The 72,089-nt window shown below is 34.0% G+C and overlaps 6 protein-coding genes across 7 annotated transcripts; 3 read left to right on the top strand and 3 right to left on the bottom strand.

The window, feature by feature from the left end:
• The first annotated feature begins 33,465 nt into the window (after positions 1 to 33,465).
• LOC139857507 (GDSL esterase/lipase LTL1-like) lies at positions 33,466 to 36,099 on the top strand. 2 transcript variants are annotated; one of them, XM_071846291.1, is made up of 5 exons: positions 33,466 to 33,706; positions 34,222 to 34,349; positions 35,028 to 35,267; positions 35,521 to 35,773; positions 35,861 to 36,099. In XM_071846291.1, the coding sequence occupies exons 1-5, from the start codon at positions 33,466 to 33,468 to the stop codon at positions 36,097 to 36,099; spliced, it is 1,101 nt and encodes a 366-aa protein (XP_071702392.1). The 2 variants fall into 2 exon arrangements, with proteins under 2 accessions (XP_071702392.1, XP_071702397.1); XM_071846296.1 differs by having other exon boundaries at positions 35,878 to 35,906.
• A 476-nt stretch (positions 36,100 to 36,575) lies between these two features.
• LOC139857499 (GDSL esterase/lipase LTL1-like) lies at positions 36,576 to 38,278 on the top strand. Its single transcript, XM_071846281.1, has 5 exons — positions 36,576 to 36,822; positions 36,913 to 37,040; positions 37,139 to 37,381; positions 37,695 to 37,947; positions 38,040 to 38,278. Exons 1-5 carry the CDS (start codon positions 36,576 to 36,578, stop codon positions 38,276 to 38,278), a joined length of 1,110 nt encoding a protein of 369 aa, XP_071702382.1.
• A 559-nt stretch (positions 38,279 to 38,837) lies between these two features.
• Positions 38,838 to 44,537, bottom strand: LOC139857496 (uncharacterized). Its single transcript, XM_071846269.1, has 13 exons — positions 44,034 to 44,537; positions 43,687 to 43,858; positions 43,366 to 43,583; positions 42,902 to 42,962; positions 42,504 to 42,576; positions 42,159 to 42,236; positions 41,808 to 41,965; positions 41,561 to 41,729; positions 40,987 to 41,449; positions 40,222 to 40,605; positions 39,771 to 39,974; positions 39,534 to 39,667; positions 38,838 to 39,324 (listed from the first exon to the last, which is right to left on the bottom strand). Exons 1-13 carry the CDS (start codon positions 44,394 to 44,396, stop codon positions 39,150 to 39,152), a joined length of 2,652 nt encoding a protein of 883 aa, XP_071702370.1. The 5' UTR covers positions 44,397 to 44,537; the 3' UTR covers positions 38,838 to 39,149.
• Positions 44,538 to 46,714: 2,177 nt separating this feature from the next.
• On the top strand, positions 46,715 to 52,399 carry LOC139857490 (tryptophan--tRNA ligase, cytoplasmic). The gene is made up of 12 exons (XM_071846261.1): positions 46,715 to 46,968; positions 47,470 to 47,589; positions 48,042 to 48,227; positions 48,929 to 48,980; positions 49,105 to 49,170; positions 49,626 to 49,712; positions 50,305 to 50,397; positions 50,527 to 50,607; positions 50,711 to 50,782; positions 50,966 to 51,034; positions 51,136 to 51,246; positions 51,881 to 52,399. Exons 1-12 carry the CDS (start codon positions 46,754 to 46,756, stop codon positions 51,929 to 51,931), a joined length of 1,203 nt encoding a protein of 400 aa, XP_071702362.1. The 5' UTR covers positions 46,715 to 46,753; the 3' UTR covers positions 51,932 to 52,399.
• Positions 52,400 to 54,475: 2,076 nt separating this feature from the next.
• Positions 54,476 to 58,811, bottom strand: LOC139847053 (inactive protein kinase SELMODRAFT_444075-like). Its single transcript, XM_071836683.1, has 10 exons — positions 58,347 to 58,811; positions 58,096 to 58,241; positions 57,761 to 57,855; positions 57,235 to 57,680; positions 56,538 to 57,116; positions 55,869 to 56,032; positions 55,713 to 55,789; positions 55,486 to 55,633; positions 55,251 to 55,400; positions 54,476 to 54,781 (listed from the first exon to the last, which is right to left on the bottom strand). Exons 1-10 carry the CDS (start codon positions 58,543 to 58,545, stop codon positions 54,476 to 54,478), a joined length of 2,310 nt encoding a protein of 769 aa, XP_071692784.1. The 5' UTR covers positions 58,546 to 58,811.
• Positions 58,812 to 65,516: 6,705 nt separating this feature from the next.
• LOC139846898 (uncharacterized) lies at positions 65,517 to 69,690 on the bottom strand. The gene is made up of 6 exons (XM_071836490.1): positions 69,540 to 69,690; positions 69,007 to 69,036; positions 67,945 to 68,378; positions 67,634 to 67,823; positions 67,139 to 67,524; positions 65,517 to 66,687 (listed from the first exon to the last, which is right to left on the bottom strand). Exons 1-6 carry the CDS (start codon positions 69,688 to 69,690, stop codon positions 65,677 to 65,679), a joined length of 2,202 nt encoding a protein of 733 aa, XP_071692591.1. The 3' UTR covers positions 65,517 to 65,676.
• Positions 69,691 to 72,089: the final 2,399 nt, after the last annotated feature.

The raw sequence follows: 72,089 nt of genomic DNA, 5'->3' as shown, positions 1-72,089 counted from the left end.
TTCAACATATATTTAATCAGAAACAACTGAATATGAGGCAGCGTAGGTGGATTGAATTGTTGAATGATTACGACTTTGAGATTCGTTACCACCCGGGGAAGGCAAATGTGGTAGCCGATGCCTTGAGCAGGAAGGACAGAGAACCCATTCGAGTAAAATCTATGAATATAATGATTCATAATAACCTTACTACTCAAATAAAGGAGGCACAACAAGGAGTTTTAAAAGAGGGAAATTTAAAGGATGAAATACCCAAAGGATCGGAGAAGCATCTTAATATTCGGGAAGACAGAACCCGGTATAGGGCTGAAAGGATTTGGGTACCAAAATTTGGAGATATGAGAGAAATGGTACTTAGAGAAGCTCATAAAACCAGATACTCAATACATCCTGGAACGGGGAAGATGTACAAGGATCTCAAGAAACATTTTTGGTGGCCGGGTATGAAAGCCGATGTTGCTAAATACGTAGGAGAATGTTTGACGTGTTCTAAGGTTAAAGCTGAGCATCAGAAACCATCAGGTCTACTTCAACAACCCGAAATCCCGGAATGGAAATGGGAAAACATTACCATGGATTTCATCACTAAATTGCCAAGGACTGCAAGTGGTTTTGATACTATTTGGGTAATAGTTGATCGTCTCACTAAATCAGCACACTTCCTGCCAATAAGAGAAGATGACAAGATGGAGAAGTTAGCACGACTGTATTTGAAGGAAGTCATCTCCAGACATGGAATACCAATCTCTATTATCTCTGATAGGGATGGCAGATTTATTTCAAGATTCTGGCAGACATTACAGCAAGCATTAGGAACTCGTCTAGACATGAGTACTGCCTATCATCCACAAACTGATGGGCAGAGCGAAAGGACGATACAAACGCTTGAAGACATGCTACGAGCATGTGTTATTGATTTCGGAAATAGTTGGGATCGACATCTACCGTTAGCAGAATTTTCCTACAACAACAGCTACCATTCAAGCATTGAGATGGCGCCGTTTGAAGCACTTTATGGTAGAAAGTGCAGGTCTCCGATTTGTTGGAGTGAAGTGGGGGATAGACAGATTATGGGTCCGGAGATTATACAAGAAACTACCGAGAAGATCATCCAAATTCAACAACGATTGAAAACCGCCCAAAGTCGACAAAAGAGCTACGCTGACATTAAAAGAAAAGATATAGAATTTGAAATTGGAGAGATGGTCATGCTTAAAGTTGCACCTTGGAAAGGCGTTGTTCGATTTGGTAAACGAGGGAAATTAAATCCAAGGTATATTGGACCATTCAAGATTATTGATCGTGTCGGACCAGTAGCTTACCGACTTGAGTTACCTCAACAACTCGCGGCTGTACATAACACTTTCCACATCTCGAATTTGAAGAAATGTTTTGCTAAAGAAGATCTCACTATTCCGCTAGATGAAATCCAACTCAACAAAAAACTCCAATTCATCGAAGAACCCGTCGAAATAATGGATCGTGAGGTTAAAAGACTTAAGCAAAACAAGATACCAATTGTTAAGGTTCGATGGAATGCTCGTAGAGGACCCGAGTTCACCTGGGAGCGTGAAGATCAGATGAAGAAGAAAGACCCGCATCTATTTCCAGAAGATTCGTCAACACCTTCAACAGCTTAAAATTTCGGGACGAAATTTATTTAACGGGTAGGTACTGTAGTGACCCGAACTTTTCCATGTTTATATATATTAATTGAGATTGATATTTACATGATTAAATGTTTCCAACATGTTAAGCAATCAAACTTGTTAAGACTTGATTAATTGAAATATGTTTCATATAGACAATTGACCACCCAAGTTGACCGGTGATTCACGAACGTTAAAACTTGTAAAAACTATATGATGACATATATATGGTTATATATATATTTAACATGATATTATGATAATTAAACATATCATTAAGTATATTAACAATGAACTACATATGTAAAAACAAGACTACTAACTTAATGATTTTGAAACGAGACATATATGTAACGATTATCGTTGTAACGACATTTAATGTATATATATCATATTAAGAGATATTAGTACATCATAATATCATGATAATATAATAATTTAAAATCTCTTTTGATATTATAAACATTGGGTTAACAACATTTAACAAGATCGTTAACCTAAAGGTTTCAAAACAACATTTACATGTAACGACTAACGATGACTTAACGACTCAGTTAAAATGTATATACATGTAATGTTGATAATGCTAAAAACGAACATATATTTCATAGCATTATTCCTCAAGAAAGACAAGATTTTAGTTGGTATTGTTCGATTTACAAGCGATATTCGTTTAAATTTTAAAAAGAGAAGATAAAAGGCAGATTCGACAAATTGAAGACAAAAAGGTCCAAAGAGCTAAAAAGTACAAGATACAATTAAAAAGGTTCAAAATATTGATGAGGAACGTCTCAAAATGACAAGAGTACAAGTTACAAGACGCAAAGTACACGACATAAAATAATACGCGAAGACGTCCGAAAATCCGGAACCGGGACCTGAGCCTAGAAGAAACGCCCGACGCAACGGACCAAAACTATCTACTCAACTATGCATATAAATATAATATAATATATAAATAATTATTAAAATTATTTATATATTTATATTATTTATTTATTATGTCGGCAAGCAATCAGACAAAAGATCATGAGCTGGAATCTCTTTCCATGCGACTCGCATGGCTGGAAGGGGAAACTCATGCGAGTCGCATGACCCCCTTTTCCAGGCCACATTCTATTTAAAGCGACTTCTGGCATCCGTTTTCAAAACATAATATCTATCTCTCTCTCAATATATACGTAATATATATATATAATTTATATTTTAATTTTAATTTTAATTTTAAATCCTAATAATAAGGGTATGTTAGCGAATGTTGTAAGGGTGTAAGTCGAAATTCTGTCCGTGTAACGCTACGCTATTTTTAATCATTGTAAGTTATGTTCAACCTTTTTATATTAATGTCTCGTAGCTAAGTTATTATTATGCTTATTTAAAACGAAGTAATCATGATGTTGGGCTAATTACTAAAATTGGGTAATTGGGCTTTGTACCATAATTGGGGTTTGGACAAAAGAACGACACTTGTGGAAATTAGACTATGGGCTATTAATGGGCTTTATATTTGTTTAACTAAATGAAAGTTTGTTAATGTTAATATAAAGATTTACAATTGGGCGTCCCTATAAATTACCATATACACTCGATCGGACACGATGGGCGGGGTATTTATATGTACGAATAATCGTTCATTTAACCGGACACGGGAATGGATTAATAGCCACTAGAATAATTAAAACAGGGGTGAAATTACATTCAAGGGTAATTGGTGTAATTGTTAACAAAGTAGTAAAACCTTGGTTTACACGCAGTCGATAACCTGGTGTATTCATTAAACAAAGTATTAAAACCTTGTTACAATTCGAATCCCCAATTAGTTGGAATATTTAACTTCGGGTATAATAATAATTTGACGAGGACACTCGCACTTTATATTTATGACTGATGGACTGTTATGGACAAAAACCAGACGGACATATTGAATAATCCAGGACAAAGGACAATTAACCCATGGGCATAAAACTAAAATCAACACGTCAAACATCATGATTACGGAAGTTTAAATAAGCATAATTCTTTTATTTCATATTTAATTTCCTTTATTTTATATTTAATTGCACTTCTAATTATCGCACTTTTATTTATTGTTATTTAATCGCACTTTTAATTATCGTACTTTTTAATTATCGCAATTTCATTATCGTTATTTACTTTACACTTTAATTTAAGTCTTGTATTTATTTTATATTTTACATTAGGTTTTAACTGCGACTAAAGTCTTAAAATCGACAAACCGGTCATTAAACGGTAAAAACCCCCCTTTTATAATAATAATATTACTTATATATATATTTGTATTTTTATAAAAGTAAACTAATATAGCGTTGAGCTTTGTTTAAAGATTTCCCTGTGGAACGAACCGGACTTACTAAAAACTACACTACTGTACGATTAGGTACACTGCCTATAAGTGTTGTAGCAAGGTTTAAGTATATCCATTCTATAAATAAATAAATATCTTGTGTAAAATTGTATCGTATTTAATAGTATTTTCCTAGTAAAATAATAACTATTTTATATACACCTCGCGTAACATCAAGTATTTTTGGCGCCGCTGCCGGGGAACACCGAAGCGAAACGTCAATATAAAAAAAAAAATATTTTTAAGTTTTAATTAGTTTTTGTTATATATATATTTTTGTTTAAAAATTATAAAAATTTAAAAAGATATAAAAAATTAAAAAATCTTTTAAAACCGAAAAAAAAAAAGTATTTTAAATATATTTTTAAGTCTTTCTTTTATTTTTACAAAATTATAAAGTATTTTAAGTTTATTTTTAGTTTTTAAAATTAAGTTTTATTTTAATTATATATATATTTATCTTTTAAATATAAAACAGAAAAATATAAATAAATAATAAATATTACGTTTGAACCTGTCATTGAACCCCCTGGTTTGAACCTGCAAGGCAGGTCATGCGACTCGCATGACCCACCCCCTTATTCCATGCGACTCGCATGAGGGGTCTGACAAGACCACATCCAAACCCTAATCACGCATTAAATACGGATTTTATTTTATTATTATCTAACCCTAATCTATTATCTATTATTATTATATTTAAGTTTTTATTATATTTAAGTTTTTAGTTTATTTTAATTAACTTAAAAACTAGTTTTATTATATATAATATTTAATACAAAAATATATAAAATATAAAAATAATATTTTTATAAAATCTAATATTTTTTATAACTTTTTATAACTTTTATATTTTTGTACCTTTTTAATCGTTGTAGCGTAATATTTGTATTTTTTAGCTCATATTTAATTTTAAACTTAGTTTTTGCTATAGTCATTTTTACTCCTAGATTTTTAGGCTTTGCCGTAGAATTCCTTAAGTGCTTTTTCTTTAGACTAAGATTTAGGTACTTTAAGAATTTTGCGACGCCTTTTTAAGTTTTAGTTTCTTTTTAAGTTATTTCCATTTGGGATTTAGTTTTTCCTATAAGCTTTAATATTTTTAGACACCTTTTACTATGTACCAATTATCATTCCAATTAGTAATTTCAATTTGCGATTATAATTTTAAGTTAGTTGTAGTAATAAGGTTAGGTTAGTTAAGTATTTTTTTTTTATAAGTTTCTTTTATTTTTCCGTCACCTTTTATTTTTCAACCATTATTTTTCCTTTTTCGATTTTTTTTCGACGAACTCTTTTTCTTTCTTATTTCTCGCTATTCTAGTTTTAGGACTTAGAATTTTTTCTACTTCTTATCTAAATTTCTTAAAATTACGAAAATTTATTTTAAGTGGTTAAATTAATAGACATCAAAATTTTCTGGTTCGTAGTAATAGTTGGATTTGTACGTGGACCGGGTTATTGGAGCCAAACAGTCCTCAATTATATTGAGACCAAACGAATCCTGCCCCTCTGCTGCATCTTTTGGCTATTCGAAACGTGGGCAAAATCAGAAAAGTCTATTAATTGGATAACTTATTATAATTTTTCTTTCCTTTTAAAAACTAATAGGATATTCAGTGAATGCACCGAGCAAGACGTTCATCACCTTTTGTACGTTCACCACTTGTAACTCGATCAAGACATCGTTTAACAAATATAACCGCCGTTGATTTTTCTTTAGAATCGTCATCTAGTCGACCAAGTACTTCAGTTCAAATTTCCGATAATCCATTTTTTGAACCCAACCTCACAATTGAGAATCCGGAAAATATTCAGAAACGGTTCATAGATCCTGAACCACTAAACTTTCCTCCGGAGCCACCAATCATTCAAACAGAGATTGTTGAGGAACGAACCATTAAAACAGAATCATCTAGTGATACCGATTCAACAAATTCAATTATGGAGAATCTGGAACCTTTAAGTATGGAAGACCGAATGAGAGCTAAACGCACTGGCCAAGGTCACGCAATTACTCATCCAGACATTAATGCGCCAGATTATGAAATCAAAGGACAAATTCTACACATGGTGACTAATCAATGCCAATTTAGTGGTGCGCCGAAGGAAGATCCAAATGAACATTTACGTACCTTTAATAGGATCTGCACACTATTTAAAATCCGAGAAGTGGAGGATGAACAGATATATCTCATGTTATTTCCCTGGACTTTAAAGGGAGAAGCCAAAGATTGGTTGGAATCGTTACCTGAAGGGGCGATCGATACATGGGACGTTTTAATTGACAAATTTCTTAAACAATTCTTTCCTGCATCTAAAGCCGTAAGACTTCAAGCAGAAATTGTTACGTTCACACAAAAGCCGAATGAAACTCTATATGAGGCGTGGACAAGATATGAAAAGTTATTAAGAGGATGTCCGCAACATGGTTTAGACACCTGTCAAATAGTACAAATATTCTACCGAGGATGCGACATCACTACAAGAAAAGACATTGATATAGCAGCTGGTGGTTCTATTATGAAGAAAACCGAAACTGATGCTTACAAAATTATTGATAATACTGCTTCCCACTCACATGAGTGGCACCAAGAAAAAGATATCATTAGATCATCTAAAGCAGCTAGAGCCGATTCTAGCCATGACTTAGATTCCATTTCGGCAAAGATAGATGCTTTCGAGAGACGAATGGAAAAGATGACTAAGGATATTCACTCAATACGAATTAGTTGTGAGCAGTGTGGAGGACCACATTTGACAAAAGATTGTCTCAGTATTGAATTAACAATGGAACAAAGAGAGAATATTTCATACATAAACCAAAGGCCTGGAAATAATTATCAGAATAATTATCAACCGCCAAGACCGATTTACAATCAAAACCAGAATTATAACCGAAATATTCCATACAACAACCAACAAGGTCCTAGCAATCAACAAGTATCCAATAATACTTACAACCAGCAAAGACCGAATTTTCAAAATAAACCACCACAACAAACCGATGATAAAAAGCCGAATTTAGAAGATATGATGACGAAGCTAGTTGAAACTCAAACGCAGTTTTTCACATCTCAAAAACAAACCAATGAACAAAATGCTCAAGCATTTAGAAATCAACAAGCTTCTATTCAAAATCTGGAACAAGAAGTGAGTAACCTAGCAAGGTTAATAGGTGAAAGAAAACCGGGAAGTCTACCTAGTGATACAAACGCTAACCCCCGGAATGAAACAACTAAAGCTATTACCACAAGAAGTGGTACAACACTTAAACCACCTGAAATACCAGTAACTTCTGATGAAACTATTCCTACTCCACAAGAACTACAACCTGATCAAGATAAGGAAAAAGAACCGGTAGTTGAAAAGGTTAATGAAGATAACACAGTTAAGGATAAACCTTATGTTAAACCATACCAACCACCACTTCCTTACCCGAGTAAAATGAAGAAAGAAAAACTTGAAGCCGAGCAATCCAAATTCTTGGATATGTTTAAACAGATAAATGTAAATCTTCCTTTCATTGATGTGATTTCAGGAATGCCAAGATATGCTAAATTCTTGAAAGATCTAATCTCAAATAGAAAGAAAATGGAAGAACTCTCGGCTGTTACTATGAATGCTAATTGTTCAGCAGTGCTGTTGAATAAGATACCAGAAAAACTATCTGATCCAGGAAGTTTCACAATTCCATGTTTTCTGGGTAGTCTTAGTTCAATAGAAGCATTGGCAGACTTAGGTGCTAGTATAAATCTAATGCCGTATTCACTATACGCTAAACTAGACCTTGGAGAATTGAAACCAACCAGAATAAGCATACAACTAGCCGATAGATCAATAAAATATCCTAGAGGGATAATGGAGAACATGCTAGTTAAAGTTGGTACTTTAGTATTTCCAGTAGATTTTGTTGTTCTGGACATGGAAGAAGATTCTCAAGTTCCTCTCATATTAGGAAGACCATTCTTAAACACGGCTAAAGCAATGATAGACGTGTTCGGTAAGAAACTGACCCTAAGTATAGAGGATGAGAGTGTTACCTTTTCAGTTGATAGAGCAATGCAACAGCCACAATCTGCAGATGATACATGTTATTATATTCAAACTATAGATGCACATGCAGAATTATTAGAAGAATTTCCAGAATTACAAGGAACAGGAGAATGTTCTTTAGGAGAAAGTAATGAACCAATTGATGAAGCTGAAATGTTAGCTACACTTATAGCTAATGGATATGAACCAACAACAGAAGAAATTCAAATGCTAAAAGAAGAAGACAGATATCGATATAAATCATCGATAGAAGAACCTCCGAAATTAGAGTTAAAGCCACTTCCAAACCATTTGGAATACGCTTATTTACATGGTGAATCTGAATTACCTGTAATAATATCGTCTTCTCTTACTGAAAATGAAAAATCACAACTCATTTCTGTGTTGAAAGCTCATAAACCAGCCATTGCATGGAAGATTCATGATATTAAAGGAATAAGTCCTTCGTATTGCACACATAAAATCCTTATGAAAGAAGGTCATAAAACGTATGTGCAACGCCAACGAAGACTAAATCCTAATATGCAAGATGTAGTTAAGAAAGAGATTATTAAACTGCTAGATGCAGGTTTGATATATCCAATCTCTGATAGTCCATGGGTAAGCCCAGTTCAATGCGTGCCTAAGAAGGGTGGCATGACTGTCATTACAAATGAGAAAAATGAGCTTATTCCTACTAGGACTGTAACAGGATGGCGTGTATGTATTGATTATAGAAAATTAAATGACGCCACCAGAAAAGATCACTTTCCCTTACCTTTCATAGATCAAATGTTGGAAAGATTAGCCGGAAATAGTTACTATTGTTTTCTAGATGGATTTTTCGGATATTTTCAAATTCCAATAGCACCCGAAGATCAAGAGAAAACCACATTCACGTGCCCTTATGGTACTTTTGCTTACAAACGCATGCCATTTGGACTTTGTAACGCCCCTGCAACCTTTCAAAGGTGCATGATGGCGATTTTTCATGACATGATAGAAGAATGCATGGAAGTATTCATGGATGACTTTTCAGTCTTCGGTGATACATTTAAATCATGTCTAGTTAATCTGGAACGAATGCTAATTAGATGCGAAAAATCAAATCTAGTACTTAATTGGGAGAAATGCCATTTCATGGTTAAAGAAGGCATCGTTCTTGGACATAAAATTTCAAAAGAAGGAATTGAAGTGGATAGAGCTAAAGTAGATGTAATTGCTAAACTTCCACATCCCACCAATGTTAGAGGAGTTAGGAGTTTTCTAGGGCATGCCGGTTTTTACCGACGTTTCATAAAAGATTTTTCTAAAATTGCCACTCCTATGAATAAACTCCTAGAAAAGGATGCGCCATTCATCTTTTCAGATGAGTGTATCAAATCTTTTAATATTCTTAAAGAGAAACTCACTAATGCGCCGATCATGATAACACCAAATTGGAATCTACCATTTGAACTAATGTGCGATGCAAGTGATTTTGCAATGGGAGCCGTTTTAGGACAAAGGATTGAAAAACGATTTCAACCTATATATTATGCTAGTAAGACGTTACAAGGAGCACAAACGAACTATACAACTACTGAAAAAGAACTCCTTGCTATTGTCTTTGCTTTTGATAAATTTCGATCATATCTCGTTCTAGCAAAAACGGTGGTCTATACCGACCATTCTGCTCTTAGATACCTATTTTCAAAACAAGATGCTAAACCAAGATTAATCCGTTGGATCTTACTCTTACAAGAGTTTGATATTGAAATCCGAGATAAAAGAGGAGCAGAAAATCTCGCCGCTGATCATCTTTCTCGTCTTGAAAATCCCGAATTAGAAGTTCTGAATGAATCGGCCATACAAGACAACTTTCCTGATGAATATCTATTGAAGATAGATTATAAAGAAATCCCATGGTTTGCAGATTATGCAAACTACTTAGTTTGTGGATTCCTTGAAAAAGGATTATCGTACCAAAGACGAAAGAAATTCTTCAGTGATATAAAACACTATTTCTGGGAAGATCCACATTTGTTTAAAAGTTGTCCCGATGGAATAATACGCCGATGTGTATTTGGAGATGAAGCTAGTAAAATTTTAAACCATTGTCACACAGGACCAACAGGAGGGCATTATGGGCCTCAACTAACAGCAAGAAAAGTTTATGAAGCTGGATTCTATTGGCCTACAATTTACAAAGACGCACACCTTCTTTGCAAATCCTGTGATGCATGTCAAAGGGCCGGAAAAATAAGTCAACGTGATGAAATGCCACAAAATGTCATCCAAGTATGTGAAGTATTTGACATTTGGGGTATTGACTTTATGGGTCCATTTCCAAAATCTCATAATAATCTATATATACTCGTAGCCATTGATTATGTATCTAAATGGGCGGAAGCACAAGCTCTCCCAACTAATGATGAACGAGTTGTAGTCAACTTTTTAAAACGTCTTTTTGCAAGGTTTGGAACACCGAAAGCTTTAATAAGTGATCGGGGTACTCATTTCTGTAATAATCAACTTGAGAAAGTTCTTAAAAGATATGGAGTAACTCATAAAATCTCCACCGCATATCATCCACAAACAAGTGGACAAGTTGAAAATACCAACCGAGCTTTAAAACGTATTCTAGAGAAAACCGTAGGATCAAATTCGAAGGAATGGTCCATTAAATTGGAGGATGCACTCTGGGCTTTTAGAACAGCCTACAAAACTCCAATTGGAACCACACCTTTTAGACTTGTTTATGGAAAAGCATGTCATCTTCCAGTAGAAATTGAACACAAAGCATTTTGGGCTTTGAAGACATGTAATCTTGATTTACATGAAGCCGGACGTCTACGATTAAGTCAACTAAACGAATTAGAAGAATTAAGACATGAAGCATACGAAAATTCGTTAATCTATAAAGAAAGAACGAAGAAATGGCATGATAAAAGAATCAGAAGTTCAAAAGAATTCAAAGAAGGAGACAGAGTTCTTCTTTTCAATTCACGATTCAAGCTATTTCCTGGAAAATTGAAATCAAGATGGTCTGGACCATTCATAGTCAAAAGAGTTTTCCCATACGGAACGATAGAATTAATAAATTCAAATGGGATAGAATTTAAAGTTAATGGTCACATAGTTAAACATTACATACATGGTCCGATGGAAGTCGACAACGAAGTTAATCACAATTTCGACACCACAGCTAACTAAGTGTGGGGAGAATCAAGTCTTTAAAGGATAATATGTATTTCTGTTAGAGTTAGATTGTCTGTTTTCGTGTAGTTCTCGAAAATGGAACACGTATGGTCTTTCCCTAGCAGACCCTAAAGAACTAGTCTTCTCCCCCCATTCTGAATTTTTATTTTTTTAGGTTTTTACAAAATGAAGACTGCCTGTGAACTAAACCATGGTCTAATGCTACACGCTTTGATCACTAAACGTAATAATGACATACTACCGAGTGAATTAGTATCAGTAATCAGAGAAAGAATGGACGGAGTTAGAAAAGGATCCAGATGCGAAGATAATAAGTTACAATTTGGTAAAGGAAAATCAAAATCCGCAGCGAAAAGAAGAGCACGACACCTAGAAAGATGTCACAAATGCGGAAAATGGTCACATGGAGGTAAATGTTCAAATAATCAAACCTATTCAAATACCGAATTTGTTACTTTATGCAGAGACGGACCGTTCATATGTTTAGAAGAAAAGACACTGAATGCTCGAGGTTACGCCTATGTAGCCATGGAAAATCAATTAAACCGACTATCTTATGAATGGAATAGATCATATAACTAAGAAATCTATTTCACAGGTATGTCTGTACAGTTTTTATTTTTATTTTTAACCTTTTGATAATAAACGCTAATTTGTTCGCTAAAAAGTATTAAATTGGTATTGAATAAAATTAGGTTTGGCGACCGAAATTATTGATATCATTCAAAAATTTATTACATCACTGCGAAATTTAACGTTTATTCTTAAGGTATAAATATCTTTAATCAATCAACCCAAAATATTTCAAAAATTCGTCATGAGTTAAATTAGGTCTTGGAACCCAAATTACTTTACCGAAAAGAGGGGCGCATATTTTTGATAATATTTGATTGATTAAAGTGGGATAAAAAGACAAAAAGATTTTTAATTTTATTTTTTTTACCATGTTTTTAAAATTAATATTTAAATCTTAAATTAATATTGTAAACTTTGTAAAACAATATATTTAAAATTGTAAATATTTGAAAAATTAATATAAGTTTGATATGAATTTATAAATTTTTAAATTAAGTTTGGTGTGAATTTTTAATTTTTAAAATATAAATTTTTAATTTTATGCATTTCAAATTTTAAGTTTGGTGTGATTTTTTTTTATTAATTTTGAATTTTATATTTAAGTTGTGTGAATTTAAAAACAAAAATTTACTTTATCTCATTAAGTTAAAAATATGATTTTTAAAATTCGTCGTAAGTTGAAGACTAGGTCTTTGAACCGAAATTGCTTTACCCGAGGGAGGGACGAGAACTTTTATTATCATTATTTTTAATCTTATTGATTTAAAGTATGCCAAAAAAATTAAAAAAATCCAAAAATCTAAGCTTTTAAAACAATTGCTTGAAATTGACAAATTTTAAAATTTTGTCGAGAGACGGACTAGGGCATCGTCCCGAAACGACCTCGTCTTAAAAAGAAACAAAATTTTTAAATTTTATTAAATTTTATGTTTTAAAAGTATAACCTTTTTATTAAAAAAAAAATAAAAAAATAAAATAAAAATACCTGGAAAATACCCCCATGCGAGTCGCATGGGGATGGGCAGGAAACCATGCGACTCGCATGGATACAAAAAACTGGACAGGATCAATTTATTCAGTCGCTGCTTCTGTCTCTCACAAATACACACACATACACGAACTTACTCTCAAATCCTCTCAAATTTTCACCAATTTTCACCAAATTTCTTGCAAAAATTTCACAATAATCATGCCTAGATTCAGTAGTCTCAACCCCTTCAGGAGAAAGGTAAAGATTTCACCCCTAATCTCTTTAAATTCAAATTTTTGTGTTCTTGAGCTAGAAATTTTATATTTTGATTTTGTTAAATTTAGGTGTAATTAGAGCTAAATTGTTGTTATATTATGCATGTATATCCTAGATAGAAGCTATTTAACATGAATTGAAGCTAAAAACTTCAAATTTTTAAGAATCTAGGGTTTGTGTTCTTGAGCAATTTGGGGCTTTTTGATATAAACAGGTTATGGCCGATTTTTGTCATGAATTGTTGCTAAATTAAGTAGTGTAACATGTTTAGGTAATTAATTGATCCAAACTTTGAGCCTAAACATGTTTTTAAGAATTAAAGTGGACTTTTTAAGTCTAAAAATTCATGAACTTGGATAATTTGATATAAAGGCCATTTGAAACTTGTTTCATTGCTAGTAGTGATTATTTTGGCATGTTATTTGAGATAAATGCTTATGAACTTGATGTACATTTTTCGTATATGCTTATTTGACAAAGTGTAGACTTGACAAAAATATGAAAATGAGCACTAGTTTGATTTGAATGCCATGTAACAAGTGTTTAATTGCTATAATGATTATTGTTGACATGTTTAAGAGTTTAAATGTGATAAAACATTGTACACATTTTCGTATGTAAAAGTGTAGAATTGTTATTGTTAAGAAAATGTGTATAAAATGTGTTATGAATTGAACATGTCATCATAATTGTTTCAAGTTATTATTTTGCTAACACTAATGCATATTTGGATGCACAAATTTTGTGTTTAATGTGTTTTGCAGAGAAATACAGATACGGACGGTGCATCATCGTCCAGACAACCAGAGCCCGAACCGGAAATGTTTTATGAACAAGAACAACATATGCAACAAGAAGAAGAACAACATGAGGATCAACATATTCCATATCACGATCAAGATCAATTATTCATGAATCAGTTTCGTCAATTCGCTCCACATCAAATGATTATGAGCTTAGACATTAATGAAGATCAGTTACACCCAAATCTGAGATTTGATCGATGTTGGATAGAGTATCCAGATTATCAAAAGAACATGCACATTCTCTACTTTAAGGTTGTTGAAATGCCAAGGGCAATTGACTGGGTACCTTTGGAAACAGTTGACCTTGCCGAACCAATTCGGGAATTATTGGTGCAAAGGTATGGTAATTCTCAGTTTAACGATTGGATGCGCCTATTTTCAATTCGTAGAACCATATATAGGGAATGGTGTATAGAATTACTTTGTACTATTAAGTTAAACAGTGATGTTAGGAGGATAGATGATAGAAGCTTTATTAGATTTCTGTTAGGTGGACGCATGTACAGAATGTCCATGATAGATTTAGCCAGGGCCTTACAGATTTACACCCCTGCTGAACTTTTGAGCCCCGACTGTAATAGCCTGATTGCCCAAGGGGAAAGGATAGATAGGGAATTTGATATTAACGCCGTCTGGAGGCGTATGTCCCACTTTAATGAATTTCACGCCAGTGGAAATCATACATACTTAGATATAGACAGAGCTGAACTCCGGGTGATTCATAGATTCTTAGCAAACACAATTACACAAAGGGGTAAGAATAAGGAGAAATTGACCGTAAACGATTTGTTCTACCTCAAGTGTATTAGAGACCCGAGGAGTTTCGTTAACATTCCCTATTGTGTTGGTTATTATCTCGCTAATGTAGTTTCAGGGATGAAATCGGGGAGTATTATAGGTGGTGGTATTTTCATTACTCTCATTGGAGAGTATTTAGGTGTGGATAAGCACCAAGGGGGTCCAATGAACGAAATAGAGGACGAAGGTGAAACTGTAAGTTCAAACCTTTATCACGGTGCAAGGGTGTTATTGATGAGACGTGGTCGGGTATATCGATACGAGGGACCTCAGCGACAGGTAGAAAGAGGTTCGGATGACGAAATGGAAGAGGCGAACAACATTATAGGAGTTGTTCGGGAGACTGCTCTTGATTTAGGCGTTCGTATGGAGGATGAATACATGACGAACTATGATAGGCATATGCAGTACGAGGCATGGCAACGTCGGAATGACTACGAGCATTCCCGGCAACGAGAGCATGGCCGATGGGATTATCATCAGCGCCAAATTATAAGCCAGTTGCAGCCTGGCGAGATGTATTATCTGACCCGACCTGCATACTATCCCGCACATCAGCCAGAAATGAGACCACCCTATGATTCATATGATTATGACGCAGCATACCAGTTCACCTATAATCAGCCATGGAACCCGGACGCGAACATGAATTGGGATCCATATCCTAATTTTCCTCCTAACCCACCTCCTGATCAGTAGAGATAAGTTGGTAATTTATATTTTTATTATTTTAAAACACTTAACATTTTTATTACGTTTATGTAATGTTTGATATTCTTATTATTATTGTGAACTAATATTTTTCTTATAGTTTGAAAGTGGGATGCCAAAGTTCCATTTCAAATTACATGTATGATTATATTTGTATTGTATGTATTTTATGTTATGCACAAAACAGGATAAAACAACGCGTTTTCAAAGACTGGCATTAAGTTCAGCAAAAGCAAGTAATTTTGACGACAAGATGCAAAATATATGTGAAATAACAACAAGACGGAATGAACAAATGACGTGCACCATTTATCATTCAGCAAACAAACGCCAATATATTTGGAAACTTTGGTAAAAATTTAATCATTTTCACGCAAATCACCCTCAATAATTTAAATTGTTACTAATTTCTTGCAAATGAGGGCATTGCAAGATCTTAAGTGTGGGAAGGGATTAAATTCTTTCGGATTTTAAAAATTTTTACTTTATACACTTGGTTACCATTAAAAATACTAGTAAAGCAGTAGTTGTATTAGAATCTAGTGCTCTCTGATAAAAAAGAACAGCCCTAGTCTTATATACTGACTACCCAATTCTAGTAAAATTTTTCAAAATTTTCAATTAAATGAATTAAAATCATGTTTATACATATTTATGAACGATAAAACTAGGTTTTAACACCGAAATTATTGTTACCTCGGAAAGGACATAAATTGAGAAACAAACTAAAATGTTAAAATTCATTTAAAATGGAATAGAGGACGATAAAAAGGAAAATAAAAGCCAAGTGTGGGAAAATTTACCAAGTTATCTTAAACATATGTCACATATATCTGTAACAAATAACTGAAAATACTTTTGCTTTGGACTAAACTAAACTGTTTTACCCAATGAAAGAAAAGAAAAGATCGATCTACACGATGAATCAATTCCATCATTAAAAGGAAGTAAAGTCTTCCTAAAAAGAAACGCGCTTCTTGATTTAGGTCATGAAGTTGTCGTCCAGACCAGCTGTAGGTTGACGAAAAATCTAGAAAAGTCATCACTAAAATCAGCAGGAAATCCACGGACCTCAGCATTAAACAGGGTCGCCAAGTGGTCAGATTTATCCTAACCATGAGAAGGATTTATCTCGTACAATGGGGGGGCACCATGCAAATTAGCTGGATAAGACTAATGAATCAGATCCCCAGAAAGGATAATCTCCTTAAAGATTAAAAATCAGCTTTTAAGACTGATATTACTCAATCCTAGAGATTGACCTTAAAGATTGAGAATTACAAACTCATGGAATTCGATGATATCTAAACTCGAGCTTAAACGAGAAAATATTTTGATCAAAAATTATAAACCGATTTGTTTTCTGAAAACCCTATTTTCAATGCGTTCATTACCATTGAACGTAAAATCCTAGGAATTCACCTGGAATTCATTAGGTCACCTGAACTAAATCGGGTGTCAACCGTAAGAACGGTGGTTGCATAACATGGTCAAAAACAGGACTTTGTGCCAAACCGACAAATTATAAGGGTGAGCTTTACTATTGCTCCTACCAAGGATAGTAATTGTGTCCGACACGTTATAGACCATAATCAAAAGCATGTCACGGGACATTGCCTTAACAGTTGCTTGTTCAACGCTTTCCTTTACAACCGGACGGTAGTTTACCGAAAGGTAATATACGGGACAAGTAAACTGGACGTGTTGCTTTCCAAATACAAGGTTAGCAAGTGGGTGACACAAAACCGCAAGTTTTGAGCTAAAATTTTCAAATCTGAAACCCACCAAACCCACAAAAATATTTTGCAAACACCGGTAAAGGGTTATTCCGGAAAACTTATCTAGGGTAAAAACTAGATTTCGAAAGATCAAATGTTTTCATAAAGATCCAATTTCCTTAATGGATCTAAATTTTTATAGTCATGTGGGACTGTAAACCATATCGTTACTACCATTGTTTATACCGCCGTATAGAAATCACTGATGTACAAAGTGTGAAGAATAAAGAAGTGATTCTAGTATTTCAAGACAATATTGCTTGAGGACAAGCAACGCTCAAGTGTGGGAATATTTGATAATGCTAAAAACGAACATATATTTCATAGCATTATTCCTCAAGAAAGACAAGATTTTAGTTGGTATTGTTCGATTTACAAGCGATATTCGTTTAAATTTTAAAAAGAGAAGATAAAAGGCAGATTCAACAAATTGAAGACAAAAAGGTCCAAAGAGCTAAAAAGTACAAGATACAATTAAAAAGGTTCAAAATATTGATGAGGAACGTCTCAAAATGACAAGAGTACAAGTTACAAGACGCAAAGTACACGATATAAAATAATACGCGAAGACGTCCGAAAATCCGGAACCGGGACCTGAGCCTAGAAGAAACGCCCGACGCAACGGACCAAAACTATCTACTCAACTATGCATATAAATATAATATAATATATAAATAATTATTAAAATTATTTATATATTTATATTATTTATTTATTATGTCGGCAAGCAATCAGACAAAAGATCATGAGCTGGAATCTCTTTCCATGCGACTCGCATGGCTGGAAGGGGAAACTCATGCGAGTCGCATGACCCCCTTTTCTAGGCCACATTCTATTTAAAGCGACTTCTGGCATCCGTTTTCAAAACATAATATCTATCTCTCTCTCAATATATACGTAATATATATATATAATTTATATTTTAATTTTAATTTTAATTTTAAATCCTAATAATAAGGGTATGTTAGCGAATGTTGTAAGGGTGTAAGTCGAAATTCTGTCCGTGTAACGCTACGCTATTTTTAATCATTGTAAGTTATGTTCAACCTTTTTATATTAATGTCTCGTAGCTAAGTTATTATTATGCTTATTTAAAACGAAGTAATCATGATGTTGGGCTAATTACTAAAATTGGGTAATTGGGCTTTGTACCATAATTGGGGTTTGGACAAAAGAACGACACTTGTGGAAATTAGACTATGGGCTATTAATGGGCTTTATATTTGTTTAACTAAATGAAAGTTTGTTAATGTTAATATAAAGATTTACAATTGGGCGTCCCTATAAATTACCATATACACTCGATCGGACACGATGGGCGGGGTATTTATATGTACGAATAATCGTTCATTTAACCGGACACGGGAATGGATTAATAGCCACTAGAATAATTAAAACAGGGGTGAAATTACATTCAAGGGTAATTGGTGTAATTGTTAACAAAGTAGTAAAACCTTGGTTTACACGCAGTCGATAACCTGGTGTATTCATTAAACAAAGTATTAAAACCTTGTTACAATTCGAATCCCCAATTAGTTGGAATATTTAACTTCGGGTATAATAATAATTTGACGAGGACACTCGCACTTTATATTTATGACTGATGGACTGTTATGGACAAAAACCAGACGGACATATTGAATAATCCAGGACAAAGGACAATTAACCCATGGGCATAAAACTAAAATCAACACGTCAAACATCATGATTACGGAAGTTTAAATAAGCATAATTCTTTTATTTCATATTTAATTTCCTTTATTTTATATTTAATTGCACTTCTAATTATCGCACTTTTATTTATTGTTATTTAATCGCACTTTTAATTATCGTACTTTTTAATTATCGCAATTTCATTATCGTTATTTACTTTACACTTTAATTTAAGTCTTGTATTTATTTTATATTTTACATTAGGTTTTAACTGCGACTAAAGTCTTAAAATCGACAAACCGGTCATTAAACGGTAAAAACCCCCCTTTTATAATAATAATATTACTTATATATATATTTGTATTTTTATAAAAGTAAACTAATATAGCGTTGAGCTTTGTTTAAAGATTTCCCTGTGGAACGAACCGGACTTACTAAAAACTACACTACTGTACGATTAGGTACACTGCCTATAAGTGTTGTAGCAAGGTTTAAGTATATCCATTCTATAAATAAATAAATATCTTGTGTAAAATTGTATCGTATTTAATAGTGTTTCCTGCTAAAATAAATAACTATTTTATATACACCTCGCTGCACATCAAATGTTTTAATATGTATTCATACACTTTTGAAAGACTTCAAGACACTTATCAAAATACTTCTACTTAACAAAAATGCTTACAATTACATCCTCATTCAGTTTCATCAACAATTCTACTCGTATGCACCCGTATTCGTACTCGTACAATACACAGCTTTTAGATGTATGTACTATTGGTATATACACTCCAATGATCAGCTCTTAGCAGCCCATGTGAGTCACCTAACACATGTGGGAACCATCATTTGGCAACTAGCATGAAATATCTCATAAAATTACAAAAATATGAGTAATCATTCATGACTTATTTACATGAAAACAAAATTACATATCCTTTATATCTAATCCATACACCAACGACCAAAAACACCTACAAACACTTTCATTCTTCAATTTTCTTCATCTAATTGATCTCTCTCAAGTTCTATCTTCAAGTTCTAAGTGTTCTTCATAAATTCCAAAAGTTCTAGTTTCATAAAATCAAGAATACTTTCAAGTTTGCTAGCTCACTTCCAATCTTGTAAGGTGATCATCCAACCTCAAGAAATCTTTGTTTCTTACAGTAGGTTATCATTCTAATACAAGGTAATAATCATATTCAAACTTTGGTTCAATTTCTATAACTATAACAATCTTATTTCAAGTGATGATCTTACTTGAACTTGTTTTCGTGTCATGATTCTGCTTCAAGAACTTCTAGCCATCCAATGATCCATTGAAGCTAGATCCATTTTTCTCTTTTCCAGTAGGTTTATCCAAGGAACTTAAGGTAGTAATGATGTTCATAACATCATTCGATTCATACATATAAAGCTATCTTATTCGAAGGTTTAAACTTGTAATCACTAGAACATAGTTTAGTTAATTCTAAACTTGTTCGCAAACAAAAGTTAATCCTTCTAACTTGACTTTTAAAATCAACTAAACACATGTTCTATATCTATATGATATGCTAACTTAATGATTTAAAACCCGGAAACACGAAAAACACCGTAAAACCGGATTTACGCCGTCGTAGTAACACCGCGGGCTGTTTTGGGTTAGTTAATTAAAAACTATGATAAACTTTGATTTAAAAGTTGTTATTCTGAGAAAATTATTTTTATTATGAACATGAAACTATATCCAAAAATTATGGTTAAACTCAAAGTGGAAGTATGTTTTCTAAAATGGTCATCTAGACGTCGTTCTTTCGACTGAAATGACTACCTTTACAAAAACGACTTGTAACTTATTTTTCTGACTATAAACCTATACTTTTTCTGTTTATATTCATAAAATAGAGTTCAATATGAAACCATAGCAATTTGATTCACTCAAAACGGATTTAAAATGAAGAAGTTATGGGTAAAACAAGATTGGATAATTTTTCTCATTTTAGCTACGTGAAAATTGGTAACAAATCTATTCCAACCATAACTTAATCAACTTGTATTGTATATTATGTAATCTTGAGATACCATAGACACGTATACAATGTTTCGACCTATCATGTCGACACATCTATATATATTTCGGAACAACCATAGACACTCTATATGTGAATGTTGGAGTTAGCTATACAGGGTTGAGGTTGATTCCAAAATATATATAGTTTGAGTTGTGATCAATACTGAGATACGTATACACTGGGTCGTGGATTGATTCAAGATAATATTTATCAATTTATTTCTGTACATCTAACTGTGGACAACTAGTTGTAGGTTACTAACGAGGACAGCTGACTTAATAAACTTAAAACATCAAAATATATTAAAAGTGTTGTAAATATATTTTGAACATACTTTGATATATATGTATATATTGTTATAGGTTCGTGAATCAACCAGTGGCCAAGTCTTACTTCCCGACGAAGTAAAAAATCTGTGAAAGTGAGTTATAGTCCCACTTTTAAAATCTAATATTTTTGGGATGAGAATACATGCAGGTTTTATAAATGATTTACAAAATAGACACAAGTACGTGAAACTACATTCTATGGTTGAATTATCGAAATCGAATATGCCCCTTTTTATTAAGTCTGGTAATCTAAGAATTAGGGAACAGACACCCTAATTGACGCGAATCCTAAAGATAGATCTATTGGGCCTCACAAACCCCATCCAAAGTACCGGATGCTTTAGTACTTCGAAATTTATATCATATCCGAAGGGTGTCCCGGAATGATGGGGATATTCTTATATATGCATCTTGTTAATGTCGGTTACCAGGTGTTCACCATATGAATGATTTTTATCTCTATGTATGGGATGTGTATTGAAATATGAAATCTTGTGGTCTATTGTTATGATTTGATATATATAGGTTAAACCTATAACTCACCAACATTTTTGTTGACGTTTAAAGCATGTTTATTCTCAGGTGAATATTAAGAGCTTCCGCTATTGCATACTAAAATAAGGACAAGATTTGGAGTCCATGTTTGTATGATATTGTGTAAAAACTGCATTCAAGAAACTGATTTCGATGTAACATATTTGTATTGTAAACCATTATGTAATGGTCGTGTGTAAACAGGATATTTTAGATTATCATTATTTGATAATCTACGTAAAGCTTTTTAAACCTTTATTTATGAAATAAAGGTTATGGTTTGTTTTAAAATGAATGCAGTCTTTGAAAAACGTCTCATATAGAGGTCAAAACCTCGCAACAAAATCAATTAATATGGAACGTTTTTAATCAATAAGAACGGGACATTTCAGTTGGTATCCGAGCGTTGGTCTTAGAGAACCAGAATTTTGCATTAGTGTGTCTTATCGAGTTTGTTAGGATGCATTAGTGAGTCTGGACTTCGACCGTGTTTACTTGAAAAATGATTGCTTAACAAATTTTGTTGGAAACTATATATTTTTAACATGTGAATATTATGTGATATATTAATCTCTTAACGCGTTTGATATTATGTGATAGATGTCTACCTCTAGAACAAGTCCCATTGACTCACCTAATAATAATGAAGAGTCAAATGTAAATTGGAATGATTCGTGGACTGATTCACAAGTTCCCGAAGAGGAACCGGAAGAAGAGTCGGAACCGGAAGAAGAGTCGGAACCGGAAGAAGAATCGGAACCAGATGAAGAAATAGAACCGGTGGGGGAAATAATAAAACGGTTAAGTAAAAGAAAATCCTCAACCAACCGACCAAGGTTAATTATGGTAAATGGTGTTTCCGCCAAGGAAGCAAAATATTGGGAGGATTACCAATTCTCCGATGAATCGGATTCCGACGAGAATTCCGATGATGTTATAGAAATTACCCCAACTGAATTTAAAAAGGCAAAAGAAAATAATAAGGGAAAGGGCATAAAAATAGAGAAATCTAATTCCAACCCCGATGAACTTTATATGTATCGTCAACCCCCGAAGTCCTTAAGTTGTAACAATGACCCGGGAACCTCTAAACCACCAGGTTTTTCTAAACCAATGTGGATCACGACGGCTCGTATTAGGGGAACATCATATATCCCTAGAAACTTGGCAAAATGAACCAAAACCGAAGAAGAAGAAACAAGCGAGTCGGAATAAGATAGTTGTATTCGTGTGGTGTAATATATGTAATATAGTGTGCTTATGCTTTATGATATATGTAAAAATTGCTTGTATTAATAAGTATTTTTTTTATGAATCTAACTCTTGTCTATTTTACAGTATAAAAAACACAAAATGGATAGACAACCCAATATTTTAAGAGACCTACCCGGAGACATGATTGATGAAATCTTGTCTAGAGTCGGTCAGAATTCTTCGGCACAACTATTTAAGGCGAGATCAGTTTGTAAGACATTCGAAGAACGTTCCAAGAATGTCTTGGTTTATAAGAGACTTTCGTTTGAAAGATGGGGGATATCACATTGGGAAACCAATAAGTTACGATGTGTTTACTTTGACGCATATATTGCGGGGAACCCAAATGCTATTTTACGCAATGGGTTAAGAAATTATTTTGACTCAATATATCCGAATATTGGACTTCGTGATTTAGAAAAAGCGGATAACATGCAACATAAAGAAGCATGTTATGCTTACGAATTAGTAATGTTCGCTTCTCACCAAAGTGAGAACAAGAACATCGGACTACAACTATTAAACAAAACGTTCCCACAAGTGACGGAGTCGGTAATTGGGGTAAGAAATGAGGTTTTTAGATTGTTACGGGACTGTTGGACATTACGTAACCCTCGTCCCTTTGACGACGTTACAACACGCTGTCTTATCAACGGCCATAACGGTTATGTTCCACAAGACCAAGGATGGGAAGTAGTCCTAGTAAAACCAGAATCCATGACTTGTTTCTGGACGTATGAATTACGTGTCTTTATTGCCTTTGCTGAACGACTTGTGTACTAGCTAGAATTATCTTCACAACCATCTTGTATCAAATTTATTGTGTGCTATATTTCATGCTATATGTAAAATAAACAGTATTGTAAGTTTGTAAAATGTTGTGTAAAAGTTTGAACGCGAAATATTATTATAATCAGTTTTTCATATAGAATTGTAGTAGTTGAATTGTATATTAGCTACTAAGTATGAACTTAACGGGTAGGTACTACCCGAATTTAAACTTATAAAACGCTAATATGAAGAAAAAGCTTTTATAAATGAGTTCATATTATGCTACGAAATACTATTAACTACTCTTAATATTCTGTATGATTAACTTGTTCCATTTAACTATTTTGAAGGAAATGGCACCGACTGCTCGACACACCGTGAATATGAATGAAGAGGAATTCCGTACTTTTCTAGCTTCAAACATAGCCGCAGTACAGGCTGCGCTACATACCAATAATAACCTTGGATCTAGCAGTACAGGAAATCGTGTAGGATGCACCTACAAAGAATTCACTGCCTGCAAACCTTTGGAATTTGATGGAACCGAAGGACCGATCGGATTGAAACGGTGGACCGAGAAGGTCGAATCGGTGTTTGCCATAAGTAAGTGTACTGAAGAGGACAAAGTGAAGTACGCTACGCATACCTTCACAGGTTCTGCGTTAACATGGTGGAATACCTATCTAGAGCAAGTGGGGCAAGATGATGCTTATGCACTACCGTGGTCAGCATTCAAGCACTTGATGAACGAGAAATACCGTCCCAGAACCGAGGTTAATAAGCTCAAGACAGAACTTAGAGGGTTATGAACCCAAGGATTTGATATTACCACGTACGAAAGACGATTCACAGAATTATGCCTATTGTGTCCGGGAGCGTTCGAAGATGAGGAAGAGAAGATCGACGCGTTTGTGAAAGGATTACCGGAAAGAATCCAAGAAGATATAAGTTCACACGAGCCCGCCTCCATACAACAGGCATGTAGAATGGCTCACAAACTAGTGAACCAGATTGAAGAAAGAATTAAAGAACAGACTGCTGAAGAGACCAATGTGAAGCAAGTCAAAAGAAAGTGGGAGGAAAACGGTGATAAGAATCACCAATACAACAACAACAGCAATTACAACAATAATCGCAACAATTATCCCAGCAATCGCAACATCAATTGCAACTACAACAAACGGCCCAACAACAACAACAACAACAACAACAACAACAACAACAACAACAACAACAGCAGCAACTACAACAATCATCCCAACAACAATAATAACCACAACAACAACAACAATCAGAAGCAGCTATGCCAAAGGTGTGAAAAGTATCACTCGGGGTTCTGCACCAAATTTTGCAACAAGTGTAAAAGAAATGGTCATAGCGCGGCGAAGTGTGAGGTCTACGGACCAGGGGTTAATAGAACGAAAGGAACAAATAGTGTCGGAACGAGTAATGGCGGAGCAAGTAGTGTCGGAGCAAGTTATGCCAATGTAGTTTGTTATAAATGTGAAAAACCGGGCCACATTATTAGAAATTGCCCGAACCAGGAGAACACGAATGGACAAGGCCGCGGAAGAGTTTTCAATATTAATGCGGCAGAGGCACAGGAAGACCCGGAGCTTGTTACGGGTACGTTTCTTATTGACAATAAATCTGCTTACGTTTTATTTGATTCGGGTGCGGATAGAAGCTATATGAGTAGGGATTTTTGTGCTAAATTAAGTTGTCCATTGACGCCTTTGGATAGTAAATTTTTACTCGAATTAGCAAATGGTAAATTAATTTCAGCAGATAATATATGTCGGAATCGAGAAATTAAACTGGTTAGCGAAACATTTAAGATTGATTTGATACCAGTAGAGTTAGGGAGTTTTGATGTGATAATCGGTATGGACTGGTTGAAAGAAGTGAAAGCAGAGATCGTTTGTTACAAAAATGCAATTCGCATTATACGAGAAAAAGGAAAACCCTTAATGGTGTACGGAGAAAAGGGCAACACGAAGCTACATCTTATTAGTAATTTGAAGGCACAAAAACTAATAAGAAAAGGTTGCTATGCTGTTCTAGCACACGTCGAGAAAGTACAAACTGAAGAAAAGAGCATCAATGATGTTCCCATTGCAAAAGAATTTCCTGATGTATTTCTGAAAGAATTACCGGGATTACCCCCACATCGATCCGTTGAATTTCAAATAGATCTTGTACCAGGAGCTGCACCAATAGCTCGTGCTCCTTACAGACTCGCACCCAGCGAGATGAAAGAACTGCAAAGCCAATTACAAGAACTTTTAGAGCGTGGTTTCATTCGACCAAGCACATCACCGTGGGGAGCTCCTGTTTTGTTTGTCAAGAAGAAAGATGGTACATTCAGGTTGTGTATCGACTACCGAGAGTTGAACAAACTTACCATCAAGAACCGCTACCCACTACCGAGAATCGACGACTTATTTGATCAACTACAAGGCTCGTCTTTTTATTCAAAGATTGACTTACGTTCCGGGTATCATCAAATGTGGGTGAAAGAAGATGATATTCCAAAGACTGCTTTCAGAACACGTTACGGTCATTACGAGTTTATGGTCATGCCGTTTGGTTTAACTAATGCACCAGCTGTGTTCATGGACCTTATGAACCGAGTGTGTGGACCATACCTTGACAAGTTTGTCCATTGTTTTCATTCATGGACCTTCGAAGGTTTAAACTTGTAATCACTAGAACATAGTTTAGTTAATTCTAAACTTGTTCGCAAACAAAAGTTAATCCTTCTAACTTGACTTTTAAAATCAACTAAACACATGTTCTATATCTATATGATATGCTAACTTAATGATTTAAAACCTGGAAACACGAAAAACACCGTAAAACCGGATTTACGCCGTCGTAGTAACACCGCGGGCTGTTTTGGGTTAGTTAATTAAAAACTATGATAAACTTTGATTTAAAAGTTGTTATTCTGAGAAAATTATTTTTATTATGAACATGAAACTATATCCAAAAATTATGGTTAAACTCAAAGTGGAAGTATGTTTTCTAAAATGGTCATCTAGACGTCGTTCTTTCGACTGAAATGACTACCTTTACAAAAACGACTTGTAACTTATTTTTCCGACTATAAACCTATACTTTTTCTATTTAGATTCATAAAATAGAGTTCAATATGAAACCATAGCAATTTGATTCACTCAAAACGGATTTAAAATGAAGAAGTTATGGGTAAAACAATATTGGATAATTTTTCTCATTTTAGCTACGTGAAAATTGGTAACAAATCTATTCCAACCATAACTTAATCAACTTGTATTGTATATTATGTAATCTTGAGATACCATAGACACGTATACAATATTTTGACCTATCATGTCGACACATCTATATATATTTCGGAACAACCATAGACACTCTATATGTGAATGTTGGAGTTAGCTATACAGGGTTGAGGTTGATTCCAAAATATATATAGTTTGAGTTGTGATCAATACTGAGATACGTATACACTGGGTCGTGGATTGATTCAAGATAATATTTATCAATTTATTTCTGTACATCTAACTGTGGACAACTAGTTGTAGGTTACTAACGAGGACAGCTGACTTAATAAACTTAAAACATCAAAATATATTAAAAGTGTTGTAAATATATTTTGAACATACTTTGATATATATGTATATATTGTTATAGGTTCGTGAATCAACCAGTGGCCAAGTCTTACTTCCCGACGAAGTAAAAAATCTGTGAAAGTGAGTTATAGTCCGACTTTTAAAATCTAATATTTTTGGGATGAGAATACATGCAGGTTTTATAAATGATTTACAAAATAGACACAAGTACGTGAAACTACATTCTATGGTTGAATTATCGAAATCGAATATGCCCCTTTTTATTAAGTCTGGTAATCTAAGAATTAGGGAACAGACACCCTAATTGACGCGAATCCTAAAGATAGATCTATTGGGCCTCACAAACCCCATCCAAAGTACCGGATGCTTTAGTACTTCGAAATTTATATCATATCCGAAGGGTGTCCCGGAATGATGGGGATATTCTTATATATGCATCTTGTTAATGTCGGTTACCAGGTGTTCACCATATGAATGATTTTTATCTCTATGTATGGGATGTGTATTGAAATATGAAATCTTGTGGTCTATTGTTATGATTTGATATATATAGGTTAAACCTATAACTCACCAACATTTTTGTTGACGTTTAAAGCATGTTTATTCTCAGGTGAATATTAAGAGCTTCCGCTGTTGCATACTAAAATAAGGACAAGATTTGGAGTCCATGTTTGTATGATATTGTGTAAAAACTGCATTCAAGAAACTGATTTCGATGTAACATATTTGTATTGTAAACCATTATGTAATGGTCGTGTGTAAACAGGATATTTTAGATTATCATTATTTGATAATCTACGTAAAGCTTTTTAAACTTTTATTTATGAAATAAAGGTTATGGTTTGTTTTAAAATGAATGCAGTCTTTGAAAAACGTCTCATATAGAGGTCAAAACCTCGCAACGAAATCAATTAATATGGAACGTTTTTAATCAATAAGAACGGGACATTTCATATTTTGTATTATTCGTTTCATCATTGTTGATCCTTGGTGGCCTAATCTCTCATGCCACAAACTGATCATTACAGGATCACATGATTTTTCTTTAACTACCACATTTACTTCAGGTACATTTATATGTGTATAATGTAAACCAGAATGAAGTCTTGGTAGTTTTTCAATTACACGATTCTTATCAGTGATACTTAAATATTTTTCATTTTCTGTTGTCACTGACTGATAATCATATCCATTTTGGTATATGTCAGAGAAACTTAACAAATTTCTCTTTGACATGGGAGAAAATAAGGCATTATTTATCATAAAATTTGTACCATTTGGTAACATGAATTTTGCCTTTCCCATTCCTTTTATTAAGTCCACAGGACCTGATATAGTATGTATAGTTCCTTCCGTTGCTTTCAAGTCTGTGAAATATTTTTTAGATTTGAGTATGGTGTGAGTAGCACCACTGTCTGCAATACAAATATCTCCACCATTTGACTGATTTCTTACTCCGACAGTATACATCGTGAACTTCAAAAAAAAAAATATGAGAAACAAATAATGAGTACATAATTCATCAATATATTACATTCAAAACATGTTACAAACGATAGCACATAATAAGGAAATATGTAGTAAACTAGATATGATGTAGATTGAAAATCTACAACCATTTATTTAACGAGAACATATAATAGGATATCTATATATATAGATATTAGAAATTTATTCATTAAAGTAGTCACAAGTTGGTTCAGTGATTTTTGTATCAAGGTCATCCACAAGATTTGCTTCTTTTCCTTTTCCCTTTAGGAATTCTTGATACCGATTAACAGAATGTTGATTTGTTCGGCAGTTTTTAGACCAGTGGCCAATTTTACCACATCGGTAACAAGAATCTTCAACATTCTTTGAAGAGCCTTCTTCAACATTGTGATTTGTGGGATTGTATGGTGTTTGGATTTTATAATTTTGTGAATTATTATTTCTTTGTCCACAACCACGACCACCACGACCACCACCACGACCATTACCATAAGGGTGATTTCGAACATAATTATGACTTTTATTATTGTTATGGTAATTTCCATGATGATGGTTTTGGCCAATATGGCTACGACCTTGTCCACGCCCTCGTCCATGTGCATTTCTTCTTTTATTATTATTATTGTTAATAACATTAGCTTCAGGAAATGCTAGCGCACCGGTAGGACGAGATTCTTGATTTTTCATCAGTAATTCTTTATTAACTTCTGCAACTAAGAGATAAGTTTGAAGTTTAGAAAAAGTTTTATAATTCTGCAATCTTAAATTTTCTTGCACAGTTATGTTTGCAGAATGCATTGTGGAGAAAGTTTTCTCCATCATATCAGCATCACTTATTTCTTGACCACAGAATTGAAGCTTTGAACGGATCTTGAACATGGCCGAGCTGTATTCACTTACCCTTTTGAAATCTTGGAACCTTAGATTTCTCCATTCTTCCCTCGCAGCTGGGAGTAATATTTCCTTTTGATTATCGAATCTACTCTTGATACTTTCCCATAAAACACGTGGATCTTTGATAGTGAGAAACATATGTTTTAAGGTGGTATCAATATGTTTGCGAATAAAAGCAATTGATTTTAATTTATCTTGATCGGAACAAGTATTGTTTTCTTTTAAAGTTTCTAGAATACCCAATGATCTAAGATTTATTTCTACGTCCATAACCCATGATGTGTAGTTTGTTCCCGATACGTCTAAGGCATCAAACTCAAGCTTTGATAAGTTTGACATTTTCTATTTTCAGAAAGATGAACAACATAAATCATAATCATAATCAATTTTTTTCATACACAAATAACAACATGAAATTAGAATTAGTTTAGATTCGTAAGTAGCAAACAAAGGAATAATGGTATGATTACAAATAATAAAATCATAAGGGAATGATAAAATATAGGTTCATCTAGTGGTGTACAAGCAACAAGGATGATAGCTATTATGACCAATACAGTAGGAGAAATCATCCTTGAGTTAATCATCTTTTTTTAAAAAAAATTTGAGAGTAGTAATTTGAGAAAATGAAGATTGATTTGTGAAAATGTGAAAACGGGGATGTTTAATTTATATTTGAAAAATATAGTTGTTGTAACGTCGTCAGTTGACGTTAACAATCGTTATGTTTATATGACCGTTGTAACGTCGTTAGTTGACGTTAACGAATAAAGTCACTATATCAAAACGCGTATGAGTAATATAAAGGACAAGATTTTTTTTTTATATCATACGTAAAGAATAAAAAAAAAAACAAAAGACAAAATCTTTCAAAAAGATACGGAGTATATATATGAGATCAATTTATCAACTTGTTGATTTTGAAAATGTTATGTATTTAAAAAGTCGTATTTTTCAAATACTTTAGGGGTATGTTATGTAACTTATAATTAATAATTTCTATCATGTCACTTTCATGTGAATAGTAAATTAATTAATTTCGTTTCATTTACTATTCATATGAATAGTAAATGAATTAATTTCGATTTACTATTTTGTTACTTGAGTAATATATATACATCATATATATATTTTATTTGACGTCTCGGTGTATATGTATGTGACCCCGAAGGCTCAAATAAAAATAAACATTAGTATGCATGAAATAAATAATGATTAATTGCATAAGTAATCATAAATGTTAGATAACATAAATATAAATGTTAGTGAAGTTAATAAGAGTTAGATTACAGAAATATAATTCAGGCGGTATAACCGACCATATATAACATAAATATAAATGTTAGTGAACATAACTGTAAATGTTAGTATACATAAATAAATGTTAGATAACATAAATGTAAATGTTAGTATACATAAATAAATGTTAGATAACATAAATGTAAATTAGACGACAGTGTCGACCATATATCATTTAGGTGGTATAACCGACCATATATTAGTTAGGTGGCAGGGCCAACCATATTTAGTATAAATGTTGAGATAATCGTGCTGATAACGTGTTATAATTTAGCAGTATAACTACCTTTAGTGGTCTGGTTCTTGACTGTAGGCTATTGATTATTAGAAGATAAAAGAGAGGGAGAGAGTATATTATAATTTTTGGTATATTTGATTTACATTCATCGATCCTTATTTATACTACTCAAATTCCACTGTACAATTCATTCATGAGATATCAAATAGGATTTGCTTTTTGACTTTATGTACAAATTTGCCGGCCACTTTTAATGTCTTATAACACAAATATCTTTTTAAGGTTAGAAACATAAACCTCAGCCAAGATTTATAGTAAACGTGCAGTCATAATCTTTAACAGCACAACACTCGTGAACAACGCTTTTTTCGTTTACTAGCCCTTATTCTATTATCATGAGTAATATCCAAAAGAAGATCCAAATCAGCCCTACCTTTATTCCTTTTCTATTCTGACGGAGAAGTTGAACGGAGATCGGAGCTTGGAGACGACGTGAGCTAAAATAGGGATCGACGGTATATCACGAGTAACTAACGGAAAAAATAGGTGGCAGGCGGAGGATGGCGGTGGTCCGGTGTTGCTGCTAATCGAAATTTTTAGGTTTCTGTGGTGGAGGTTCGATTGAAGTTCCGACATCGGTTGCAAAGATTCCAACATCGATTACGGTTCCGGTTAAGGTTTGATTTCTAGTGCTCGATTAAGGTTTTATTTGCTAAATCGATCACGGGCTGATTTGTGCTCTGAAATCTCTTTGTGTATGCTATGTTGTTTTTAAGAAATTGTTTAATCTTCAATGGGTTATAATTGTAAAGTCACAATGGTGAAATCAAATTTTCAATTACAGAATAAGCAATTGTATTTGATTTGAAACTGATGATGATGATGATGATGATGATGATGATGATGATGATGATGATGATGAAACTGATCGTTGAAATTAGGGTTCTGAGAACGGGGAAGAAAAGATGAAAGGAAAATGAAAAATGACAATTATACCCTCACATGTCATATGATAAGAGTTAACGGAAATAGTTAATTACAGTTAGTGCTAGGGACTCCCGGTGTAACTTGTGCAAACCACAGTGACCAAGTGCATAAATAAAAAGTTTCGGGACCACCTGTGTAATATAGGTTAAACCACTGGGACCAAACATGTAATTTTTTTTAAATAATTTAAGAAACTTTTACTATTACTTTTTCTTTTTTTATTATTTATATTTTTTAAAACGTATATACTTCACTATTTTCGTCATATATAATGTAATTATTTACACTTTATTTATTTATGCATGTGTCAAAATAGTTGTTCATTTGCAAAATGTAACTACTGCATTATATATCATTTAATTCTTTAATTTACATTCATTTATTACTTTCAATCATCTATTTTCTTAAAAATATAGTCAAATTTAGATTGAAATCATTCAAATATATCTTAAATTAAAATTTTGCTAGGTGATAGTTTTTAAAAAAATAAATGATACTCACACACTCAATATTGATCCATACACACTTAATTGACTATTTTGTCCTTACTTATAATAATAGAGGTTCATGTGATCCCTAGATAAATTTAAGGATATAGACTATTTTGTCCTTACTTATAGTAATAGATGTTCATGTGATCCCTAGATAAATTTAAGGATATAATTGTAAATTTTATAGTAAAAAGTGTGTATAGATAAAAAAACTAGTGTGTGAGTATCACTTCTTTTTAAAAATGAGGAATATTAGTTTAGCAAAACTATCAATTGACTAAAAGGATTTTTGGCCTAGCGATAACAAAAGAATGACATCAATTTTGTGGTTGTGGGTTTGAGAGCAGTCGTGGAAAAAAAAAATATATGTGTGTGTGTTTTTGTTGTTAAAAAAAAACCTTTCAATTGTTTATCTTCCTGGGTATAATAAACTTTTTAAGTGGGTTGCTATTTTAAGTACGTTTTATATGATATTCTTTTAATTTGTAACTAAAACGTTGGTCGACATGGTGTACGTGCTGCACTTTAATAATAGATATCAACGGTACCATGTACATTCACCTATTCTCTCTTTTCATATTACACCCAAAACACACACAATTTCCAACTTTCTCTGTTTGTGTCTTTTAATACACTATTCCTAGCTTACATAATTTGTCTAACTAGTTTTATACTGTATACACGACTTTCAATGATTAGCTCAAAATCATTACTTGTCTTATTGATCAAGTGTATGATATCATTGACAAATGTTGTTCTTGAAGCTGAGGCTAAGGCTTTCTTTGTGTTCGGTGACTCGATGGTCGATAGTGGAAATAACAACTACATGGTTACACTTATACGAGCCGATAAACCTCCTTATGGGATTGATTATCCGGGCCAAGTTGCTACGGGTCGGTTCTCTAATGGATATAACATTCCTGATCTTATCAGTTGAGTTATTTTATTTCCGTGTTATGTATAATCTTTTAATTTATACAATAATAATAATAATTTTGAGTTCAGTGCCTTTAGAGTTTTGTTTTGAGTGCCTTTCGGCTCGATTAGTTGAGTCGACATCAAACTTCGATATATTGGCGATTTAACTCCGCTCATAGCCTAAATTGATTTCTAGACAAGATATAAAACCCATGAAAACTTGATTCTACCATTTTCATGGCGTCTCGTTTTTTTTATTTTACTTATTAGTATTAGTCGGAAGTCCTCTTGGAAGCAATCTCTTTATCTGGTAAACAGAGAAAGAGTGGGGACAACAGACTCTACTCTTGCGAGTGTTTCACTCCGTATAGAGAAATGACTTCTCTTTATTCTAGGATAGAGGAAAGATTGTCTACGTCTCACCTCCACATACCTCGCATGTGCCGGATTAGGTTTCGTTGGTGTTTTTGGTGTAATAATAATAATAATTTTCTAGATAATTATTTAAGCAAATTTGATGAGTTATCAGGTCAAGCCATTGGTGAAGAAGCAACAATGCCATACATGAGTCCAGAATTCACAGGTGAGAAGTTACTTGTTGGTGCCAATTTTGCTTCTGCTGGTGTTGGCATACTTAATGACACAGGGACTCACTTTGTAAGTTTTTACTTATTATAAAAAGATGAAATAACAAATCTATTTAAATCATCCAAGTGTTTTCACTTAGTCCTGCTGACTTTCAATAAGTTTTTTTAAAACTTTTGTTCACTCGTATCCAGTTTAGTACCACTGAACAAAAATAACACTCCTTTCGTTTCAAATTAGTTGTCTTATTTAACTCTACAAGAATTTCTTTCACAACTTTAACTTTAAATATTTTTATTTATTTTTATATAATATTTGATGAAATAAAATTTATATGAATGAACTATGTTTTAAACGTGTTTTGATTGATATAATTTCCGGTCAAATACTATATACAAAACAAAAGTATTTAAGATCAAAGTTTAAACATAAATAACTCAAAAGTCAAACTGTGACAATTGTTTTTGAGATAGTGGGATTTAAAGGATTGATGACTTAAATAATCCACTCAAAAATATGTGTTAATAGTTTAAACAAGTGACTTATAGGGAAGAACGACTTCTTTCACCCGGGGATCGATTGGCATCCGTGGGTGGAGGAATGACTTCCCTTTTACTTTAGGGTAGAGGAAAGACTGTCTACATCTAACCTTCCCATACTCCACTTTGGTGGAATTGGGTATGGTTGTTGTTGTTGTTGTTGTTGTTGTTGTTGTTGTTAATAATAAATTACAATGTACATATGATGCAGGGACATCACATAAAGATCAGAATGCAAATTCAATACTTCAAAGAATATCAAGAAAGATTGAGTGACAGAATTGGGCCTGAAGAGTCTCAAAGACTTGTAAATAAAGCATTGACACTTGTAACATTGGGAGCCAATGATTTTGTAAACAACTACTATTTACCACTCTCCCCAACATCTCGACAGTTTTCGATTCCAGATTATGTTGTCTACTTGATCTCTGAATACCGCAAAATCTTAATGGTATTTACATTGTCAAGCAGTAACGATCATAACATTTGTTTACCTTTTTTCTGTATTAAGTCTTGTTCCCATTTACCTCCGTTTGGGAAGTGTCTGATTCTTTGTCTCCTAGACCAATTTTCAGATGAAGTCACAAAGAAACAATAATTTTACTTACTGAATTAAGAGTTGTACAAAACATATCATTTAAGTGGAACATAAATAGTAATCTCCTCTTGATTATGGTAATTGAACGTGTTATCAATGGACGCAGAGGCTTTATGAAATGGGATTGCGAAGGATTCTGGTCACAGGCACGGGCCCGTTAGGATGTGCACCAGCAGAACTAGCCGTACGTAGTCAAGATGGTGAATGTTCGCCAGAATTACAAACAACGTCAACTTTGTTCATCGCTCAACTTCAACAGTTGCTTGAATGTCTCAATAGTGAAATAGGTAGCGACGTGTTTATAGGCGCCCATACTCGACAAACCAACCTTGACTTCGTATCTAACCCTCAAAAATACGGTAAGTTTAGAAATTTCATAAAATGCAACATCATAAAACACAATTTTGATGAATACTGAACAAGTTTATTGGTTGTTGCAAATTAAGGGTTTGTTACATCAAAGGTAGCTTGTTGCGGAGTAGGGCCATATAATGGTTTCGGGCTATGCACATTAATCTCTAACTTGTGTCCCAATAGGGATTTGCACGTATTTTGGGATGCTTTCCATATGACCGAAAGAGCAAACGGTATCGTTGTACAGCTAATGTTAACTGGTTCAACTGACTACATGATACCAATGAATATCAGTACAATCATGGCTCTTGATGCTGCTGATATTATGTGATTGCAATTTGCAAACCATCTATGGACTCAAATTCTGCACCATCTTCACGTATTAGAATTAACATATTGTTGGTGTATGTTACTTTTATCTAAGATTGATTTCAAATTGTATGATGTAAACTTCACAAATATTATGATTATCATGCTAGATCCCAAGTCTATGATATTTATTGTTAACTACAAATACTCGTACATAGGGAGTACTATTTAATCTTTGTTACAACATATTTTATGAAACTGAGATAGCACAACATGTGGGAAGTTACATTTAATCATGATTTAATATAATGTTAACTGTAATATGCTTCTTACTTTTTGAGATTTACTTTTTCATTTGATATATTGATGTGTATTTCGTCACTTATAAAAACTTAGTACATTCGCCCTTTTAAAAATACACCAAAAAATACACATTTCTATCTCTCTGGTTCTTCTTCTTTTAAAAAAAAAAGTATTACTTTGATTGTATTTAAGTATATGTACACAGTAATGGCTAGCTCAATACGATTAACTGTAATGTTCATGTGTCTAATATTAAGCAATGTTGTTCTTGAAGCTGAGACTAAAGCTTTCTTTGTGTTTGGTGACTCGTTGGTTGATAGCGGAAATAACAACTATTTGGTTACCCTTGCACGAGCCGATTCACCTCCTTATGGGATTGATTATCCAAGTCAGCGTGCTACGGGCCGGTTTAGCAATGGATATAACATTCCTGACCTTATCAGTTGAGTTCTTTACCTTATTTAGTCCTTTTAAATATATCAATTATTATTAAAGATTAAATTTTTAGTAAATTTTTAATTATTAAAACAAGGTCAAGCCATTGGTGAAGAAGCAACCATGCCATACTTGAGCCCAAATCTCACAGGTGAAAAGTTACTTGTTGGTGCCAATTTTGCTTCTGCTGGTGTTGGCATACTTAATGACACTGGATCACAATTTGTGAGTTCACTTACTATAAGAAAAAAAAAAGTCATAATTGATTATAGAAAAATATGAATATTTTGACCTGAGTAACATGTGAAATATATATGATGCAGGGACATCTAATAAAGATCAAACTGCAAATGCAATACTTTGAACAGTATCAACAAAGAGTGAGTGATATAATTGGCCCTAAAGAGACAAAAAGGCTTGTAAATCAAGCATTAACATTCATGACATTAGGAGGCAACGATTTCGTAAACAACTACTATTTGGTACCATTTTCACTACGATCTCGACAGTTTTCTCTCCCAGATTATGTCGTCTACGTGATTTCTGAATACAGGAAAATTTTAAAGGTATGTACATATGGTTCCTTAAGTATTTTAACTCATGAATTCAGACATGTAATAAAGGAATCAGGAGTCAAAGTTTTGCTGACTTCCATATATACAAATTTTAGAACTAGAACTTTAGTGACTTTTTAGTGTTATTTTAAGTAAGGGGCATCTATTTTGGAACATATATAAATAGTACTGTGAACTTTTTTTTGGGACTGATGGAGTAATACAAACATAAAAACTGTTTTTCTATGCTCTAATATCTTGAACTAAGTTTCAGGATTCGTAGCCCGTGCACTCTGCTAACTGAACATGTTATTGATGGATGCAGCAGTTGTATCAATTGGGATTGAGAAGGATTATGGTTTCAGGCACAGGACCATTGGGATGTGCACCAGCAGAACTAGCCCAACATAGCCCAGATGGTAATTGTGCACCCGAATTGCAAAGAGCAGCAAATTTGTTCAATCCTCAAATACAAGCATTGGCTGATAGTCTCAATAGTAAGATAGGGAGCAATGTGTTTATCGGTGTCAATACTCGAGAAACCAACTTCGACTTCATTTCTAACCCTGAAAGATACGGTAAGTTCTAAAATAAATCATCTTTCAAACGCGTGTCTTAAAAGTTAAAATACCTTTTCGGTGAATATTGAACATTTTTATTTGTTGAGAAGGATTTGTTACATCAAAGGTAGCGTGCTGCGGACAAGGACCATATAATGGGATCGGGATATGCACGAAAGTATCGAACTTGTGTGCTGATAGGAATGCATATGTGTTTTGGGACGCTTTTCATCTAACTGAGCGAGCAAATAGACTCGTAGTGCAACAGATATTAACCGGTTCGACTGACTTCATGTCACCAATGAATCTTAGTACCATCATGGCTTTGGATGCTTCTAATAATATGTGACTACAAAATATCTATGGGCTCAAAATCTGCATAAGCGCTTGTTTGGTTTGGTATATTATAAGGGTATATATAACTTGTTACTTGTATGATTAAGTTCCAATTGTTAGTTTTTATATGATATCTATTTGGGAGATTGTAACTTCAATAAATTGGTATAGAACTGTAGCTACCCATGTAATAATAATATTATAATGTGAGATCCTAAATTTAAAGCATTTATTTGACTGGTGCAATGTACATTAAACAAAACAAGATGATTTAATGATACGATGATAACATAACACGTGGGGAAATGCACGTGCTTTCAACATGTATGTGAGTAGCTAAAGGACAAAATTTATTGTACCTAAGTCTTGATTTCAACTTTCAGTCGAATGTTAAGTTATAGAAAAAGAATGGTACTCTTTTTTAATGTATAGTCCATTTGTCAATAATAATGTACAGGATTTTCATACACACATTTAATGGTTGGTTTACTATAGATTTTTTCTTTAAATGATTATAAAGAATCAAAATGCATATATCCTCCTAAATTGCTTTATTAAAAAAACAAAAAACAAAAAAAACAGAGCTACTGGATTTATCAAGTATAGATATCTCATTAGTAGTTACTAAAAAAGAAAAAGAAGGATAAAAATGTGTGTAGGTAGGCCAAATCTGAACCTGTTTTCATTCGTCCTTGACCCGCCCAATTTGCATCCTCTAAATTTGTCCCTGAATCCTTGTGATTTAGACAGTCGCTTGAAATGATTACAACCACTAAAGAACCTGGTACCTTTTTCAGGAATGCTCAAAGACAATTTAGTTTCTATTAAACTAATGAATATAAATACAACATACAACAGAACAAGGATTACTCTAAAGTCTAAAGTTACAAAGATGTACCATTTACACTAGTACGAGTTGCTTGTCTAGCCTGAATGACCATGTCGAGGGTCTCATCAGGGACTGTGATACCACTCGTTTCCAGGTCGGCAACTATTGCGATAGCTGCATCAAGTTCTCCAAGATCAAGGCATAATGTGATGACCTCGTCGTATAATGGACTGAAAAACACAAAGGATCAGATATCATCCACAGAAACACTTTCATGCAAATTTAACCTCTACATTAAGTGACATAAACTATAATGTAATATGTTCATGTAAGACTACTATATATTTATACTAGTCTTTAATACTGTCAAAAACTGATGGTTTTTGGATAATAAAGAAGTAAGACTAGTATATATCGCATTAATTGATCTTGAAATTACCTTCCAAACACATAACCAAGGCTATGTGTTGTTCCTAAAATCTCTAAGAAAGCAGAAGGATAAGGAGCTCGTATTGCTGCACGCAGAATTATCGCACAGTCTCCAATTGTTGGTTTCCCATCCAACTCTATTACCTAAAATCAATTGGTCATTAACAACTGTTAGAAATACATAAGAACTCGCTATTTGCTAACTTTCAAAAGGATCATTATTTAAACAAAATAAAGAGATAATTACCTTTCGCATTAGCTTAACCGCCATTTCTACTTCCCATTCTTGTGACCATCGTCTAGGCGGGGTATTTCTTATTTCCATTTCCCATGTCCAACCCCAAGCATCAGCAATTGTGTACATATCTGACACATCAAATATTTTTCTATCGCGTAACTCCTTAAGTGCGTCCAGTATATCCAATGGAAGCCATTCTTCATCATCATCGTTCTACATTCAATAGAATACATAACATAATGTTCAAAATACAAATCTAAAAGTAACAAGTAAAGGCAGGTGACCATAATGATCAATAACTGGTTTTTCATCCAAACTAGAACTCAACTGGTTTTTAAACACTATTTTTTTTTTTTTACTACTCAACTGGTTTTTAATTACTTTTTTTTTTCACTTCTCAACTGGTTTCAAATCCTCAGTTTCAACACGTACCACCAAATGACACTATTGATGTTCATACCTCCATTTTAGCAATTCGGGCCAATTTTTTTGCAGATTTTTTTGATTTAGCTGGTGTAGTATCGGGACCTTTAAATAATTGAACACCAATCATTTGAAGGGGGTTTGCAGCTGCTTCCTTGTCCTTAACCGCTTCCGTATCAGCAGATTGGATTTCAGTTTGTTCAACTACCTCTTCTTTATCTGCTTCATCATCATCACCCTGCTTAGTGACATCATCACTGACATCAGCATTATCAGAGACCTCTGAAGCTTCCACTTCAATTGCTGTCTGCTTCATAAGTTCAGGTTCTAAACATTCTCCAAGAAATCGTCGTCTCCAAAACTCGGTATTTCCTTCTTCTAGCCTCACCCGAGATACTAATTCTTGGATTTCCTCATCAATCTGTGTAAAAAAATTGAAAACCCACATAGAATTTGCAGGTAAATTACAAATTAAGTTGGATATCCATAGTGGTTAAATAGTAGAGGTGGTAAAATAGGCAGGTGGTGTTTGATCCAAAAGTTGAAATTTTTATGGGTCAAAAAGGTCAGGTAGGGTCAAGTAACCTTTAGCCTGAAAGACATTTTACCCAAATACAGAACAATATTAGATATATCTCATAAGACAAATTTAACACGACTCAAACCTATTTTGAGTTACACATTTTATTCTATTATTTGACAACTTAACGTATTATGGACCATAACAAAAATTACCCAATTAGACCCAAACCCATTTTGACATGTTCCCAACCCGGCCAAATTAACAACTTCACAATCATACCTCTTCTTCTTGTTCTTGAACAGGAGGAACCCATAGAGGCTTGTTTCTAGATCGATTTATTCTTCTAGCCTTCTGAACACGCTGATAAAGCACACTGCGGGTCCCGTCAGTAGGTAAACCTTGTGCTTCAAGTTCTTCCACTAACTCAGGTACAAGCATCTTACTTGCAGCCTTAGGCTTTAATGCATTTTTGTTCGGGCGTTTAAGGACGTGAAATAACCATTCTAAAACCCGTACATAATCAGATTCAGAAGCGTCTCCCAATAGTGACGGGCCTCTTCTTCGCAAGGCCCGTAGTACTTTTCTCTGATACCTTCTCCATGTTTCAAGACATTGTTGTCTGAATGAAGTTTCTAAGGGGTTTTTATAAACAAATCCCGCAACATCAGGATCTAGTGAAGTCTTTCCTTCTCGTGGGACCCATCTCTTGCGCTCACCTGTAAGTCCACCCTCCTCGATGTATCTGGTTGATGTGAAGTGTTAATAAAAAGTAATACAAATAGTTTTGACAATAACTAATAATGCATAATACATATATGTACCATAAATTTTGATATTAGCCTGATTTACACACCTGGCAATGTAATCAATCTCGTATCCTACATCCGCTTCTGTTTGCATAGGTTCGATCCAAGAGCTAACCATGGTTCTATACTTTTGACTAAGTATCATTGCTCTGGCTGGTATAGCCACATTTTCTTTACTCATAGCTTCTAGAGCTTCCAAAAGGTCAATAATCCTTCCTGATTACAATAACAGTATTTAGTTAATGCAACTCGAAAAAGGAAAATGGAGATATTAATACAACGTTAAAGTTTCACCTTCTCTGCATAAAGCCCGAAGATATAAAGAAAGGGGATCTCCATTTTTTCCTTCATTGTATAGAACTTTAATTCCTCCTTCAATTTTTATAAGCGCCCGAAAATGTCGAATAGCTTCTCTTACTGCACAATATTTGGTAAAGCATTCGACCAATAGCCTGAAATGACACCAAAAAGATTGATAAAAATAATAATAACTGTGGTATACATGATGACAACTCGTATACATAGATGAAATATGTTTTCTGGTAATTGCAGATTGATAACAAATCAAAATTATGAGTGATCATAATGTCTTTAATGACATCCATTTCCATTTCTCAAATTATAACGACTAAAGAATTTACTTACGCATAGGTTCTCACATTAGGTTGTACACGTTTGTAATCTTCCACCATCATGCCAAGTAGGTGGGCAACATCTTGTACCCTGCATGATTACACTTCCAATTATAAAGTATAGTGCATATTAAATGAAGGTAACAAATACTATAAATAGCTTCTACACTAAATTAGAAGGTTATTTCATTTACGAAGAATACTACCTCTATTTAAATCGGTACACAGATATGCATAGATATGTTAACACACACAAATCTATAGATATAAATATACCCATATGTGTGTATTATTGTGTCTTGGTCTATGTATTTGTCTATGAACAAATAAATAATCGTTTTAATTTGTTGAATATTACCTGTCAGAGGATTCTGCCCTTGTATAAGCCTGTATTAACCAGTTATACGTCTCTGTGTCGGGTTTCATATACTCTGTGATCCAAAGATAGTATACGTAAAAAAAGGGAAATCTTATCAAAGTTATGAATATCCAATGCAGCAAGAAATACCACAAGTGAATCAAATTTCTTTCTTTAGCACTGATATTCAAATCCTTAATTTATAGCTAAAAATCAAAGGGAAGTTTGAAAACATGAAATTGCACAGGAAAACATAAATATCGAACACAAAAAAACCTAGCCAATCCTTCAATAAAAACAGTAAACTGAATAAATGCTACAACAAATCGACAATATGAAGCAAGTATTTAGAATCAACGATAACAGATGCACGAAAATTGATATTGTAACAATTATACCTTGCCCATAAATCATGTTCTCAAACGTCGCAAATGCAATTTCAGGTATTCCACAGGTCGCCTGCAAGCACAAAAGGTATTTAGCTATATAATTCGATTCATATTCAGTTAATCAATGCGGAGTAAATTACAATGTCCTGGAAGTAGAGGTGGCGATTTTGACCCATTTACTTAAGAATGGGTATATATGGGTTATGTTTATCTCAATAAAATAAAACTGAAAATAACAGGTCAGATTGGTCAGAAGTCCCTTGAAAATATTCAACCGAAACTTTTTTCGGTAAAATCAACATGAACGATGTAATATTAAAGTTTTTACAATGATATAGAACACAAGGAGTATTTCAAATTTATTTTTACAAGGTGGATACAGTTGTTTTGGATAAACCAGCCCGTTTAAAAACCTCAACCTGTAAGTTTCTCACATAGACAAGCAGAAAACGCTATCACCATAACTAACTTGCCTGACAACTAAGGAGACAATTGAAATGATAAGTGGTAGCCATCCTCCCAACTTCTTCCATTTTATAAGCTATGGTTAATGCATTTGAATGATCTCCAGCTTTACAATTTTCTTCGATCAGAAGATCATATATCTCATCAGTAGCTCTAATCTTACCCTCGGCACCTTTTAGAAACACTTTATTGGCATCAGCCAAATGGTTGTTTCTAATAAGTTCCTCTAGTCACAAACAACAATTAGATAACATTTAAAGAGTAAGAACGATTAAAGCAAAAGTTAAAAACTTTCAACTTTTTTATGATTTTGAGGACCAAATGGTTACCAATAAGAATCAGCCAAGCATTACGAATATCGAAATTCAGTTTCTCCATGGCCGCAAGAATCTCTAACCCTCTTGTAGCATAACCTTTCGAACCAAATAAACGAACCAGTGCGGTAAACGTTTCAGGAAGAGGACATAGACCTTCACTTAGCTCCCTTCTCAATGCATTCATCTACATTTCACATTGTCCCAAATTATACTTTTATTAGTACTAGATAATTAGATAAGTAGATAATTGCTTCCTAGCAATTATATTAACAATTCTAATACATTATCGATCAGACTAACTAAAATCCACATTAGATCAAATAGATTGACACGAATTGTAGCTCAAAAACAATACTTACAGCGCCTTCATAATCACCATTAAGAGTATGAGAAATCACCAAACCATGAAATGACCTAGGTCCAGGATTAATACCAGCAGCAATCATATCATAAATAACTTCCGAAACGCCACCAACATCACGATTTCGTGCATGTTCCATCAAATCCTCCATAAACAACAATCTCAGCCCCTTCTCCATCGTTGTTACTGACAACAATGATTCATCGTCCTTCTGTTGTGACTGTTTTTTTCGCTTTTGTGATACTGCAGAAGCGCGAACAACGACTGCATTTTGGTGAAATTGAGAGGAATTAAAACGTGAATCGACATGGCTTCTGGTGAAATTGAGGGGAATTTGTGCGTATGAGAGTAAATTAGCCATGAATTTGGGTGTGGTGAGGTAGCGTATGAGTTTATCCGTGTGTGTAATTGAATGAATTTAGGGTTTTGATTAGGAAGTTGAAGATGAAGAAATCATGGTGTGTTGGAGGTTCCTGGGAAGAACGAAATGGATAAGAGTGGGTTTTTGAGCAGCAGAGGGTTTAAGATTTGAGTGTAAAAAATTCTACTTGTACGAGCAACTGCAATTAAAAAAATATTTAACAATAGTTTAAGTAAAAAAAATTTGAAGAAAAAAATATTGTAAATTAAAAAGTGAAATGAAACTTTATTATTTAACTAATTTTAAATTTTAGTCCATTGTCTTTCTCCAACAAATATATATATATATATATATATTTTTAAACATACTGTTACAAATTATAAATATAATTATAATTATAATTATAATTATACATATATATACGGAATACGATATATGCGATAAAAAATGCCTTTCTATTAATCGAATACATCTTCAATATCGAGCAACACTAGTATTTCGGTAACCAGTACTAAACTAAGGAGATAGGTGTCGTATCCAAAGATGTTCTTGGTTCCATGCTAGTAACTTAAAGATCGAATTATAGCTCAGCGGTATTTTTTGGTGTCTAAAGACTGCACTTGGTTGTGGGTTAATGAGCAAAGTGCGACGTGATTCAGGTGTCAAATCCGGAGGTATCAAAAGGAGGTGTAATAAGCGGGTCGGGTTATTGTTGTGGGATGGAAAACAAGTTGAAGTTGGGTGTTGTTTAACATCTCTTCAAGTGGAAGATTGTTGAGTGCGAATCAAGTTAAACGGGAAAACGAAGAATGCTGCTATTTAAGGTTTTTCGCGACTGGGAGATACAATATTGCGCCCGCGAGATTTAGGCAGTCGAGCAGCAAGCTGGAAGCATGGACGTCACGACCGGGAAGGAGGTGGTTGAGACCGTGAAATTATGCGACCAGAGTTGGATTTCGACTAGGAGTTCGCTCTTGCTTCGAGTTCGTTATCGTTTTGCACTATAAATACACCCATATGTAACCTGTAATGTATACCTACGAAATATTGATAAGAATACTCTTTGGTTGGCCGTTGATTAAAACAATATCATTGATTGCATATAATCAGTTAATCACTCTTGCTAGTATCTTCGTGTTCATCGCATATACTCGTTTATTGTCTCGTGGGTTTGATAACCAGTTGGTTGTTAAGTCTTGTTAGAACTTGCTAATCGTTCCTAACAAAATTATCATGGTAGTGGAAGCTCCTGTAATCGAAGCATTATTTTTGTAACTCAAGAGAAAGAAAAAACATAGAAGTTTTATAACCTCTATTGTTAGTTGAAAAACTTATCTCACACATGTTTTGTGAAGCACGACACAAAAAATTACTCATATACTTGCAATTGCCATGAAACACGACACAAACACATTACTTGCGAGAAAACACATACAACATATAATTTAGCATCGTGTAGTATAATATATGCATAAACTGTTTGGGTATAAAGAAAATAACTTTTTCAGGTCGCTAAAAGTTATTTATTTTTTCTATATATGACTTAGACTCTTGTTAACTCTGCTTGTGACGTCAAAGAGAGATGATGTACCTTTTGGCAAATAAGTGTAATCTGTCTTTGACGTGGCAAAGTCAGTTTTTGATCTTCATTAACCTTTATGTCATATTGTTTCATAATTATTTGTATCAGTTAACATCAATTGTCATTGTCATGTCATTGTATATGTTTTCCCTTATAAAAATTGAAAAAAAAGTACACTTAAAATAAGATTAATATAACTACGAGGGTGGTAGCTGGTTAGTTAGAACTTGGATTCTCGTCCGGAAATTAGTTTGCTCGTAAAATAAATCAGAAATTCAGATAGATAAAAAAATATACTCCTAAATTTTTTCATATATTATGTTTAGTTTAGTAAATTAGTTCATGAAATTCATGTTAAATTTCAACATTAGAAAATGTAAATTGGAGAGAAAGGAGTTAAACATTATTATAGTGAATGTAAGGAATCAAATGCCAAATGGAGTTGATTGATCAAAATTGCACGTCACGTGGACTAATAATGAAATGATTTTTCTTTAGGGATGAAACATGCCAAAACAGCATACTATGGGTATGAAACACGTAATAAATTATTAATTCTTTTCCTCGGTGCGAACCGGTTCGATTTAATCCGGCCAGTCCGGTCTAAAACTATAAAGTCACAAAGGGAAGGGTTTTACCTTTCGCATTGTGAACCAGTCTTTCTCATAGGAGGCGGAAATACAAATTGAAAAAAGGGATTTTGGATTACATTACATTATACATACATACACACACACACCCCTAATACCTAATATACCTATACCTATTCGTATAGATGGAGAAAGAGAATGAAGCGAAAACAGAGCAAAAAGAAGAAGAACAAGTAGTAAATCCATGGGAAGTTTCTGCAAAAGGAAAGATCGATTATGATAAATTAATTGACCAATTTGGTTGCCAACGACTTGACCAATCTTTCGTTGACCGTGTTTATAAACTCACCAATCGTTCTCCTCATATATTTCTTCGCCGTAATGTGTTCTTTGCTCACAGGTACTAAACAACTGATTATGTAATTTACTTCAATTTTGTTGCTTTTTAGTAATTCCCATTTCAAATGTTGGTTATATGAATGAAGGGACTGAATATTTCTTTGCATATCATTGAACATGAGTGTATGTGTATTTATATATGTTATTACTAGTTTTTTAGGGTTTATATTCAACATATTTGAAGAGTCATTGAGTTTTCTTAGGGTTTTATACATTTTAATAATTCACATACTTTAGTTAGTTATTAAAAGGCATATCTTCGTTGAATGAGGTTGCAGTTCACTAAAATACTTTTCAGCCTACTTGTTATGATAACTGATACTAATGGTTATTAATTGAATTGATGTGAATATTTATGCTATGTAGTCCTGATATATGCATTTGAATAGTTGACGTCTTCAGTTTTATTTGGTAACAAGGATATACGTGATACATGAATTGAATGCACAATACATGCATTATTTACTTGATTCATTATGTATATGTTTGTATTACGTAACAGGGATTTCAATGAGATATTGGATGGTTATGAACGTGGTGAAAAGTTTTACCTCTACACAGGTAGAGGTCCATCCTCTGAGGCGTTGCATTTGGGTCATCTTGTGCCTTTCATGTTCACCCAGTAAGCTCTTTCAGTTATATACCTAAAATTGTAAATTATGCAATATTTATTAAATGATAATGCACATTTTTATAGAGTAAATATATTATATGCAATATTAGCAAGGCTGGTGTCTCACCAACTAATAATCAAAGTTCCAAGAATTGTGGCACGGTGATGGATTACACTTTTGTTAAAGAATGTTTTTGTTTTATTTTATGAATAACTAGTTTGTTATTATGATTACAAAGACATTTTTTTTAGTCAAAACTCTCCGTTAAAGTTCATGTTATGGATTGTTTTTATATAAGTTAGCCTAGGGATACCTTTTAATCTGTTTGACCAGTTCTCTTTTAGCTGTTGTTTCGGCCCGTTTGAGATAAAACAGAAACTAATTGACCAATTATAACTTCTAGTCAAAGATGGAATGTTCATGTAAAATTTTCCGAACATGCTCTAAGACATGTTTACAGATATTTGCAGGAGGCTTTTAAGGTTCCTCTAGTCATACAACTAACAGATGATGAAAAATGCATGTGGAAAAATCTTACAGTAGAGGAAAGCAAGAGACTTGCTCGTGAGAATGCAAAAGATATAATTGCTTGTGGATTTGACATCTCAAGAACCTTCATATTTTCAGACTTTGATTATGTCGGTGGGTAAGTACTGTTCGCATCACGCTGCTTATGCATTAAATTATACTGTTTCATAAATATTCATGTTCGATAAATTTTGTCAACTTGCTAAAAGATTTTGTGTCAATATATACTTCATGTGATACTGGTTAATATGTTGGAAATAGTACCAATCTTTAATTCCCACTTACAAAATTGAAGCTGGTTCTTGATCTCGATTCTTGACACATAGAATTTTTAGCATTTGGGTGAATTATTGGGCTACTTAGAGGAACTGCACTATACAAAACGATTATATGTCATCAAATAACATGAGTGAATAGCTTCAGAAAGTTATATACATTAGATGGTGAATTATATATGATCATTTTAGTTATCTACTTATAGGTAGCAAAGTGGGTGGATTAAGTGCGTTGGGTAACCACTAGAAGCAGCAGGGTCGGGTTGATCATGACTCCTTTTGTGCACTGTTCTTTTGAAATAAGTTGTTTAAAAATTTAAATTAAAAAAATATTAGAAATACATTGTGGGTGCCTTTTGACCTATTTGACTCCTGAGTAAGGATTTTTTGGGATTCAGACTTGGTGCTAACTGTATGTGTATGTTTCAACTGCTTCAAAAGGATGTTTAATTGAATTCAGTTTTTGTTTTGTTTAATGCTTTGAATTTCTTCTATTGGTTTGTTGTATTGACATTTCTATCTAATGTGAGAAGTTTTTGTGCAGTGCGTTTTATGAGAACATGGTAAAGGTTTCAAAATGTGTCACGTACAACAAGGTGATTATTTTAGTGTGACATAGTTGCTATAATCATTGACCATTCTTTCACATTGTTATTACTCCTAACGTGCTATCTGCTCGTTCCCTTTTTACAAGGATTCACCAAGGATATTTAAATGCAGGTTGTTGGTATATTTGGGTTCACTGGTGAAGATCATATTGGAAAGATCAGTTTCCCACCTGTCCAGGTTAGAATTTTCAAATTTGCAATGTCTCAACTTTATTATTTGATATATTTAATTACTTATGGTTCAGTAGAGAATCTGATCTTTAAGGCGTATAAGATAGTGTTAGAGCATATATAATCGAGTTCTGAAAAAGGTGAAACATAAATTTTAAGAATACAAAATCAATAAAGGTTTTATTGATTTTCCAATTTCTAAAGTCTTCTTCCGTTGATGTGTTTATAGTTGTGTAGAGTAATGTTGATTATTTTGGTTTTCTTGAGAAGATGTAAAATGCAATTGAATGAGCTATGATTTAAAAAAATAGGTTACTTTCCATCTTGTGACTAGTGTCCAATTGACTGTATATGTTACCATTTGGTTTTTAGGGTTTAGAAATGTAAGTATTCAAGTAATTTTATCTCAAGTACGTGTCTGTTTTTTTTTTTTTTTTTTAAAAAAAATTTCTTGATATGCAGGCTGTTCCATCATTTCCTAGTTCCTTCCCACATTTGTTTTCTGGGAAGGATAAACTCCGCTGTTTGATTCCATGTGCAATTGACCAGGTTATTGTTTTTTCTCTATATATGTATTATAATTTCCTCTTTTTTTTTTTTTTTTTTTTTTTTTTTTTTTTTTTTTTAATGTATCAAAGTTCAAAACGTTGAATTCGTTTTGGACTTCAATCTTAAAGGTGATGGCCACTATGTGCAAATGGTGTTTAATGTAATCATAGAAACTTAGAAAAAGTATTCACAAGTTCTGGAAATCTGATTATAATATGTTCTAAAACATAAATAGTTTTTCTATCTTAAAATAATTAATCAGAGGTTGTATGAATAATTTCTATTATGGTTGAGTGTGAAGACACATTGAATTAGATTTGAGGAACTCTGTTTTCATTGACAATGTGTTGAATAGGTCGTGTTTGATTGGGTTTACCCTAAACACTTGATGGCAAAATCTTTTGAACTTTTGTAAAATGTTAATGTGTTAAGTATAATTACAAGCAATATATTATTACTACTTTGAAAGTACTGTCAATGTAGTTTTATGCAATAATATTCTCCTTGAACGAATTTTACCCGTCTCATCTATTAGATAAAAATAAGTTAAATTGAGCTAGTAACTCTAATCTTAGTTTTGTGAGTGTTTTAGGATCCTTATTTTAGGATGACAAGGGATGTTGCTCCTCGTTTAGGTTATAACAAGCCTGCATTAATAGAGTCGTTATTCTTTCCAGCCCTTCAGGTACATTTCCTTCATATTTTTGCTGATAATTTCGCAATTGGAATTCATCTATATATGTTTAAAACTGCTAGGCGCTATCTGTTTATAATTCTATATGACATGTTTTATCTTGCTTGCTAAAATTATCAGGGAGAGACAGGCAAAATGTCCGCTAGTGATGCTAATTCGGCAATATATGTCACCGACTCTCAAAAGGATATTAAGAACAAGGTTCTTAAGTTTCTCTTTTCTTGAATTTCCATTTAATTAAAGTTGTGCATAAATTATAATATTATTTAATGTGTAATGTGTGCCGTATAAATGTGTTATATAGGTGAACAAATATGCTTTCTCAGGAGGGCAAGATTCTGTTGAGAATCATAGGAAGTATGGAGCGAATCTTGAGGTATATGAATGATCCGTAACATGAAATTACATGCCAACCATATAGAAATGTAGTTTTATTCTTTAAGTTCTTTCTCAATTCAAGTTCTTTTCTCTGAATAAATAGACTATATGAACAACAACTACAAATTGCAAATGTGGTATTCTAAGCATCTCAGTTTGTTTGTGGATGGATATTGTGTAGGTGGATATACCTTTCAAATACCTAAGTTTCTTCTTGGAGGATGATGATGAACTTGAACATATTAGGAAGGTAATATTATAATTATTAATGATGATACCTTTATATCGTTTTAAAAATGCAACTTTGTCAAATCCCACCGCAAAATAATATTGATTTTATTTATTATGTAGGAGTATGGTTCGGGACGCATGCTTACAGGTGAAGTGAAAAAGAGATTAGTTGAAGTTTTAACTGAAATAGTGGAAAGACACCGTGCCGCTAGGGCAGCAGTTACTGATGAGGTATTCTCATGTTAACTTGTTTTAATCTCTAATATAGTCTTGCAGCAGTTTGTGTCATTTATATAATTTATTCTGTTATGTTATTAAAAAGATAAATAGTTTAACTTTTAACTATTTAAACGATAAAATTTTAAGTGCCAACTTTATGGGACGCTTTAGGTTGTCGAGTAGGTAGAGATAGGTTTGTATGCATGCTGTTTTTGAGTTGCTTGTCGATTGGTTGGCTAGATTTGGATTTTTGATTTGTGTCTTGTATTTGCTTGTGTTCCGGGCTCGTTTTTGTGGTCCGGTTGCTCGAGGATTGGCTCTAGTTTTATCTTGATCCTTGTTTAGTGTTTAGGGTTCGTTTACTGGAAGTCCAAGCCTAGCAGTGCTTTTGGTTCTTTTGTATTTCTGTTCGTCTTTTTCATCTATTGATGAAAAGACTTGCTTTTAATGTTATCATTATTTTAGCCAAAAAAATATGAGCATTCTGAAAGTGATTTATTTGATATTGAATTTTCAACTGTAATAATTTCGATGATTAGAGAGAATGACTGATTAAATGGGGGGTGCATCAATTTATACTGTAGCTCTGCCCTCTCATAATAATTGAAGACATACTAATTTTAATTATTAAAACTTTGTGATGCAGATGGTTGATGCTTTCATGGCGGTAAGACCACTTCCAAATATGTTCAACTAAAAGTGCTGATTGTTTATCAAAGGTGATTTACTATACACGTTTTTCGCCTCTATTACGGAAGAACCATGTGTTTTGCATTTCCCGGAAAAACTTTTTAGTCACCAGTGATCAAAAGTGTCAATTTTGCACAAAAAAGATCTTGCAATCAAGCTCATGTAGAATGGCAAATTTATTTTAAAATTGAGAATTGCTACTCATGTACAACAGCGTATGGGTAGTTGAGTTGCTACTTAATTTTTTTTTTCTTGTATGAAAACGATTTAGTTAAAGTTGTTTTACAGTGCTTCAGTAGATGTGCGAAAATGATTTGGCGGGGCTGATTAACTGTAATGAGTTAAATTAAGTTTAGATTACCACCAAAGCTTGGCTTGAGTGGTACGAGTGTGAGATCCAACTTGGGGTACTGCCAACCTAGGTTCGATTCTTACCCTAAGCAGGGAGTTTCCAACTTTTGATGGTACTGTCAACATCAATGCGATTTGGGAAGGTCTCTGAGACTCTGGGTGGTTTCCCAACTCTGGGTGAGTGACAAATGAAACCAACTCTGGGTGGTTTCCCAACTTTCGATGGTGCTGCCAACATTGTCGCGAATTGGATTTTCTTCTAATGCGTATGTGAGTGACAAATGAGACTCTGGGTGGTTTCCCAACCTTCGATGGTGCTGCCAACATTGTCGCGAATTGGATTTTCTTCTAATGCGCGTGTGAGTGACAAATGAGAGCATTCGATGTGGATATCGCTGTTCAAAAAATTTGAGTTTAGATTAAAACGACACTTTGTAATACGGATTGAAATAGGTTGGATTGGAAACTTTTTTCTTTGTGTGCATCAAAGTGTAAAAATGGTTTAACACAAACATGTGGCAGAACCATACCCTCCTATAATTTTATCCGAAAGAGCTCTTTTTATACCATCTTTCTCAACAATACAATTAGAGATCAAGGAGAGCTTGTAAAACTGTTTAAAAGAACAATATACCGGTTGGAGTGGTTTCATTTGTTTAGTTGCTCTTTTAGTTAAAGGTGACAAATTTGACCACTTTGCCAATAAACTTGGTTGATTTGGGTATGAATGTTCGATTGGTTTCATTTGTCTGGTTGCTCTTTTGCCTAAAGGTGAGCATTCGGCTGATAAATCAGGTAGAAACTAACGTTTTAAGCAAGTCTGTTTTGGTCAATTCTGCCATCTAGCACCATGTTTACAAGAGAAAACATTGAAACTAACGTTGTTAGATAAGGCTTCGATTAGTACAATGATCATTAACATTGTAAAATCAGTCGCCCAAAATTTGTCTTAAATAGACAACTTCAACATAGATAGAGATGCACTTCACCTATCGTTCTTCTTCTTGCCCATTTGTTTCTCCTTCTTTCTAGTTTTGTGTCGTAGAAAAATGCAGAAAGCTAATAACGCAAACGAAGTGTTAAAGCTTGTACGTGCAGGTGGTATAGTTGAGTTATACAAACATCCGTTAAAAGCAACTCAAGTGATGCAAAAATACCCCCGACACTGTGTCACCCGACCAGATTTTTTCAAGTTCCCAAATATTGTTGTTAAGCCCGAGTCAACTTTGAAACCTGGTCAAGTTTATTATATTGTTCCTTACCATACTGTTTATCGTCTACTCGAATCTAAGGGCTACCTTCACCACCGAAACCACAAGGATGATCAGCACGATCGGTATGAATCTAACAACCAACAAACAAATGATAATATTAAACAAATGGAGAACATCGACAACTCTTTCTTCGACCAGATCGTTCCTGTTCAAAGTATCAAAAAGAAGAAGCAAAGTAAGAGTCTTGATGCTAATCTTCATGCAAAGGAAAATAGGGATAGTAATGTTTTTAAAGATGGAGATTATGATTCTGATGCCTCTTTTGCTTCTGCTTGTTTCCCTAAACGTAAAAAAGGCGGTGGATTTGTAGAGGCTAGTAAGGATACGTCTGACGCAAACTTTCATTTGAAGCCTTGCTTGAGAAAGAACCGAACGAACACAAAACGATCCCAACATGGTCCGAGGGTACAATTCATGTTACCAGATAAAGATGTTGATGATGATGATGATAAATGGGATACTGATTGTACTGAAGTTTGAGAGATCATTTTTTTTGGTTTGCCTCTTCCTTGATCTAATCCTATAATCCTCATGATCTGGTTTTGTTAACTACCATGGAAGGGTTGAAATACTGGATATAGTGGATATATGTGTAAAGCGACAATTATATCTATATAATATATATAAAAACACACATATGTATAATGGTATACTCTAGTTTAGTTTACAAAATTTTGCACACTGAATAATGTTCTGAAAAATTTTCATACCTGTTTGAAGGCTATTTGTGAGTAATGTAGGGTTGATGTGAGATTGCACACTCATAAGTTTGGTATTAATACTGGTCCACAAAAATTATAAATGTTTGACACTTTGATCTTGCTAGGCCAAGAGAAAATAACAGAAACAAGTAGATAAGAATGAATGATATATTTTATGAACAGATATAAGATTGAATGAAGGCTGTATAAAATTTTACAAATTTACTAATTTTTGAAGCCCTGGATATGTTTTTGGAGTGATCCTTGTAAGTATTCTTGATATTCGTTGCTGATAAATTTCTGGCGTGGAGGTGTTCTCGGTTTTAAAATTGCATCTTGTTGATTCTCCAATTTGAGTGCTAGTGAACTAAGTTTTGTTATACTGCGGATGTGCGTCTTCTGCCTCTTTGATAATGTATCTTTGCTTGAATTATGGCTATCGAATCTTGGTTTTTGAAAGATGGAGGTAGACTGTTCTTGACGATGATTATCTAGTTCAAGAGGAACATTTCCTTCCAATATCCTCAAGACCTGTACAGACCTTATTCAGAAAGATGGAAGTAGACTGTTCTTTGACTTTTGAAGGTCAAATTGACTAAACTCTCTTATTATAAGTTATATAGGTCTATCAAGAAACTATTAGTTTCCAAACAAACCCCTAGATCAAGCGCCCGAAGACTAAAAATCTGTTGATTTGAAGTTGTAACAGTGTGTCAAATAGAGTACATATTTATTTATGTTAAAAACATACCAGGTTTGACTCTGAAAAGTCAACAGCCTTTTAATATTAATGGGCTATTTTGATATGCAATTCCAGAGTACGTTTACAATTTTCGCCTAACCATCTCTGTATTTTAAGGTTGTCAAATTACTTATATATTTATATTTATTTTACTTATGTACAGATTCAGATTTAGTTTATTAAGCGTACTCACTTTCTTAAATTCGTATCCAAACACATATGAATATAACGTAAATGTGTCACGAATGAAGGATTAACCTTAGACATCTTTGGCCTATGGTCAGGGTCAGGAGATATACATAATCTGGCTGCATGCATCATGTACTCCACTTCTTTCACATCATACTTGTTTCCTAACTTACGATCGACTATTTCTGCACAGACCTTTTCCTCTAGTAAACGACGGCCCTGTAAATTATTGTGAATTTTTTATTAATTATTATAATTTTTTATTATGTATAACAAGACAATTCATATTAGGATATATTCTTACCCACTCAGGAAAGTACTGCTGTCTGGAGGTTTTTGAGAATTCGGTAGCTTTGATCCCGGTCAATATCTCCAAAAGGACAATCCCGAATGCATATATATCAGTTTTCTCAGTTATTAAACCAGTCTGCGTATACTCAGGAGCCAAGTAGCTAAAAAAGATTATAAACAATTAGTGCTCAATTTATTGTTTTTCATAAGAAAAGAAAATGATGAAATAATTAGTAGTACCCAAATGCACCAACAACGCGTGTTTCTTCCTCTAATTGTCCATCTGCTTGCCATCGAGCCAGTCCAAAGTCTCCTACCTATGTACGATATATACTTATTTTTTAACCGTTAAAAGTAAAAGAAAAAAGAAAGTCAATTTGAATGTTGATGACTTACCATAGGTTCAAAATCGTGTGTTAAGAGTATGTTATTAGGCCTGAAGTCTCGATGAACTATGCAGCCAACACGACAATCTTCATGAAGATATCTCAATGCTCTTGCTGCACCACGTGCGACCTTTATTCTATTGTCCCAACTCATCACCTCACCTTCCTCTGATCCTTCACACATCAAATCATTTCCGTAATTCCCGAAAAGTAACAAAATTTTGTAACTTTTTTACACTACAGAACACTACGTAAAACATGTACTAAGGGTGCGTTTGATTGCCTATAACGAATGGTTCACTGAATGCTGAACCGATTAGCATTCAGTTCCAACGCGTTTGTTATATCTGAATGCTTGATGATGATGAACCATTCATTCAACACGTCCATTTCTTTTAATATTCTCCTTAAATTATATTTCAGAACACTTATCAAACTATTATATTCTTTTATTTATTCATTTACAATGTTAATAAATTGATTTTACATCATTCATAGAGTCATTCAGAATGATTATCAAACAACTTATTGTCGTTCAGAATGAAGTTCAGAACATTCGAATCATTCAGATTTGATTAATTCAGCGCTTAATCATTTTGTTTATCAAACTTATCCTAAATCTATCCCACTATACATTTATTTGAAATATAGTGAAGAGAAGAAAGAGATTGATTCATACCATATAAGTGTTTGTCTAAAGATCCATTACAAGCAAACTCATATACAAGTAGCCACTCCTCAATGCAATAACCGATCAACATGACCAGATTCTTGTGTTGTGCACAACTTAAAACTTCAACTTCAGAACAAAACTCAGCTGCTCCTTGTGCACTAACCGTCTTGCGTTGTTTCACAGCTACAATCTGTCCATCGCTCAAAACACCTCTATACACTTGACCAAATCCACCTTCAGCCAAAAAGTTAGTTTCTGAAAATCCATCTGTTGCTTTCTTAATCTCTTCATAACTAAATCTTTTTGGTGATCTACCTAAAACAGGAACACTATGTTTGCAGACAGAACATAAAGGTGGTGGCGTTGGTGGCTTTTTTAGTGACAGAGATATATCCCGTCTTACGCTTGAAGTTCTGTCTATCGTTGGAGGATTTGCATGACTGAAAGATATCCTTCTTGTTGTTTTTTGCCCCAAATCATTTTGACTTCTTTCTTTTTGGCCCGTTCGTCTAAAATCAACCGATTTTCTTGCTGCATATGGCATTGTTACGCTTTCTGTCTTCATTTCTACATTTCTTGTCATATCTGTCCTAAAAACAGAATTTTAACATAAGAACGGTGACCGTGAAACATATAGATTTAAAAAAAAAAAATTGATGTTGTACAAAACGAAGTATCTATCAAATGGTTATAGCTAGCTCACCTTCTTTGATCCTCAACCGATTTCTGTTTCCATCTGTTCCTACTTCGATAGGGCCAGATACTGATCTGAGAGGGACCTTAAACCCAAACGTAGGAATTTGATTTAATTGTTGTGATTCTGGATATTGCTTTGAGCGATTAAGTGTGTACTTGGATACTGGTTCATTTGTTGTGGACGAGTGTGTGGAATAAAAAGATGAGGTCTTTTGTGTGCTATTCGAGTTTGGAGTAAGATCTGATGCGCTATGATTCGTGTTGTAAACTTGATTATTATAGGCTGGAAAAGAACCTAGCATGTCGGCCATAGTCGGGACTTTTTCTTGATCGATTTTCATAGTAAGTGGGAAATTGACTGATCTAAGTATCTTGTGAAATGAACCATCTACGAGTACAACGTTGCAATTCAAGTACTGCTTTAAGCAACAATCTGCTTCGTTGTTCAATCGTCTGACACATTCACACATAACATATTTTAGAAAGGCAAAAAAATTTATTATTGTCTTTAGTTGATATGAAAGCAAACCTACTGGTCAAGAATTACCCATCTTGCATGCAGCTCAGTTGCTATCATTGCGACTGACCCCACCGGGGTATATGCCACAACTTTTACTTCAGTATGAACCTGGATCCATAACGTGGAACAAATTGATGAGTTAGCCATGGCACCATACTACTATACTAACAAGTGGGTAAACAGATACGGTTTTCTCTTTTCAGGCCACCCCGGAAAGGAAATATCTTCATACAGATGTACACGGCCTAACTGGGTTATTCCATGACCATTTCCGACCCTTTTCTCATACCATACTAACAAATGGATAATAGCTAAAAAGTAGTAAAACTATTAAAACGGAAAGTTTACTTTGACAACTTTGTGAAGGGAGAAGAGATGGTGTATCATTTGTGCACAAACATCATAAACTCGTTGTGGTATATCTCGTCCATCATCTATGAATCCGACCTTATCAGACACATCATTCTTCGCAACACTCCTTTTTTTCAAAAATCCTATTCAAACAGCAAACAAAATTATAAAAAACAGAGAGAAAAAAGATGAAACATGGTCATTTGACAATAAACATAAATAATACAGAAACTAAATGTTCATCTTACGAGAAAACAATCCTTTCGAATTGTGATGAGGTGGAGTAATCTTGGTTACAGGTGGCTGATTGTAATCATGAGAAGGGATAATCGCAAGTAAAACGAGTGAATCCATAGGCTTGATCACATTTTCAACCGCCCATTCGAGTGCATAATCAGTGACCTCTCTACCCACTTCAATGCATACTAATATCACCTGACCCACCATTGTACAAACTTTAGTGAGTTCACTAATATACGCATCAATCCATATATGCAAGTTTAAATATAGGTTTTTCTTCGCAGGTTGTGATATTATTTTACGGATTTCTTTATTGTTCGTGTCGTTATCCTGTTCATTCTTTAACAGGAGATGAATCAACTGAACGTTACAAATGGCACAAACTAGAAGCAATTAAGTTGTTTGCAGTAATAAAAGTCGTGGTTTTGTGTTTGTTTTTAGCATTTGGACGGTTCGATATTTTTTTCTCAAGCTGCTTTTTGAATTAATACAAAACATAGGACCAAAATACTCAGTACTTTCATTTTGACCCATTCTATATTTTGCAGTCCTACACAATCGAATATTCAGGATGATTGATTAGATTTATTGATGGCAAAAAAAAAAATCCTTGCCTGAGGTAAACTCGAAACCCGACTTTTGACCTGGTTAGGGTCCGGATATTATACAGGGTCAGCATGCGTCGATTTGTTGGTGACGCTTAGAACCTCTATAAACAGCCAATTATTACATCAAAACAAAACTTGGAACCTCTAATAACTCAAAAATTAAGTTCCACTTAGGGTTATGATCTGATCGTTGACTTTTGACTTGGCTTACATTAGTTGTCAATCGGTGTTTGAATCGGTCTTCAAACGGCAGAGACCATGTACTAGGTACCACAATAAACAAACACCAATGAATGTGTTGGTTGATATTCATATCCATTAAAATAGTATCTTTATCTTTATTAAAAAAATTCAAAACACTTAATTCATATATCCAAAGAAATAGTGTCTATTAAAAAATTCAACACGGATACCAAGAATTGGGAGAAAAAAATAATGGATTACCTTTTTCCTGTCCTATATAATATACGTAAACTATTTTTTTTAACCCGTGCGTTGCACGATACTTATATAAATTAGTATTCGATAACACTAATATTGATACTTATCAAATGTATAATACAATTATAATGAAAAACTCCTTTATTACTCATAACATTTGCATCAAAAAGTATGATTATTAATGCAAAGATTATGAGCCCCCCGTTGAAACTATTTTTTTAACGACGATTGTTTGGTATCAGTAGATCATTTATTTCAACGACCCTAATCATTTGCACGTAACACACACGTTCGGGCGGAAACCCGAACCCCGATCGACGATACCCGGGAACACATCCATTCGGGCAGTGGTCAGGGTAGAGGTCCGTGAACGAATCCGGTAAAACCTCTCTATAGGGTCAATATATACCACCATTATTGGTGTTCAATTGGTTTAAAGAAAATCATGTCATCTCTAAGGATTGAACACATAACCTCTCTATATCTCACGACTCAAAGGATATGGAGGGAACCGTTAGGCTATGCCCGCAAGTTCCCCCGTTGAAACTATTTTAACTTTAATTAACAAATAATTAATAAAATAACAAATATGAGCCCGTAAAAAGTGAATCTAAAACTGATTATAAATAACAATATTTATTATTGTTTTGTTTTATATATAGGTAAAATATGTAAACGTAAATGGTAAATGATGATATATTTATATATAAGATTTTTTGTTACTAACTAAACTACAATAATCCGTTGATAATGTTGAGGTGTTTACACTTTATACTGGTCTGTCCCAAAATTTTGACTTAATATACCAAATTACTTCTGGAGCATACAATTCACTTAAATCTTGTCATTGAGCAAATAACAATAAAGTAAAATAATTCGGAATAATACGGAGTAATATTAAATTTTATTCTTAGAAACTTATATATAATTTTGTACTATATTTAATTAATATTAAATAAATGTATGGATAAGTTTTAATTGATTTGGAATCTCTTTAAATATAGCGTATAAGATAATTACTATAAATTATAAGTTAACCACATGACGTCACATAAGTAAATTTAATCAGAATTAATAACAGACTGACACGTAGGATTATTGACACACGCTTTATATATATGTATGTATAGATAGATAGATTGAAGAGTTTAATAGACTTGAGCCCATTTCAACCCCAAAAGTTAACTCAAGGGGATGGGGAACCCAAGCTATTATAAGCTATTTAATTTTTACTATCACGGCCGATGTGGGATAACTACCCAACACGCCCCCTCACATCGAGACGTGCACACATGGGCTCCCAACATCACACATTTGGATCGTTTGGCTCTGATACCATATAGAAAATAATATGGATCGAATTGATTTTTCATTAACAAATATTGTGTATTTATACACAATACATAAAGATCCTAAACTTAACAAACAAGTTTAGGAGATAAACATGGAAATAATATTTTAATAGAAAATAAATACTAATTCCTAATTTCAATACTCCCCCTCAAGTTGGAGCATGGAGATTTCGAATGCCCAACTTGTCAAGTAGAAAGCGAAGCTGTTTAGCACTCAACCCTTTTGTAAGAATATCAGCTACTTGCATCTTTGTGTCGATAGGGAATGGAGAAATTTCCTTTGACTGAACTCGTTCTCATACAAAATAACAATCCATTTCAACATGCTTTGTGCGCTCATGAAAAACCGGATTGTTAGCAATATGACGTGCAGCTTGGTTATCACAAAATAAAGGAGTTGGCTTAACAGAATTGATATTGAAATCCTTGAGAAGCCAACGCACCCATAAAACCTCACTAACTGTGGAAGCCATGGAGCGGTATTCTGCTTCTGCTGAAGAGCGAGACACAACTGATTGTTTCTTGGATTTCCAAGAGATCGAAGCACCACCAAGAAGTAGTATATACCCGGTTCGCGACCTACGAGTGGAAGGACAACCAAGCCAATCTGAATCACAATATGCAGATAGATTAAACCCACCATTTCGAGGTAGTAGAACACCCTGTCCTACGGTAGTTTTTAAATAACGAAGGACCTGATTTATAGCATCCAAGTGAGGTTGTCTTGGATCAGCCACAAACCGTGAGAGAATGTTAACCGAATACGCAATGTCAGGCCGTGTAGCTTGCAAATAAAGTAGTCGACCAACCAAACGACGATAACGTGTAGCATCAATTTTTGGTGCATCTTCACACTGATCTAACTTATGATTTTGTTCAATAGGAAAAGCACTAGGTCTGCAACCATCAAAATTGAAATCAGCAAGGATGTCCAAAGTGTATTTCCGTTGACTCAAAACCAATCCTTCGGACGTCTTAGCTACTTCAATCCCAAGGAAGTATTTAAGGTTTCCAAGATCTTTGATACTGAACTTTGTATCCAAATGAACTTTTGTTTGCTCAATTTTTTCAGTACTATTCCCTACTATAACCACGTCGTCGACATAGATAAGAGCGGCCACAAATATATTTTCACTTTGATAGATGAACAGTGAATGATCAGCTTTGGATTGATAAAAACCAAGATTAATAAGAGCATGAGTGAACTTATGATACCAGTTTCGTGAAGCTTGTTTCAACCCGTAAATTGACTTCTTTAGTCGACACACACGTGTTTCTCCTTCTTTAGCAAAACCTTGCGGTATCTTCATATAAATTTCTTCATCTAAGTCACCATGCAAAAATGCATTGTTTACATCTAATTGTTGGATGTGCCAATTATTTTTTACTGCCACTGTGAGTAATACTCGGACCGTGACTAACTTAGCAACTGGGGCATAAGTATCATGATAGTCGACACCTTCCATCTGTGTGAAACCCTTGGCAACAAGACGTGCTTTGTATCTCTCTACCTCTCCACTCGGCTTATATTTAACCTTGTACACCCACTTGGAGTCAATGGATCGTTTGCCAACCGGGAGTTTTACAAGGCTCCATGTGCCATTCTTTTCAAGAGCTTTAATTTCCCTTTGCATTGCCTCTTTCCAATAATTGTTTGTAACAGCCTGATGAAAGGACTTTGGCTCATCGTTGGAGTCGATGGCAGCTAAGAAAGCCTTATGAGATTTAGAAAAGCATTCATATGAAACGAAATTAGAGATAGGATGTACCGTGGAGGAGTCTTGATGTGGTACGGTTTGCGCATTGTCGACCGAAGGGGGAAGTTGTACCACAAAGTCATTCAAATATCGCGGCTGACTCTTGTGTCGCTTTGGTCTATCATGTGGTTCTGTCGGATCCAACAAGTCATGGACTGTGTTGTCAACTACAGGGCTCGACCTATCAGAAGTGAGTTCTTGGTCCGAGTTTTCATTATTATTTTCTCCATTAGGAATGGGTTCTTGGCCCAATCCTTCATTATTACTTTCAATATTACGAAGCTCTTCATTTTGATCAATGATTCGCTGAGTTGGTATATCACAAGCAAATAGGTCATTTGAATCATCACACTGATTTGGTGTGACTCTCAACTGTGTAGATGAAACTTTCAACAGGAACTCGTTTTCAACAAATCTAACATCTCTTGAGACAACTATTTTCAAGTCCTTGAGGTCATATATCTTGTAGCCTTTTGTTCCTCCAGGATATCCTAAAAATATACCTGGTCTCCCCCTTACTTCAAACTTATCTCCATTGGTCATGGTGTTCTTGTAATATACAAGACAACCAAAAACTTTCATTGAGCTGTAATCAGGTTTTTGATTAAAGATAAGTTCGTAAGGGGTTTTGTTCATGATAACTTTAGATGGTAGGCGATTAATAATGAATGTGGCAGTTAACACACACTCTCCCCAAAACTTTTTAGGTAATCCAGCCTCATACATTAATGCCCTAGCAGTCTCAAGTATGTGTCTATGCTTTCTTTCCACGACTCCATTTTGTTGTGGAGTATGCGAGCACGTGGTTTCAAGTAAAATTCCATTCTCGTTGTAGAAACTTTGCATGTCATTAGATGTGAACTCACCTCCATTGTCACTACGAATTCTTTTAATGGTTTTACCGAATTGAGTTTTTACCATATTATGAAAAAACAAGTGCTAGCTTCATATTTGAATTTTAAAAGGTAAACCCAAACAGATCTACTGAAGTCGTCGATTATGGTTAAAAAATAATTTGCACCAGATAGAGACGGGACACGATACTTTCCCCAAATATCACAATGTACTAACTCGAAGCAATCATTAGTTTTAATGCTACAAACTTGAAAAGGAAGTCTAGTGTGTTTCGCTTTCGAACAAGAATCACACACTTGATCAAACGTATTATTACTAAGAAAGTCTATTTGAATGAGTTTGTTACCAGAAGCGTGTCCCAATCTTTTGTGCCAAGTACCCATAGTCGTCATCAAGGCTTTCTTATTTCCAATCATCCCAAATCGGTATAGACCATTCTTGCACTTACCCGCACCAATCAATCTCCTCGTGTAAAGTTTCTGTATCACACAAAAATCTGGAAAAAAGGTTATAGCGGATTGAAGGTCTTTGCTTAGTCTACTAACAGACAAGAGATTGCAATTAAACTTAGGAATATGTAAAACTCCTCTTATTCTAGTTCCTCCTGGCAAGAGACATTCTCCTTTTCCATTGACTGGAATTGCATCCCCATTAGGAATAACAACAGGCCTTTCGAAGTGGCAATTAATTTTGTTTTCAAGAATGTTTTCATCATAAGTTATGTATTCCGTTGAACCTGAATCAATTACCCAATCACTATCAACATTACCTTTCATACTGATATATTGATGAAGGCCTTTTTGAGGATTAATTATTGGGAAACTATTCAACAAAAAATTAGAGGTCTAATATTTTCTTGCTGTGTCTGACGTCGAGATATCCTCAAACCAAAAAAAAAAAAAAAAAAAAAAATTAAAGTTAGAATTAAAATTGCAAAGTAATCCAAAATTCGCCACCTGCTTTTATTCTTTGATCACCGTGAGCATCAATTGCTATTGCATCTCAACAATTTTGGTCCAATTGTGAGTTGCCACTAATTGTGTGACTCTTGATTTAATCCACCTAATTGAGATGTCGGCTACCTCTTCCTTTTTTTTTTTTTTTTTTTTTTTTACGCTTCAAAAACCCAAGAGGGGTTCTTCCTCTGACGCCAAATCGGCTACCAGCCGAACAACACTCTCTTCTACGGTTTAAACCGGTTTTTTTTTTTTTTTTTGTTAGGTTAAACATGCTCTTGATACCAAGAGTTTAATAGACTTGAGCCCATTTCAACCCCAAAAGTTAACTCGAGGGGATGGAGAACCCAAGCTATTATAAGCTATTTAATTTTTACTACCACGGCCGATGTGGGATAACTACCCAACATAGATAGATAGATAAAGAAGTCAGATACTTATCATATCATACTTAAGATTATAAATTAATATTTATATTCGTAATTATTACGGAGTATTTCATAGTATATTTCAAAGCCATCTTATTAACATCAAAGTTAGTTCTTAAGAAGAGCATAAAAGAGTGTCACCATTATATTTTCATACATCTTTCATTCATAAATTATTAGTCCGTATCAATTTTTAAATATACTATTAAATAAATAATTACTTAATATATACAAATATTTTAGAATAACATTTTTGTCAATCTTAAATCATGTCAGCTACCTTAATATCTTATACATGCTATAATGTTAATATCAAAAATCCGTATCCGTGTGCATACACGAGTCGGGAAGCCGGTATATATAGGACGTGCTTTTTCAATATCTATACATTCTTTATACATTTGTATAGTTAGTATAATAAATACATATTTTAATTGGTTGAGGAACAAGTCTTAACCTCATATACATGAATGTTTGTCTACATTTTTCATTTTTTCCTATCCAAATTCTGAATACGCAGAATTAGATATTTTGTGGTTTTTAACCGGAACATCTTGCGATCATTTCCATTTCCAAACATTTTTTTTTTTTTTAACATCTTGAATCTAAAACATCTAGGTTATCTTGATGGCAAAATTGGGCGCGCGACAGATATGAAAAATGGTTTTTTAGTTTTTGAAAACAGTGAGATTAGCAACCACTAATAGTATTACTAAGTCATGACATAAATGGTAAAATATGTTCATAAACACAACTTCAAATCATGCAAGAAAATGGTTCTAATATTTACTGTTTATACTACACATTTGAACAGACAACGTATGAGGGAAAGATTGTTCTTGTAATGAATATGGTACAAAACTTGAACTCCCTTTTCTGAATTGTGTTTTCATTTGATCAATGAAAACAAATAATTGAATTTGGATTAAAATCGTATTCTTCTATTTTTCGTCCTCTGAACTCGAACCATGGACACTGTCATCCTCGTATGCCCTATACATTCTTGAATCTGCGCTCAAGAACCTCGATATCGTACTTTTAAATCCTTGATCTTCGAACTCATCTTCACTTCCATCTGTAAACTCTAAATCGCTATTACCATCATCTCCCCTCGAATCAGATTTACGCATACTTCTTCTCTTGCTACTGCTTTTCTTACTATAACTTGAATTTATTCTGTTTATACTTGGCTTTACTGAGTCATCCCCTTCTGTTTTGAACATGACTTTCTTTTTGGTTGATTTCGTTTTCATTCTTGCTTTTGATTTCGAGTTTATGAGAATTGATGACGTGGTTGGTTTTCCGTCATCTGAAAATTCCTCTTCACTGTTACCTTCTTCCTCGACCATTGGTTCTGGCTCGACCACTGGCTCAGGCTTGGAAACTGGCTCAGGTTCAGAAGCTGAGTCTGAATCAGGTTCTGGCTCGGGTTCTGGTTCGGGTTCTTGTTCAGGTTCAGGTTCTGGTTCAGGCTCAGTCTCTTGCTCTGACTCCCAGTCATACTCCGGTTCTGGTTCAGGTTCAGGCTCAGACTCAGGCTCATACTCAGACTCACTCTTAGGCTCAGGCTCGGGTGTGGTCTCAATCACAGGTCTATTAAAGGGCTCTATCTTTATATCAAACTCCCGATCAGAGTCATCGTCTGATGATGAAGATGAAGACGATGATGATGATGATGGATATTTTTTCGGCTGGGACCCACTAGCGAGTTCAGTGGGTGATGGTGATGGTTCTGTAACTACTGGTGGTGTAAACTCTTGTGGTGGAGCTACAGTGAGAGATCTAAGAGGTCCTACAATGTCAGATATCAGTGGACGAAGACTCGACTCCTGTCGTAGACACTTTGCAGCTACCTCGACTGCTTGGTTTAAAATCTTTTCTGGAATCACTCCTTTGAATATAGGGTCAGCCAATTCATGAAATCTTTTGGGATCTTTTAAATACGGTTGTGCCTATTCAAATCAAAGTAACAAAGCACTCATGAGAAAAAAAATTCTTGTTTTTTTCTCTTGAAGAAACATGAATAGAAGATTTTTGTAAGCTTTTTATGGGTAATAAAAACTATAAGATTTTTGTAAGCTTTAGGACGTATGAGTTATAAAAAACTGTAAGATTTTTTTTGTAAGCTTTAGGATGTATATTATAAATCTGTAAGAAAGGTGAAAAACTGCAAGAAAGGTCAAAGCTTTAGAATTTATGAGTTATGAAAACTGTAAGAAAGGAGAAAGCTTTAGGATTTATAAGTTTTGAAGCATATAAAAACTGTAAGATTTTTGTAAGCATTAGGACTAACGAGTTATAAAAACTGTAAAAAAAGGTGAAAACAATAAGAAAGGTGAAAGCTTTAGGATTTATGAGTTCATAAGAATATAAAAACTGTAAAGAAAGGTGAAAAGAAGTTACCCAAGTCACAAGATTTTGCTCGTGTGTAGGGCGAGATGTATCTATTGCTTTTCTTCCACTAATAATCTCCAACAAAACTACTCCAAAGCAATAAACGTCGGATTTGAGGGTTAGCTCACCGGTAGATTCATATTCTGGAGCACAACAAGCGGTTCCTACAGCCCTTTGCTGCACACTGCTACGAGAAGAACTTTCTAGGTTCACAAGTCCGTAGTCTGTAACCTTTGGTTCAAGGTTTTTGTCTAACAAAACATTGGTTGACTTGACATTGCCACATAGGACCGGTGGTTTGACCTTTTCATGTAAATACTCAATAGCTTGTGCAGCTCCTGCTGCAACTTTCATCCTTGTGATCCACACTAATGGTTTTTTGCCTGAAGCAAGATCTGTCATTCAAGTTCATCATCAAACAATAAATTTTTAGCTAATTTCTGTTAGCATGAGTATGGTTGGTGTTATCAATATACTAAAGACCATGACATAAGAGAGACGTACCATGTAGATGATCTTTAATCGAACCCATTGGCATGTACTCGTATACCAAAAGTATTTGATCGCCATCAGCACAATATCCGATAAGTTCCACAAGATTTGGATGTTTAAGATCACTCAATTTGATCACTTTTTCTATCAACTCCTTGTTTACTTTTGCTCCAAGTTTGTCTAACCTCTTCACAGCCACCACCTACATTCATTCATGCACATAAAATCATAATCATAATCATAATCATACACATCATTCATATATCTAAAGACCATGATATTCCAGAACTGATATTAACTAAATCATTAAAATGTTTGTTAACCTTGCCATCATCTAGAGTTCCTTTATAAACTTTTCCATATTCACTTTCGCCTAATAGGCATTCTTGCTTGAAATTGTTGGTGGCCGATGCCAAATCTCTGAACTTAAATGTACCAGCTGAACCTGCTGGCGGTTCATCCTTAGTAGTAGTAGTATTAGTAGTTGTGGTTTTGGGAACTGGAACTGCAGAAGGAGGTGGAGCAGCACCACCACCATCACCATCACCACCACCGCCACCGCCACCGCCACCGCCACCACCACTAGGAGCTGAACCTGCTGGCGGTTCATCCTTAGTAGTAGTGGCAGCAGTATAAGTAGTGGTGGTTTTGGGAACTGTGACACCAGGAAGAGGTGGATCAGTAGTAGCACCATCACCACCACTACGACTGTTGTTGCTGGTATCTTTGTCTTGCTTGTTTATTTTGGGATTTTTCACTGCATCATAAAAATGAATGTTTATGTTTATATTGGGTAAGGGTGCCAAAATGAGCGGGTCAGGAAGATTGGGTAAGTGGTGATGAAAATGAGTTTGAGTCAAAAGAGATAACTTTACTTAATTTAATTAGAAATATAATATAATATTAATGTAAGCAAAGATGAAAATATAATTCACTATCTCCAACATGCTACATATTCATATGATTATTGACAAGCAAGTTTACATCCAGTTTCTAGACTGTCACTATAAAAAAAGAAGCCAATAATAGTGGCCACATAGAATCAACAATTAACATCCAAAAACTTAGCATCCAATTCATAATTTAAAATCTGGCACAAAAATGAAGAAACTTGCACAGCATCTCAAGTGTCATAATCTAAAATTGAACATAGATTTAGCAATTATAATCCAAAATTTAGCGTAAATCCAAAGTCCTGCACAAAATTGATAAATCCGGGCACAAATAGACAGATATGACCCAAAAAGGATAACTTATCGCACAAAAACAAAAAATATCGCATATAATCAATAATATTCACATTCACAATCTCTCCTATAATCAACAACTGGCATACAAAAAATCAGGGAAAAATCCGAAATCTGGTACAAAATCGTTTTATGTACCCGCTAATTGGTTGAAGCAGAAGGTTGCTCCTGTTTATTTGCATAGATGATAAAAAATGGATAGTAGAAGATCAGTTAATTGCGATAGCCGATGTTAAATAATAGGCCCATTGGGCCTTTGTAACAAAATGTATAGTTTCGCTAATATTTGTAGAAGACATCATGGATCTCAACATTTACTGTACAAACTTAATATTTGTTAAACTAAGCTAACATAAATTATGTTACATTTTTATTTTTACTTTTTACTATTGAGTAAGTTATTATGACGCAACAAAGTTTTGGGATAAATCGACCCATTTTTTCACACGTTTTTTAGCTAGTCATTTCCGTTTGCTAATATACAAATATGATATGTTAGAACACGAACCTACTTAATAGGTTACAAGTTAATGACTTGAAATTTTGCAACCATATGAAGGAAGTTTATACCATTTAATGCACCAAAAAATCATGATTTTGTTCATATTGAAATGGCATTTGACAATGATAAACAATATTATGAAACACAATATATCTATATATAAACATACCAGAAGTTAGTTTAGAAAGCTGATTTTCTTTTGGTTGTGCGACAGGCAAATCTTCATCTTCAGTCTTATCTTCCTCATTCTCTTCTTCCTTCTTTTCGTTCAATTTTTTTCCTTCTGCGGTCTTACTTTTAAGGCATGGCAAACAATCCATTCTTTATACGATAAAACACAAACACGAAGATAAAACAAACGGACGGACAAACAAACAAACGAACCAAAAAGAAAATTAAAATTTGAATATTTTGGATATCTCCTCAAAGCACGAACAAAATGCGATTTGACCTATTCGTTTATAACTCCTTCCATACAAGGAAGCAAAACATAAGTTGTGAAAGAAAATGTAGAAAATTCTATGTAATTCTTGAAGGAGAAGGAAGAAATGAGGATGAAAAGGGTCCTCCAGGTTCCGAACACGGGGACTTGAAGGACCCGAATTGCACCCAACAGAAGCGTTTAAGAGTCTGGAAAAATGAAAGATTATGAAGAAAGATCAAAGTGCCATGGCTTTGAGAAATTAGTTGTTTAGATTTAGAAATTTGTGGATATTGTGTGGACATTCTCTTGGATGTCATGCATTCCTTTTTCTTAGTATTCAATTAAAGATAAATTCATAAGGTATGTAAACTTAGGAGAAAGAGATTTGACGGACGTTATTTTACAAGTACTTAATTAACAAGATGAGGGAAATAAATAATGTGGTAATTCATATAGTGATTGTAACGTAAAGTTTAAGTGTTTCTTTGTTTTTATTTGTCTTTATTAAGTTCCTCAATGAACATATCATGTACGCGGTGTACTCCGTAATTGTTTCTTTTATATTTTTGATAAATGTCCGAAATATTAAAAATTACCATATGACATGGTTCATCTGGTATGTTCAAAAGTATTAGTGGAGTTCAAAATATTTCTTTCTTTTTACTTCGGGAATTCTGTAGTATATATAATATACATGTTTCACCGGGAGTTCGTTTTTGTAACTCCTATCATCCATTAAGTATGGACATGATGACGTTATTAAAATGGAATCCCGATAAAACATGTGTATACGATGAAGATTTGTCAGGTAATAAAACTATTTTGGACTCTACTAGTACTTGATGATGTATCACAGGGAGAATGACAACGTAATTATGTCTTACCATATACTCCTCCATCCCACATTTATTGTCACAATATAAAAAATACACGATTTAAGAAAACAGAACAGATGCGGAACTTCTCTATAACAAGAGGGGGTGGTCGCCCCTCCTAAAAAAAGTACGTGTAGCTAGCTTTTTCCTATAATAAATCAAAGAAACTATTAACCGCCCCTGTATACGGAGTATATGAACACATCATGTCATCCCAAAATATATAATTTATCTTCCAGGCCCACTATCTCTAAATTAGTATCCATACTTATTGTTATTTTTTATTTTCCGAAAATTTCAAATTTCAATTTTCATTTTTAATCAAGAATGAATGATACTAAAATTATACTCCTTACTAACGTATATCCTATAGTTTATTCTAAATACGGAGTAACTACTTTTAAAGGTTTTGTTTTTCTTTTCTTGTATACACATACAATTTGCTCATATTTTGCAATATTTGATAATTGATAGTGTAATATTCTAGTAATAGATTTGTGGAATTATCACTAAAATGCCCATTTTTCTCCCATATTTGACTCAGAGCCCATAAAAATAAAAATTTGACAATTTGCCCGCGCAAGGACGCAAGGTGCTCTTTGCGACCTTGCTCCCCGGTGGACGCAAGGTGCCTCTTGCTCCCTTGCTTCCCGGGGACGCAAGGACGCAAGGTGCCTCTTGCGACCTTGCTTCCCGGGGACGCAAGGTGCGTCTTGCTCCTCTCTGATGTCATAATCAATGTTTTCATTCAATCAAACACCTTACGTGCATATTTTTGTTTTGCTCTAAAAAATAGCAAAATGATTATGTAAAACCCTTTAATTGTGATGACAAACTATTACAAACACCTTACGTCATTTTTGATTATGTAAAACCCTTTCCCAAGGCTTACTTACGCTGAATCAATGAGTCGATACGGTTCAGACAGGCCAGATACCCGCTTTGATCTTGAACTCAAAGATGTAATTTTTTTTTTTTTTTGTTTTTTTTTTTTTACAGTGCAAAGCTTCTTCTTTAAGCTTTGTTGTATTGAAACATTCATGTAACTACTTATCTTGCTTTCAGTTGCCATAAAGATTCCGTTTGTCATCACAATTAAAGGGTTTTACATAATCATTTTGCTGATTTTTAAAGCAAAACAAAGATATGCACGTAAGGTGTTTGATGAAATGTCTGAAAGAAAACATTGATTATGACATCAGGGAGGAGCAAGACGTACCTTTCGTCCTTGCGTCCTCGGGAAGCAAGGTCGCAAGAGGCACCTTGCGTCCTTGCGTCCCCGGGAAGCAAGGGAGCAAGAGGCACCTTGCGTCATTGCATCCACTGGGGAGCAAGGTCGCAAAGAACACCTTGCGTCCTTGCGTCTTGCGCGGGCAAATTGTCATATATTTATTTTTATGGGCTCTGAGTCAAATATGGG

Source organism: Rutidosis leptorrhynchoides, chromosome 1, assembly GCF_046630445.1.
Source record: "Rutidosis leptorrhynchoides isolate AG116_Rl617_1_P2 chromosome 1, CSIRO_AGI_Rlap_v1, whole genome shotgun sequence".
Lineage (NCBI taxonomy): Eukaryota > Viridiplantae > Streptophyta > Magnoliopsida > Asterales > Asteraceae > Rutidosis > Rutidosis leptorrhynchoides.
The sequence above is the reverse complement of the archived record's forward strand: the minus strand, read 5'-3'. Positions and strand labels throughout refer to the sequence as shown.

What these genes read in the sequence shown, in the direction of transcription:
- LOC139857507 (XM_071846291.1), top strand. Translation starts at nt 33,466, where the DNA reads ATGATTAGCTCAAAATCATTACTTGTCTTATTGATCAAGTGTATGATA. An exon ending in ATGACACAGGGACTCACTTT is followed by an intron (nt 34,350 to 35,027) that starts GTAAGTTTTTAC and finishes CATATGATGCAG; the next exon opens with GGACATCACATAAAGATCAG. An exon ending in AATACCGCAAAATCTTAATG is followed by an intron (nt 35,268 to 35,520) that starts GTATTTACATTG and finishes CAATGGACGCAG; the next exon opens with AGGCTTTATGAAATGGGATT.
- LOC139857499 (XM_071846281.1), top strand. Translation starts at nt 36,576, where the DNA reads ATGTACACAGTAATGGCTAGCTCAATACGATTAACTGTAATGTTCATG. An exon ending in TAACATTCCTGACCTTATCA is followed by an intron (nt 36,823 to 36,912) that starts GTTGAGTTCTTT and finishes TATTAAAACAAG; the next exon opens with GTCAAGCCATTGGTGAAGAA. An exon ending in TTCTAACCCTGAAAGATACG is followed by an intron (nt 37,948 to 38,039) that starts GTAAGTTCTAAA and finishes TTTGTTGAGAAG; the next exon opens with GATTTGTTACATCAAAGGTA.
- LOC139857496 (XM_071846269.1), bottom strand. Translation starts at nt 44,396, where the DNA reads ATGGCTAATTTACTCTCATACGCACAAATTCCCCTCAATTTCACCAGA. An exon ending in GAACATGATTTATGGGCAAG is followed by an intron (nt 42,577 to 42,901) that starts GTATAATTGTTA and finishes TTTGGATCACAG; the next exon opens with AGTATATGAAACCCGACACA. An exon ending in AGGGCAGAATCCTCTGACAG is followed by an intron (nt 42,237 to 42,503) that starts GTAATATTCAAC and finishes GTAATCATGCAG; the next exon opens with GGTACAAGATGTTGCCCACC.
- LOC139857490 (XM_071846261.1), top strand. Translation starts at nt 46,754, where the DNA reads ATGGAGAAAGAGAATGAAGCGAAAACAGAGCAAAAAGAAGAAGAACAA. An exon ending in TTCCATGTGCAATTGACCAG is followed by an intron (nt 49,713 to 50,304) that starts GTTATTGTTTTT and finishes TGAGTGTTTTAG; the next exon opens with GATCCTTATTTTAGGATGAC. An exon ending in GGGCAGCAGTTACTGATGAG is followed by an intron (nt 51,247 to 51,880) that starts GTATTCTCATGT and finishes TTTGTGATGCAG; the next exon opens with ATGGTTGATGCTTTCATGGC.
- LOC139847053 (XM_071836683.1), bottom strand. Translation starts at nt 58,545, where the DNA reads ATGGTGGGTCAGGTGATATTAGTATGCATTGAAGTGGGTAGAGAGGTC. An exon ending in CCCTTCACAAAGTTGTCAAA is followed by an intron (nt 57,856 to 58,095) that starts GTAAACTTTCCG and finishes TTATGGATCCAG; the next exon opens with GTTCATACTGAAGTAAAAGT. An exon ending in ATAGGCCAAAGATGTCTAAG is followed by an intron (nt 54,782 to 55,250) that starts GTTAATCCTTCA and finishes AGGTCTGTACAG; the next exon opens with GTCTTGAGGATATTGGAAGG.
- LOC139846898 (XM_071836490.1), bottom strand. Translation starts at nt 69,690, where the DNA reads ATGGATTGTTTGCCATGCCTTAAAAGTAAGACCGCAGAAGGAAAAAAA. An exon ending in CTGCTTCAACCAATTAGCGG is followed by an intron (nt 68,379 to 69,006) that starts GTACATAAAACG and finishes TTTATGATGCAG; the next exon opens with TGAAAAATCCCAAAATAAAC. An exon ending in AGCAAAATCTTGTGACTTGG is followed by an intron (nt 66,688 to 67,138) that starts GTAACTTCTTTT and finishes TGATTTGAATAG; the next exon opens with GCACAACCGTATTTAAAAGA.